The 72,089-nt window shown below is 31.3% G+C and overlaps 4 protein-coding genes and 1 pseudogene across 5 annotated transcripts; 2 read left to right on the top strand and 3 right to left on the bottom strand.

Annotated features, from left to right (window-relative positions):
• Nucleotides 1–20,229: 20,229 nt before the first annotated feature.
• Nucleotides 20,230–20,310, bottom strand: BDCG_16682 (annotated as a pseudogene). The gene has a single exon. The product of its transcript is annotated as a tRNA-OTHER (tRNA).
• Nucleotides 20,311–38,679: 18,369 nt separating this feature from the next.
• BDCG_16681 (uncharacterized protein) lies at nt 38,680–39,291 on the bottom strand (the record flags this gene model as incomplete). Its single annotated transcript, XM_045425883.1, has 2 exons — nt 38,680–38,801; nt 39,096–39,291. The coding sequence occupies 2 exons, from the start codon at nt 39,289–39,291 to the stop codon at nt 38,680–38,682; spliced, it is 318 nt and encodes a 105-aa protein (XP_045280304.1).
• Nucleotides 39,292–40,478: 1,187 nt separating this feature from the next.
• Nucleotides 40,479–40,709, top strand: BDCG_03100 (uncharacterized protein; the record flags this gene model as incomplete). The annotated part of the gene is made up of 1 exon (XM_045418696.1): nt 40,479–40,709. One exon carries the CDS (start codon nt 40,479–40,481, stop codon nt 40,707–40,709), a length of 231 nt encoding a protein of 76 aa, XP_045275210.1.
• An 18,503-nt stretch (nt 40,710–59,212) lies between these two features.
• On the top strand, nt 59,213–60,420 carry BDCG_03099 (uncharacterized protein; the record flags this gene model as incomplete). The annotated part of the gene is made up of 3 exons (XM_045418695.1): nt 59,213–59,388; nt 59,475–59,848; nt 59,915–60,420. 3 exons carry the CDS (start codon nt 59,213–59,215, stop codon nt 60,418–60,420), a joined length of 1,056 nt encoding a protein of 351 aa, XP_045275209.1.
• On the bottom strand, nt 60,418–62,263 carry BDCG_03098 (uncharacterized protein). Its single transcript, XM_045418694.1, has one exon. The coding sequence runs from the start codon at nt 62,171–62,173 to the stop codon at nt 61,400–61,402; it is 774 nt and encodes a 257-aa protein (XP_045275208.1). The 5' UTR covers nt 62,174–62,263; the 3' UTR covers nt 60,418–61,399.
• Nucleotides 62,264–72,089: the final 9,826 nt, after the last annotated feature.

The raw sequence follows: 72,089 nt of genomic DNA, 5'->3' as shown, positions 1-72,089 counted from the left end.
TCTTTGTTCATATTATGATCTGATTGTATGAGTTGTCTGTGAACATTATCTCAGATAGAGAATTAATCTTTACAGAATAGTTCTGATCTGATCTGATAACTATACTAAAGATCTTATGAGATCTAAGTATGACTTTTCATCAACAGACAGATGATCAGATAGAACATCTGATAAGTATATTGAAACAGTATCTGCAGTGCTTTGTCAATTACAATCAGAATGACTGAGTGCATTGATTATCACTTATGAAGTTTATATACAATAACTCAAAGTATATCAGCACAGATAAAACTCTTTTTAAGATGCTCACTGAGACTCATTTATAAATGATCTTGATAAACTCATGAGAGTACACTATAGAGTGTGATGATGCCTGTGAACAGGCTGAGAGAATTCAGAAGACTCAGAAGAAAGCTTATGAATTCTTGAGAAAGACTCAAGAGTATCAGAAGAGATACTATAACTTCAAGTATATTATAAAGAGTTTCAAGAAAGATATTAGAGTCTGACTGAGTCTAGAAAATATTATCATATAGAGACTTAGTAAGAAGCTGAATCTCTTACAGACAGAGCCTTGTAAGATTGTGAAGAAAGTTAGCTTGTAATTCTATAGATTGAAACTGTTATCTAAGTTACAGATATATAATGTTTTTCATGTCTCTTTGCTCTGTGAATATAAGAAATTCTTAGAAGAGAACTCTGTGACTCATCATTCTGTTCATAAAGTATTAGAGAGTGAAAGAGAATATCAGATCAAAGAAATTATTGACTCAGAGAAGTGAGATTATAAGCTCTGATTCAAGATTCAGTGATAAGAATATTCTAATAAGATGAATAAGTTCACTTGAGAATCATCTGAGCAGATAAGACATCTGCAGAAGCTGAGACATGACTTTCATACTGTGAATTCTGATAAGTCAGAATAATACAGTCTTCACTAAGAACCTGATTATAATAAAGATATTAACACTGTCATTTGTGAACTCTAGTCTATAAGATAATGAGTTTCTACTGAGATGAACAGTCTGCAGTGTATGCAAGAAAAGAAGAAATCATATTCTCATTAAAGCTAAAAAAAAAAACAGAAAATAAACAGAGCTGTGAACACAATTTAGAGATTAATAAAGAAAAAATAAAGAAAATTCACACTTACACTCTCAACACTCATGACACTCAATCTCTCTCATAACTATCAATTTCTCTCTTCAAAGAAGCAGAGAGTATCATGTCTGTGATACAGATAATTATTATATTTAATATAAAGACTGTCAGAAATGCACAGACTTCAGAGAAGTCAGACATCAGAGTATATACAGTTGTAGTAGAATCTTGAAGACTGGTCATCTATGCATGTGATCAGATACTTCTTATAAAGCTGTGTTCACTTCCTCAGTTATACTGAAGTATTCAGCCTGAAAACAATTGAGATGTGAAGAGAGAACTTATCTACTCAGATCAACTTCTGTTGTGAATTCATAGCATTCACATTGTCTTGATTACTCAGATTTTACAGGTACTCAGAGACTTATCTCTCATTAATAATGAGATTGCAGAAATGCACTGCAGCATGAGAATCATTGATAGAGAATCTAGACATATTTGCATATATCTGGTCAGAAATTGTGCAGGTAGAGAAAGAGTGATCATAGGTCTGTGAGACTGCAGAAAACACTGACAATACTGAGAGCTTTGTAAGAACTGTTAGCTAGAGTCTGTAAGAAATTACTTATGAGAAGACTTACAGCAAAGAAAGAGACTGCACTGCTTGAAGTCAGAAGCTGGTCTGAGAGAGACAGAGGATTAGCCACTGGCCTGAAGATCAGATGTGGTGATGAGGCTGAGAGAGATGAAGGCACAGTTGTGAACAGCAGCATCTCTGCTTCATCAGCTGATAAAAAGTGATTAGAGAAGTTGCAGAGATGCTCATGAGAAGCTCAGCAGTAGTCAGACATTGTTTGTAAAGATGTTGAAATTTGAAAAAGAAATTTTTATTCTTAAGAAGTTCTTGAATTAATATATAGATATTATCAGAAACACTCTCTCTCTGTTATCTGAGTGAAAACACTTCACAGATGAATGAGAATACTCACAGTTTATAAGAATGAAAGCTGTTACAGAAAAAGAGAAAAGAAGATGAGATTCTGCAGACAGATCTGAGATATTTATACTACTCTAGAGAGATTTGCTTACACTGTGAGTGATTTCATGAAACAGTCAGATCACTCTAGTAAATAAGAGTGATTGTGAATCACAGATCTGAATCTTTCTATATAACTACAAAGAGTGATTTCAGACTGCAGACATCTTGATTCTACAATTCTACAGAGTTAATGAAAGAATGAAAAATTCCTCACAATTCTACAGTGTCAAAGAACAATGATTTGTGAGAATGAGTGAAAGATTAACTTGTAAATGCTTCTCTTTGATAGAGATGATCTCACAGAGAGTGATTCACCTGCAAGATAAATCTGTGTGATAATCACATAAAAACCTTATGAAAATGATTGAGAGTCAATCAGAACTCTTCTATATGAAAGATGCAAGATGAATCTGTGTGATGATCACACAAGAATCTCATGAAAATGATTGAGAGTCAACTGAAACTCTTCTGTATGAAAGATGCGAGATGAATCTGCATGATAGTCAGAGAAGAATCTGTAGACTATAAAGAACCTCACAGAACAAGAAACTGAGTGACAGACTCTTTTTCCTTCATAGTAACAAGGAATTTTTCCTCACTGAGGTTTTTTATAGATGTGAAGAGTTTTTAGTGAGTATCACTGCAGTGCTGAGCTGATTCTATGAAGTCACTCAGTGAAAGGCTTCACAGACAAAGCCTTAGAGAGAAAGAAGTATGTAAGAAATCTCACTTCTCATGAATTCTTTATCTCTATTTCTATCTCTCATGTAACTAATAGGGCTAGCGGCCCTTGGCTACACACAACTATATAGACTGAAGTTCATGAATACTATTCACAACTCAGCTTGAATGCTATTATACATTTGACCTCTACATTTTATCTTTCTACTGTGAATACTTCTAGTAGTTAACAGTACATATTACGCCAAGCTGCAAACACCTGAATAATCGCCTGCGAGCACTTATTCTTACAATAATTGAGACAATGTGAGATATGATTGAGAATTCATTTACAAGCATGAGATAAGAAGAAGAATCAGTGCATAATATCTTCTATTCAATGAAGATTTAAGTGTTCAGCAGCATTATAACACATGTGAATGAGATCTTCTACTAAGGTCTGTGTAATACAGAGATGATCATTGACAAAGAACAGAAGATTATCTTAAAGTATGAATGAATAATATTTTCTCTCTTGCATCACTTTACAATAGACCTTTTTCAAGATTGAATCAGCTGGTAGGTTCTTACATAATTGATCTTTGATATTATTTAAGAGAGTGATGTCTATGTTGAATACAGCAGTGATGAACTCATTCTTAATTTCATCAGCTTGTTAAGTGAGCACTTGATATATCTTTTCTTAATCATCTTGAAGAATCTCTTCAGAATTGTCTGTGAGAGTGTGTAATTAAGAGAGAGTATTAATATTGTGATATGAAGTGTCTTTACAATAGCAGATTTTCATGCATAGAATATACATACTAAGAGTCAGAAGTCAATTCACTAATCAATTGCTCTGATGATCTGTGATGAGTGACTGAAGAGTGAATATGAGTATAATGTGATCAGTCACAATGATGAATTCACTGTTAAGGTATTAAGAAAGCTTTTTCAGAGCTTACATCAATCTCAAGCACTCTAATTCAGTTGCTCAATACTGTCTCTCTGCCAGGTTCAATCATTGTGATAGAAATAGAATGAGTCTCTCAATCTCATCAGCACTCATCTGATGCAGTGCAATCTCTATCTCACACTGTTTACTAGAATTCATGTACACAATGAACAGTTACTTGAAGTCAGAGTATGCTCTTGTGAGAGCATTCATTAAGGCCTGTTTAACAGTATTGAAGAAAAGTTGAGCCTCTGTGAGTAGAGCTTAGAATTGCAGAGATGTTTCAAACTCAATTAATTTAATTCTTGCTGTGTACAATGCTCTTTTCTGACCTGTTCAGAGGCTGTTACACAGCATTCTGATTTTAAGTGTTTTCAGTACTTCTATCTTATCTGTGTAGAAGTTCATGAAGTTGTGATAGTAGTTGAAGAGGCTGATAATTCTCTTCAGCTCTCTGAGATTTATAGAGAAGATCAGATTTATGATAGCAGCTATCTTCTTCTTCTGAGTGAATATTCTCAGTCAGTCAATATAATGGCCCAGTAAACACACAGAGGAATAGATAAAATAACATTTGAATAAGAATATCATCACTCTGAATGCCTTGAGAGTGGTGAATACTGTCTGCATATGATGAAGATAATCATTTAGCAAATGTGAGAAGATGATGATGTTGTTGACATAGATCAAGATAAATCATCACAAGAATTGTATCAGTATCTCTTTCATATGTTGCTGAAAGAATTCAGGTGAGATTGTCAATCTTATTATAGTAACTGTAAAGCATTCAAGCTCTCAGTGTGATGTGATAAAGATGATTTTGAAGTGATTGAAATCTTCTATGAGCTGTTAAAAGAAGCCTTGATGAATATTCATTGATAAGAATACTATGAAATCACTCAATGACTGCAGAACATCCTGCTGTGTCAGTAAAGAATACATATTTAAAAGCAATTGTAGATTGATCTTTCACAAGTTCACAATCACACACAGTTTCTCTTTATATCAGATCACAAATGCAGAGAAAGTAATAGAGTTCTTGATTTTAAGAAGAACTCTCTCAATTCTTTTATTTTGAACAAGTGAGTTCAAGATTTGATCAGCTGCTTCTCAATCTCTTCATAAGAGAGAGTATAATCACTGCTTCAGTTCAGAAAAATCATCTTTATTAATAAATTATAGCAGCATCTTCACATTGTCTGAAAATAATCTCAGGTTGAGATTAAAAAGTTTGTGATATCAGTCAATGATCTTCTGAATTGTCTTATGATTACTCACTGCTCAGTGATCTGATATCTGTGCTTTAACTCACTCAGTGAGGGCATTCACTGTGAGAATCTGAAGAAGATTGTCATGATCTTCTATGTCTGTCAATAGAAATAATTCTGCATGTAAGATAGAAAACAGAGATGACTTCTCAATTGAATTATTATTGATAACATTGACATCTGTGAAGCAGAAGATGATTCTTTTTTACTTTCATAACAGAGAAGAGTTTCTACTCACACAGATAGTGTCTCTGATAGTCTTGACATTTATAGCATATTTTCCATGAAATATAATACACTCATCATAAACATTGATAATGACTCTCACTAGTGATAATATATCATTTGCTATAATCATATTATATCTAAGATATTACATTAGGTGAAATTCACTCTTCAGATGAAAAAGAGTCTCATCATTCATCTTTAGAGTAAGAGCTGTTGATATGAATAGATTCAATTCATTTATATCTGAATCAACTTCTTAAATACACATATATTGATCATATGACAGAGCAGCTGGCTGATATTGAGAAAAGAATAAGCTTGTTATCACTGTATCAATAAGTAATATATCTGCATCTGTATCAATGCAAACTGAGAGATTGTCTCAGAAGATATCAATGAGAATAATAAGAAAGATGTAGAATAAGTACTGCAGTTCACTAATATATTCTCAATCACTTGTGAGAACATCACACACTGTGATAGTGTATATATCAGTGTTAAACATACTCAGATAATTGTCTGAGAGAGTGTTCATGAATGAGACAGATCTCTCAGCATCTGACTTATTATCTATTTTTTCAACTCACTGTCAGAATCTAGACTAAGATCTAGTTGTAATAGATTATCATTCTCTTCTCTATCACTCTTTCATTCAACTTGATTCACTAGATTCTCTTTTCTGAGGCAGCAGTTGACATAATGAGAGCCTTCACTAGACTGGCCGCCGCGACCATGAATTTCATGTTTAGTCTCATTTGGTCTGATCTCATACATTTCTTGGCGTGAATCCCGCTGAGATTGGCTATTAAAAAAACATGTAAAGTGACTATATATCAGATCTTAAAATGAAATCATGACTTGAAAAAAATGAGAAAGTGATCTCATTTGATTCCATTTAGTCTCATTCTTAGCATAAAGTTACTATTTTTAGACATTTTAAGGTTTTTTTTAGACTATTTTTAATTTTTTAAAAAGTAACACTTTTTGATAACACTCAAATGAGATTTAAAGTCATTTAAAGCAATAAAAATAATTTAAATTGAGAAGTGAAAATCATGGTCTCATTTGAAAAATGTGACAAGAGTAGACAGTAAGTCTTACTAGAACAGTATGAAACTACTATCTAATGTTAAAACTGTGTAATGGAATCAGTCGAATTGGTAATGAGACTATCAAAAAATCTGATTCTGGTCTCAGACACAGTCACACGGTCAGTCTAGCCTTCACATATATAGCACTCTGCTATGAGCGCTGATGATTTGCCCTCTGCACATCTAATCAGCAGCCTGCTTACTGCAGGGACACTTGCAGGGGAAGTTGCTGTGAGGTCCGCAGCAGGCACAGATGACTTGATAGTTTTCATATATAATCTAGTCAAGAAGGTCTGATAAGAATGATGGTCATTATTTTAGTCAAATCATCTGAAGTCTTATATATATTCAGTGAATTAAGTTCTTCAATCAGTTCAAGTGTATTGAGTAGCTGACTCATTGTCTCTAATTCTTCTTCAGAAGTCATTCAGATACTTAGTGAGAACAAGAAGTATAATCAGAGATAGATTCAACTTCAACTCTTTTCATAGAAGTCTCTTTATCATTGTGAAGTCAGAGATTGAGACAGCTTATAGCAAGTTAATCTTTCATGAGATATACAGTGTCAATGATAGCTTGTTCAACTTCTCAAAGAAGAAATACAGTTCTTGAGCTTTTATTCAGACTTCTTTCTCAGATAGCTGAAATTCTCATCTCAGCTCACTGATCATGATGAGAAGAGAAGTACTCATATTCTTTCTCATTTCTGTAGACAGGCTGTTATGTCATTCTAACATCTGTCTCTTTAAGTATAATGAAAAGACTCAGAGTACTGCATCTTCTCTCTTCTGTATAATAATAAACTCTAAATGACTGATGAACATCATTACATCTGCTTTCACTGAATTAAACAGTATAACATCATCTACTCTCAGTCATATCAGACATTCTCAATCATCATCTTCAGTATAGCAGACTGTATCACTGATTCATCATGAGAATAAATGAGATCTATTATTTAGCAGGAAGTCATCATGATCACAGATGAGACAGATCTTATTCTTCAAGAGTACTGTGAATACTTACTCTCTGCAGACTCAATTCTCTTCTGTGTCATAGATGAAGTATGAAATGTCTGTCTCTCATGTGAAATTAAATCTATTTCTTGTCATGTTTGAGCAGTGAGTCCTGTCTCTGAACACATTTCACCTGACATTATATGACCTTCTTGGAATTGTGAATGTCTGCAGGGCTCTAGAGAGTGATTTGAAGCCTTTGTTACATAAGATATTCAGTCACTGAGAGAATTCAGTGAGAAGATTATTATCTTTAACTTGAATCAGTTGTTTCTACTGCTGTTGATTTTCACACTACTACTCTTATCTCTGAGTGACAAGCACTGTCTTCTTCATGCAGAAGTTACTTCATATTTCTATCAGTCAGCTTCTTCTATCTATTAAACACTGAAGATTGTTCTGAAGCTTGTTGATACACTTATTAACAAGAGTGATACACTTATTCAGCTGATTCTGCTGCTGATTGAGCTGATACTTATACTTATCTAGCTCACTTTCTCACTGAATCAGCTGAGACTCTAGTTACTTCAACTCTTCAATTGTATCTAATACAGTGACTTTATTAAGAGAGGCATGACTCTGATTATTAAACTTAACATAGCTTAAAGCTATTGACTCTCTTTCTTTCATATGCTTTATGATCTCTGTACAGAAAGTCTGTAGTCAAGAATTAATAGTATTCTTTCATTTCATGACAGAAACTGAGTCAAGAATCATCTTAATATTATTATAACATCTGATAAACACTCTCATAAGAATGTTCTCTGCCTTAACACAGTTATATAATGTGACTTAATTCTTGATACTATCATATTATTTATTTGTGTTCTGTCAGATCTCTGTGATCATGACAGCATGTTTCTCTGCTGCTATCTGTGAGTAGGCATACTCAGTGTCAGATCTTTGAGCAGGTTCATGAAAAGCTCACTTCTCAGCAGACTTATCTGGCCCGGCAGAGCAGAGTGACTGATGAGAGCTGCTTCTAATGAGATGTCTGTTCTGCTTCATTACAGTGTGAAACAGATGTGTATAGAGTGAGTCTATCACAACTGAACTGATTATCAGCTGCAGTGATGAAAAAGATAGAGTAGTTAATCAGATTAATCATCAGTTAACTGAACTTCATCATCTATAACTAGACTGGCCGCCGGAACCATGAATTTCACATTTGGTTTCATTTGGTCTGGTCTCATACATTTCTTGGCGTGAATCCCGCTGGGACTGGCTATCAAAAAAACAGGTAAAGTGACTATATATCAGATCTTAAAATGAAACCATGACTTGAAAAAAATGAGAAAGTGGTCTCATTTGATTCCATTTAGTCTCATTCTTGGCATAAAGTTACTATTTTTAGACATTTTAAGGTTTTTTTTAGACTATTTTTAATTTTTTAAAAAGTAACGCTTTTTGGTAACACTCAAATGAGATTTAAAGTCATTTAAAGCAATAAAAATAATTTAAATTGAGAAGTGAAAATCATGGTCTCATTTGAAAAATGTGACAAGAGTAGACAGTAAGTCTCACTGAGACAGTATAAGACTACTATCTAATGTTAAAACCGTGTAATGGGATCAGTTGAATTGGTAATGAGACTATCAAAAAATCTGGTCCTGGTCTCAGACACGGTTACACGGTCAGTCTATCTATAACTCAGATCAATCATCAGTATTATATCTTCTCAAAGACAGAAAGAATGTAGAGAAATCAATCAGACTAATTATCAGTTGACTGAACTTCATTATCTACAACTCAGATTAATCATCAGTGTTGTATCTTTTAAAGATGAAGCAGAATCTAAGAGAACTGAGAATCTTGTTCTTAATAAGATATGCTATCAAATTGCAGTATACATCATCTGTAGTGTATACTGATCATATATTATACATGTAAAAAGGTAAATCTTGTCTTATTCTTCAAGATGGAGATGGGCGGACACCTCTATATATATATATATACATGCTTGTTTATTTATTGTGATTGACTTTTACAGAAGAAAGGAGTGAAAGCCTTAGAAAGAAGAAGTAAAAGCCTCAGAAAGAAAGAGATGAAAGTCTTAGAAAGAAAGAGATAGAAGTCTCAGAAAGAAAGAGATGAAAGTCTCAGAAAGAAAGAGATAAAAGTCTCAGAAAGAAAGAGGCGGAAGTCTTAGAAAGTAGCAAGAATGAATGTCACACCTAGTGTTACTGTTCTCAATCCCTTGCAGAATCTATTGAATATTGAGGTATTAAAACTAGATTTAATATATCTCACTGTGCAGGGATCAAAGGCTCAGTCAGACCTTAAGATATACTGAATTTATAGTTGTTGACATGCTGTTGACTTGTTCTGTTGACTTGTTGTCCACTGATTATGTATCAAGTACTGTTGCCAAGGTGTCTTTTTGTATTGTTCTGCCGGGGATGGGCCAGATTGAGAGGGGCGGTACAAGGGTGAGACTTGGCATTTATGTCTAGATACACTGAAGACAGACAGAGTATTCGCGGAGGTTGCACTTCAGAAGTGTCTGTTGATTATGTGCTTGATATTATTGCCGAGGTATCTTTTTCTATTTTTCTGCCGGGGATGGGCCAGATTGGGAAGGGCGGTACGAGGGTGGGACTTGGCGTTGATGTTTTGGAACATCAAAGATGGACAGGGTTTTCGCGGATGTCGCTCCTCGGATATCTTCACAATCACAGATTGAGGATCTTCCAAAATTGAGAAGATTGGTGCATATGGCTAGGTCTTTTCACCTTACAATTTGTATGGCAATTTGGCCCGGGGTTGTGGTGTGGTAGGGGAGAACGGGGGATAATCCCACACAGGAGTTTCGAACAACGTTGGTTCACGTTTGGCTGGATAACTCCACCACCACACGGGGTATTAGACTGGCCGCCGGGACCATGAATTTCATGTTTGGTCCCATTTGGTCTGGTCCCATACATTTCTTGATGTGAATCCCGCTGGGACTAATCATTGAATAAACATGCAAAGTAACTATATATGAGATCTCAAAATGAAATCATGACTTGAAAAAAATGAGAAAGTGGTCCCATTTGATCTCATTTAGTCTCATTCTTGACATAAAGTTACTATTTTTAGACATTTTAAGGTTTTTTTTAGACAATTTTTAATTTTTTAAAAAGTAACACTTTTTGATAACACTTAAATGAGATTTAAAGTCATTTAAAGCAATAAAAATAATTTAAATTGAGAAGTGGAAATCATGATCTCATTTGAAAAATGTGACAAGAGTAGACAGTAAGTCTCACTGAAACAGTATGAGACTACTATCTAATGTTAGAACTGTGTAATGGGATCTGTCAAATTGACAATGAGACTATCAAAAATTCTGGTCCTAGTCTCAGACACAGTCACACGGTCAGTCTACGGAGTATGCAGTTGGTGATGAGGTCAAAATGCTTGTATGATTGAGGGCTTTTCAATGAATCTATCAGCGGGTTCTTATTCAAAAAATCGAGCGAGTTCGTGATGAAGCGGATGAATTCTCATAACATTTACAGATGTCTCAAATTGCATTTATTCTTATCTTCAAATTGCATTTGAATAAAAAGTTGATTTTATACTGCTTCAGAAGCTGAATTTTGATGCTGAGTAAAAATATGTTATTTCTCATTCAAGCTACTACTACTTTTTACCTCAAAAGTCTGAGATAAAGTCAAGAGTAGTGATCTATGAAAGAAAGAGATCAAGATATTAATTTAATCTAAGATTTAATATTATGTCTGACTCTGATATTCTGTTGAGTGATATTATAGATAAAGAGAATGAGTTTGATACTATACAGCTTATAAATATCTATAATGAAAAGTCATTGAAGAAAAATAATAATATCTGAACAATTAATAGAGAGTTTCTGAACATAACTTTATCAAGAAACTCTATAATTGTAGGAGATTTCAATACACATCATCTCTGATGAAATTCAGAATGTAAAAGAGCAGTAAGAGCTGATAATCTGATTAAATGAATCTTTGAGCATTTAATAGATTTAGTTAATAAGTCTGATCAACAAACATTCTTTAGAAAAGACATGAAACAGAAATCTATTATAGATCTAATCTTGATGTCACAAAATCTAATGAAAAAAAGACTTGTAAACTGATTTATTAATTTAAATGAGACATCAGAATCAGATCATGAGATTATTCAATTTGATATTAAACTGAGTGAGAAATAAATGAGTGAAAATCCTCTTCTCTCTAATCAGTTTAACTTTGAAAAAGCTGACTGAAAAGCAGTTGAAGAAAGCATAAAACTGTTAAAATCTGAAAGATAGAGTGAGCTATATTGAAATTCTGATCAAGATATCTCAAATGAAATGCTTGAGAATAGAGTGAAGCTCATTACATCTATTATTCTAGTAAGTGTTAAAGATAATATTTCAAAGAGAAAGTCTTCTGAGTATTCAAAATCTTGATGAAATGAGAATATCATATCTAAAAGAAAACAATTGACTACTGCTAGAAGAGATTGAAAGAATGATATAATTTCTGATAAAGAGTTCAAAACTATCAGAAATGAATATTTTTCAGATATTAAAAAAGCTAAAACAGACTGCTGAAATAAATTTCTTGAAGAAGCATAAGAAAAGAAAGTTTTTAAAGCTTTTAACTATACTAAATCAACAAGTGTAGCAAAACTTCCAACCTTAGAATATGAGTTTCAGAATGAATCATATACAGTAAACTCTTTTGAGAAAAAATATCAAGCTTTTATAAGAACTCTCTTTCAAAACTCATAAGATTCAGATTCAGAGAAAGAGAATATATCACTTCTTAACTATATTGATGAAAATGACTGGAAATGACCTGATCTTACTCAAGATGAACTAGAGTCAGTTATCTTCTCAAGTTCAGTTAAGACTGCTGCAGAGCCTGATTCAATTAATCACTTAATTATTCAAAATACATACTTTTACTTAAAGAATGAATATTTTGAGCTCTTTTTCAATCTCTTGAAAAATGAATATCATTCTGAATACTGGAGAGAAGCCAGTGAAGTGATTCTTATAAAATCTAATAGAAAAACTTCAATTCTTAAGTTATATAGAGTAATATCTCTATTGAACTGTCTTGAAAAGGTTTTAGAAAAGATAATAGCTACTTAACTATCTTTTATAAGCTCTATCAGTAATTCTCTTTTATTCAGTGAATAAATAAGAGATAGAAAACAATGTTCTGCAATTAACACTGTTCTCTCAGTTATTTATGATATTTAATTAGTAAAGCATGAAGATCTGATCTCAATTGCAGTTTTTATTGATATAAAAGAAGCATTTAATCATGTTTCAAAGTCAAAGTTAATTCAGACTTTAAATATGTTAAAACTGTCACTTTCTCTAATAAAATGAGTTAACTGTTTTATATCTAAAAGAATCATACAACTTTTCTTTAATGAAATGAAATAAGATAAGACTGAGATAAAAATAGAAGTACTGTAAGAATCTTCAATCTCACTCATTTTATTTGTAATATACACTGTATATCTATTCAAAGATAGAAATATGAAAATAGTGTGATCTCTGAGTTATATAGATGATATTGATCTAGTCTACAGCTTAAAAACTATCAAAGAGAATTTGAAAGTGATTGAAAAAGTTATAAAGAAAATCTTTGTCAGAGTAGATATCAATTAAATTCAATTTAATATAAATAAAACTGAGTTAATTCATTTCTTTTCTAGATTCAATGAGAAAGAACTATCTCTAACTCTTTTAAATAGAGAGATTAAACTCAGTTTAAATATCAAATGATTAAAAGTATGATTAAACTTCAAGTTGAATTTTACATATCATATTCAACAAAGAACTGTTAAGACAGAAAGACTATTGAATAACATTATCAGACTATTAAATACATAGAGAGATCTATTCTTCCAGACTATGAGATAGTTATATATAATCTGTATTATCTCAGTAGCTGATTATGAAGTTCAAGTTTGATGAAATAATTACAAAAATTTCACTAAACTCTTTCAAAGTCTGTAAAATAGAGCTTTGAGAAGAATTCTGAGAGCATTCAAATCATCTTCTATTAAAGCAATGAAAATTGAAGCTTCAATTCTCTCTTCTGCTATTAGATTTAAAAAGGCCTGTATGAACTATACTCTGAGAGTTATAAAGATAAGCTCAAATTATATAATCAGATAAAGAGTCTCTTCTTCATTTTCATCAATTAACTCTGAAAATGAACTGGATTGAAATAGATTTCTTAATTGAAATAAAAATGATTCTTCAAAGAAAATGCCTTCTCAACTGTATAGACTATGTTTACTGATTAAAAATCAATTTTCTTCTTTAAATGTTGAAAAAGTTGATCATGAGAAGTTATCTCTCTGAAGAGAAAAGCTTGAATCTCTTATAGACTTGTAAATAAGTGAACTATCTAAAGAGAAAGAATATGAATAGTATTTAAAGAGAATTTCTACAATCAATATAAAAAACTCCATTCTGATCTATTCAGATGACTCAAAAAATGAGAATTTAAATAGATTAGATGCAGGCATTGCTTATACTGAAGATAATATCAATTATATCTCAGATTTCTGAAATTTGAGCTGTGAATCTGAAGTCTTTGATGCTGAACTATTTACAATAGTGAAAGCTTTCAAACTTATTAAAATAAAATCTCATAAAAGAGAGAATAGTTTGAAAGAGATATAAATATTCTCTGATAGTCAAGCTGTTTTAAAAAGACTTAGAAATAGTCAGATTTATAATGATTAAATAAATCTTAAACTGATCTTAAACTCTGTTTTAAAAATTCAAAAGAGAAGAATATTAAAGCTAATAATTTATCTGCACTAAGTTCCTGCTCACATGAATATTCATGATAATGAATTGACTGATTCAGCTGTAAAAAAAGGTTCAGAACTAAGCAGATCTATTCAAAAAATTTTGTTTTAATCTTTTATAAAGAGAAAAATAAAAGAATCTTGTTTAGATAAGTGAAATGAAAGCTGGCAGAAATAAAAGAAGAGTATACATTATTCAAGATTTGAAACAAAATCTAAGTGAAAATCTTGTTTAATTACATATAAAAAGAAAATATTCTCATCTATAATACAGCTGAAACTAGAACATAGCTATTTCAAATCTTATATACAAAGATTTGATGATAGATTTGATTCAATAGAATGCTCATTCTGCAATGTAAATGAGAATTCTGAGTATATTATAATACACTGTGCATTATACAATAGTCTCAGAGTCAGATTGAAAGAGAAGTATAATCTAAGTTAATTAAATATAAGATTCTTATTCTCAACTGAGTCAGGAATTAAATACTTAATAGACTTTCTATCAGAAACTCAAGCAGCTACAAGAAAATGACTTAATTCAGAAATATCTGAATATTAAGAGAAGGAAATTAATCAGATATAGTCTGTTAAAACTGCTATATACTATCTTTTAATAATTTGTTTCATTACAGTCTCTTTTTATTTTACTTTACTTTTTTCTTTCTATTCTTTTCTATCTATCTATTTAATGTGTCTATCTTTAAGACTGTGTTCTCTTTTCTTTTCTCATGATATTGTCAAATGGTTTCAAAGTATCAGAAGATGTTAAAACACTGCAATTTGTAAACAGTTTTTGTATTCTGAGCTGGAATTTTCTGATTTTGCATATCTGAAATTGATGAATGTATAATAGTTAACTTTATAGATATAGGAAAAACCCTGAGAACTTTTAGTTCTCAGGTAGATATCATAGTCTCTGACTGCATACATCTATAATTGAAGAATACTAATAATAAATAAGATGCAAACATCTTTTAAATTATCAAATTCTGTGAGAAGTCAGAATTTTGATAAGAGAATATACTGAAGGTTATAATATCTTACAACTGAAGATTTTATCATTGTATAGTGATATAGATCACTGTCTATCATAGCCTTTATATTATACATGTTATCAATCACAGTAGATACAAGAATCACATTCAATGCTATTTTCTCTTCAAATTGTTATCATTCAATCTCTTCAAGCTTCTGTTTACAAATTTGAATAGAAGTTAATCTTTTCTCTGTTTCATCAGAGCATTCTCATAGTTATCTTCTGAATCTTTCTCTAATGTAACATGATTGATGTGAATAGACATTTATTTATTCTTCAAGCAGGGAGGCACATAGGCTGATCAGCAGTTGAAAGCAAAGTATTCTGATCAGTTACAGTTAATGCACACTTTATATTGATGTCAATCAGTTACTTCTTCAGGGGTGATTCCAGGCACTCAGATGCCTGTTCAGACAGCAAAGACTCTTGCTTATGCATAGATATTTAACTCTAATCAGTTTATAGCATTTGCATCATTATTGTTATTCTTCAGTGCAGGTGTGTGAGTGACTGAAATGTAATGTCTTCTGTCACTGTTCTGTATACTCTTGAGCTTGATAAGACAGTTATTCAATGTCTGAAGCTGTGTACAGAAGTCTTTATATGTCTGGTCTTTGTCTACACTTACAAGAGTCTGTAAGAGTTCAAAAGTCAATGTCTTCTTGAGCATGTTAATCTTTATTTAATCTTCTCAAGATTGATCATCTGCTTCTAGAATCTTGATATTGAAATCAGGAATGAATATTATAAGAGAAGTGTTTCTCTGTTAGATACTCTGTAATCAATCTAATACTTTCTGTTATATAACAGTGTCTCAGAACAGAACATTAAGATATTTGATAATATTATCAGATATTTATAACACTGATTCATATGCTTCTATTCATGAATGAAACTTCTGTTTCATGTGATTCTTCAATCATTTATTGATATATCAATCTTGATTGATTAATGAACTGATGACATCTTCATCTACACTCAGTTTCATGAGCATTTTCATTTTTCATGATGAGTAGAGAGTGAGATCAGAAGTATTAAAATATGTAAAAGCACTTCAGTGTTTCTTCAGTGCTTTTATATTTAATTCTGTAGATGTTGAAATCACATGAGTTAATTATTAAATCTCTTTGTATTGAAGTTGTTGAGTTGCATGCATATCAGCTATTTATTATTATTGTAATTTTAACATTGCTCAGAGTCACTGTGACATTACATCTATACTCACATTTGAGAGTTTCATATTATCATTAGACATTCTTATATTGTTTTATTAGATGTATAATATCTGTGAAATCTGAAGAAGTGTAATCATATTTTCATACATCTGAGTGTCAGAACTCTCAGATCTTTCACTGATATTCTCTTTGTAAGATCTTATTACAGAGTCAGAGTAACTGATGAGCAAGCTTCTATCTGAGAACTCAGTGTTCACTTAACTGTTTGACTGTTTCTCTATTTCTTACACATTGTTACATATTCAGATATCTCAGTGAATAATCATTTCTAATAAGAAGATGATGAATATTTTTCTAGTGTAAGAGACCTACACTGAATAGATCAGTATAATATTAATAGATCTTATATAACAAAGAGAAAAACATTAGAGAAGAAAAGAAAGAGAAAGTGTGAGAATCAGTGATCAGAGTGAATATTTATACATGTATGTGATGATATATACAGTGAAGCTTTAGAGTGGAAGAATCTATACGCGTGTGTAGCGGCCGAGAATCGGCGATTGAGAATGGCTGAGAATTGAAGCATACGCGTTCCAGAATGAAGCGGAAGAATCTATGAAGTGTAACAGAATAGTCTATATGATTGATAGAGCGCAGCCCGCCACAAGTTTTGTCTTTTCAATCTCAATTTTTGTCTTTTCAGCAGCACTGATTGTGATATTCAGAGCTTTCAGAGCAATATTAATACTTTTCATACATTGAGCTTCTGCTTTCTGTTGCTGAGTCTTGACTTTCTTGATTTATTTTAAGAGATTCTTTACTGATTTCAACATAGTCTTCTTTATTATTGTCTTGAATTGATCTGATGAAGAATAATAAAATTCATGAGTTCAGATCAGACTATTAACTTGTTCTTTTAATTCTTCAGAGACAATTATTTATTTCTTTTTCTCATGATTGCAATTTATGCAAGGCTTTGAGCTTTTCTTCACCTTGTCACAAGCAGTATTCAAATGATGAAGAAAAATATACTCAACACAGTGTTCATACATTGTTGATTTACTAGGCTGCTTTGTTGAGATATTCAGACAGCTGCTTACTTTCTTCTCTTAGGCCTTTGCAGCAGAAGCACAGATATGCTTGAAAGTGTTACTTATTATTTTAATACTACTGCTGTTATTATTACTGTGATTGATGCTGCTGCTGTTATTGTTATTATTATTATTATTCTTCAATTATAGATGTATGCAGTCAGAGACTATGACATCTACCTGAGAACTTTAGTTCTCAGGGTTTTTTCTATGTCTGTAAAGTTAACTATTGTACATTCATCAATTTCAGATATACAAAATCAGAAAATTCCAGCTCAGAATACAAAAACTGTTTACAAATTGCAGTGTTTTAACATCTTTTGATACTTTGAAATCATTTGACAATATCATGACAAAAGAAAAGAGAGAAAGAACACAGTCTCAAAGATAGACACATTAAATAGATAGATAGAAAGAAATTGAAAGAAAAAGATACAGAAAAAGATAAAGTAAAGAGAGACTATAACAAAATAAATTATTAAAAGAGAGTATATAGCTGTTTTAACAGACTATATCTGATTAATTTCCTCCTCTTCATATGTAGATAATTCTGAATTTAGTCATTTTCTTATAGCTGCTTGAGTTTCTGATAGAAAGTCTATTAAGTATTTAATTCCTGTCTCAGTTGAGAATAAGAATCTCATATTTAATTGATTTAGATCATACTTCTCTTTCAATCTGACTCTGAGACTATTGTATAATGCACAGTGCATTATAATATGCTCAGAATTCTCATTTGTATTGCAGAATGAGCATTCTATTGAGTCAAATCTATCATCAAATCTTTGTATATAAGATTTGAAATAGCCATGTTCTAGTTTCAGCTGTATTATAGATGAGAATATTTTCTTTTTACATTTAATTGAACAAGATTTCCACTTGGGTTTTATTTCAAATCTTGAATAATGTATACTCTTCTTTTATTTCTGCCAGCTTTCATTTCACTTATCTAAACAAGATTCTTTTATTTTTCTCTTTATAAAAGATCAGAACACAATTTTTTGAATAGATCTGCTTAATTCTACACTCTTTTTTACAGCTGAATCAGTCAATTCATTGTCATGAATATTCATATGAGCAGGAACTCAGTGCAGATGAATTCTCAGCTTTAATGTTCTTCTCTTTTGAATTTTTAAAACAGAGTTTAAGATCAGTTCAAGATTCATTTAATCATTATAAATCTGACTATTTCTAAGTCTTTTTAAAGCAGCTTAACTATCAGAGAATATTCATATCTCTTTTAAACAATTTTCTCTTTTATAAGATTTTATTTCAATGAGTTTGAAAGCTTTCACTATTACAAATAGTTCAGCATCAAAGACTTCACATTCAGAGCCTAGGTTTCAGAAATCTGAGATAAAATTAATATTATCTTCAGTAAAAGCAATGTCTGCATCTAATCTATTCAAGTTCTCATTTTTTAAGTCATCTGAATAAATCAGAATAGAGTCTTTTACATTGATTGTAGAAATTCTCTTCAAATGCTGTTCATATTCTTTCTCTTTTAATAGTTCACTTATTTATAAGTTTATAAGAGATTCAAGCTTTTTTCTCCAGAGAGATAACTTCTCATGATCAACTTTTTCAATATTTAAAGAAGAAAATTGATTTTTGATCAGAGAGCATAGTCTGTACAGTTGAGAAGACATTTTCTTTGAAGAATTATTTTCATTTCAATCAAGAAATCTATTTCAATTCAGTTCATTTTCAGAGTTAATTGATGAAAATGAAGAAGAGACTCTTTCTCTGATTATATAATTTAAGCTCATCTTTACAACTCTCAGAGCATAGTTCATACAGACTGTTTCAAATCTAATAGTAGAAGAAGAAATTAAAGCTTCAATTTTCATTGCTTTAATAGAAGATGATTTGAATGCTCTCAGAATTCTTCTCAAGACTCTGTTTTACAGACTTTAAAAGAGTTCAGTGAAATTCTCTTGATTATTTCACTAAACTTGAACTCCATAATCAGCTACTGATGTAATACAGGCTATATATAACTGTCTCATAGTCTGGAAGAATAGACTTCTCTCTGTATTTAATAGTCTGATTATGTTATTCAATAGTCTTTCTGCCTTGACAGTTCTTTGTTGAATGTGACTACGGGCGCTAGCCACCCGCAGAATGCACCTTAAGCTAATTACATTTAACCCTCTATAATTAACTGACCACCGTGTCCATCCTCTCGGGCCAGCCACTAATTTCCAGGGGTGTTAGTTAGTGGCTGTCATCACTCACTTGATGGTGTACACACCAAGCTTCCGGTTGCTGATCTCGGCCTCATTAGATGCCCATAGGCCTACCAATCAGCTGTCATGGCCTCGCCCTGTGTTAGGGACTAATCATAGGCTTGATGACTGCAGTTCTTCCTGCCAGTATTAGGGCTTGGCAGTGAGCTTGCAGGCTCGAGCCTATCAGGGTGCCCTGTCTAGGGCCTAGATGCGTGTCTAGGCCTGCTAGTTGAGTGGTTTTCAAAATCATTCTCTGTATTTGGGGGAGAGCTAAGCTCCGATGACAGCTCTAGTTAGGGACTTGCTTAAGTAGTGTATAACCACTACATTAGGCTTGGCTCTATATTGTTAGAACCTTGACGGGTGCACAGTAGAATAGTGGGACATTGACACCTCATGTCAGCTCTGGTGAGTGTTCGCAGGATCTCGCTTAACTAGTGGCTTGGCTTGCAGTAGAGAGTTCTACCCCGCACCAAGCCTTACTAATTAGGCTCAGCCTCTATTACATGGGGGCTTTCATGGGTAAGAAGTGGCAGGTGCCAGCAGTGAGATTCGAACCCACGCACCCCTAATGTGTGCGGCCTTGGTTACCAGTCTTACCAACTGAGCCACGCTGGCTCTGCTGTTATTGTTATTACTATGATTGATGCTGATGCAATGAATTGCTGATGTTCTTGATATACTACACAGATAAGATATCTTGATTAGAACTTTTCTGATTAAAAGCTTTCTATTGCAACTGACAGAATACTAATCAGACTAAGAAATAAAGAAGAACAGAGTGAGCTGAATGAGCTGAAAATGATCTTTACAGTGTATTATTATTGCAAGAAGAAGAAAGAAGAAAAGAAGGAAAAGAAAAATATAAGTCTTTATATATATTATTGATTCATCTTTGCAGATTATCATGTAATAAATGTAAATACTTTCATATTTTATCTCTGATTGTAATCAGCATATCTGATGAATTTCATTCATATCTTAATACTTTCTGCACAGGCTATTACTGATTGAATTACAGCTATTTTAAATATAAAATCATTTCTATTAACTAGAAACAAGTGTTCAATACACTGTTAGAAATATATCTACAGAATTCAAGATTTTCTGATGCAGTGAAATCAGTGAATTCTTCACAGTCATAACTATACAAATTATAAGATAGAGAATATGACAACTTTCTTTGACAAATATCAAGACAGGTATATTCTAATTATGTGTATTAAGGCATATATTAACTAATTTATATATAAAACTCATAGAAAACTAAATATATTGAAATATAAATAGATTGTGTTGAAAATCTCTATATCACTGATCTGTCTTTTGCTGAAAGTATCTCTGAAAATTTAATCTTTTTCTGCATCTTCTTTCATATATCTTTCATCAGATGTCTCTTTTTTGCTGTTAAGATATTCTGAATTATCTCAGTAAAGTCATCTCTGATAATTTACTGATATTCAGAAATATCATTCATCAGATCTTAGAATGTTAGAATATTTTATTATTATAATATAGCTGCAGCAGAATTTTTATTTGTGTCAGTATTATCAAATATTTTAACCTGAGTTGTAAGATTGACATATATCTCTATTTTTCAGAATCAGTTTCTAGTTTTTCAATTTGAAGTTTTCAATTCAATATCTTTAACTAATGAATATTCAACTTACATTTCATATATCATTGTTCTCACTCAGAGAATCAATCAAAGTTGATAATTTCTCACACTCAGTAAAAAACCAGAAAGAACTTTTCAGTAATAAATGAATCACAGAAGTATTCAAAGATGATTGATTCTTCATATTAGTTATATAATTTAATTACTACTGAACTTTCTCTGCTCTTTATCTTCTTTCATTGAACATGATTCTATATTAATAAATGATTAGCTAAGTTGATTAAAAAAATTTTAATATCTCACTGAAAAGTTGATGTATTTGCTAAAATCTAATACTACTTGTCTTCATTTCTTTGAGAGTTCAGAACTTTCATATTTTAATTACATTCAGCATCATTGTTCTGCTGAATGAAAAGATGTTTGATGTTTTATTCTTTATTTTTATCACACTTACAACTGTTCAATTAAAATTATCTTTGTTAAAAGAAAGAAAATATATTCATTTTATCTTCAGACACAGACACTGCTCTGTTAGCTGAATTTCCTTCTCATACATTTCTGCATTCAGATGCCAGGTTCAGTGACATCTTTTTAATGAACTGCTTGATATCAGTAATGAGTTTAACTTCTTCTCATCTGACTGATATTCATCATTGCTGTCATTATATTTATTCTATGTTCAGATATGTCAATATCAGATTTCTTTTGAAATCGGCGATTTGTCTCATTAAATCTATCAGATGAGAGAGTTCAAAGAGATCTAGTAGAGCAGAATCCATGATAATATTCATTTTCAGAATCTTAATGAAACTCTGATAAATTTGTGATATGAATTTTGACAAATTGCAGGAATATAATTTTGAAACAAAGAAAGTAGTTTGATTGTTAATATTAAATTAATGTAGATTGTCACTGATTGCAGCTCTTATTAATATATTTCTTTTCAGTAATTCAATCTCATCTCTTTATTTTATCTCAAAGATTACTCACTCACTTCATTCATATCTTTTCAACTACATAACTTGTTTTTACAAATCATATCAGAAAGTAAAATGTCATGTCTGTTTAATTGAAATCTGAAATAATATCTGCTATCTGTCTCTAGACAAGATTCTGAGAATAATCAATCAGAATTTCAATCTCAGAGTTCTCTTTTCAAAGAAACAGCAGAGAATTTCACTGACAGTGACTCTGACAATGATGTTTCTGATGAAGAAGCATTGCTATTCTCAGTACATTTATCACTTTTAATGTCTTATTATTATAAAAACTAACATTGTCTAAAGATAGAGTCATATAACAAGAATGCCACTGATAATATTAAGTATATAGAGTGGCTTTTGAAAGCAGATGCTGAGAAGAATATCTCAGAAAATATCTTAGAAAATGATGATTAAGAAGATTCTGATAAGTCAGTTATTGAAGATATTACTATAAAAGATACTGCTATCAAAGATATTACTGCTACTCTTCTCTATTCTATCAATAAAATTATTGATTCTGATTCAGCAATTGATATAGCTTATAAATACAGTAACTTTGATATAAATTCATTTATTCTGACAATGAGACTCTGAGCTGAAGAGTCAGATATTTCCTGAAAAAACTATCAATCACTGCTACAAATTCTGTGTTTATTGAAGAATACATCACTGATAAGTCTGCTCTCTGAAGATCTATCAACTCTGAAAAAGTAATACAGAGCACAATTTCTGATTTTGTCAGTTAAGAAAACATCAATTTCAATAGTGTCATTAATATAAATATCAACTCTGAGTTCTGCTCAGAAAAATCTCACTATATTCTTCATGAGATCACTCTACTTTTAAAATTCAATTTCATTAATATCTGCTCTTCTCAAATCCTCAAATTTCCAGTGATGAATGTATATAGAAATGACAGAACTTATCAACAATCTCACTGAGTTATGACAATCTCACAGTTAAGAGAGCTCTATCAAATATTGTTTCAGCAACTTCACATAATATTCATTAATAAATAAACCTCTTTTTTCTTCTGATTTTATTTGATATTAATGTGGGAATCTCAAATGCTACTGCAAATCAGAGTTGAATAATATATCTCATATTGAGAGAGTGTATTTTATTGAATGTGATCACTGATTTTCAGACATGAAAATGAGGCCTTATATAATAGTTCTAAAAGTTTAAGAAGTCATTTATAATACTTCTCAGATAGTATAAAAATTATCATTCTTGAATCTGTCATTTATCTTATTTGAATTAATCACAATAAAAGATGAGATGAAATATATCTCAATTACTCAGGTTCTGAATCAACTTGATATTCATATGAATATAATATTTGAATTGAATTTCAATCTATCAGTGAAATATAAGAGCAAAGATCAGTATTTTCTTCACTGAGTTATGATAATTAAGACTGAGACTGTTGAAGTATGATCATATTGTAAATCTTTACTAATTCAGACTGAGTTGAAAATTGCTGCACATGAATAAGATATTTTGAAAAGCATATTTTACTCTGATATAAAAGTTATTTCTCTGTCACATCAACTATTTATTAACAGATTTGATTTATATTAGAACATGTACTAAAGCTTAATAAGTTTTTATATAATTTGTGCACTGAGTGCTGTTAAGTGCTCAAAGTAAAACAATATTTTTATTCTAATCTTTGATTCTTATAATACTAATTTTCCTGACACTGTCACTGTATTGTTATATAACTTATCTACATTGAATTATAAGAGAGTTATAATGAATATCAGTGAAGAAAAGATAAGAATTATTGCATCTTATATTGTATTTCTTAGAGATATACTGCAGTAAAATAGTAATACAGAGATCAAAGAATTAACTGTAAGAAGATTATATCAAAACTGCTTTATTAATGATAAAAATCAGCTGAATTTGAACTACAATCTACATAATAACAGCTGATTTTATTATCATATGCAACATCTTCAGTCTAAACTGAATAATCTGCTGCATCTCACACACAGAGAGTAAATATGTCAAGAGCAGAGTATGACAGCACAGACAGTGTCTCTTTTTTAAATATACTTAAGTTTGAATTTGATCTTCTTTTTTTCTTCTGATTCATGTCATAGTGAGTTCACTAAAATATCAGAAATTTCACACTTATTACTGATTTGCTCTGTTTTATTATCACATAATTAGCTAGAATACTTTTAAATATTATAGACATTCTCTTTTTCTTATAATTGAAATCATTTACAGTTACTAATCACTCATTTCTAGACTGACCGTGTGACCGTGTCTGGGACCAGGACCAGATTTTTTGATAGTTTCATTACCAATTCGACTGATCCCATTACATGGTTTTAACATTAGATAGTAGTCTCATACTGTCTCAGTGAGACTTACTGTCTACTCTTGTCACATTTTTCAAATGAGATCATGATTTTCACTTCTTAATTTAAATTATTTTTATTGCTTTAAATAACTTTAAATCTCATTTGAGTGTTATCAAAAAGCATTACTTTTTAAAAAATTAAAAATAGTCTAAAAAAAACCTTAAAATGTCTAAAAATACTAACTTTATGCCAAGAATGAAACTAAATGGAATCAAATGAGATCACTTTCTCATTTTTTTCAAGTCATGGTTTCATTTTAAGATCTGATATATAGTCACTTTATCTGTTTTTTTAATAGTCAGTTGCAGCGGGATTCACGTCAAGAAATGTATGAGATCAGATCAAATGAGATTAAATGTGAAATTCATGATTCTGGCGGTCAGTCTACTCATTTTAAGAAGTATTAACTTCAGAAGCATGTCTGTGTCTTAATCATTATATCTCTTATCTTACAGTGTAAGCTCAGAGAGAAATGACTCAGTTCAGTGATTAAGCAGATCATTTCTATGACATTTTCAGTAGTAAATCAATCACTCATTGATCTTATTATTCAGATATATACAGCTATTATAAGAAGTAATAGTCTATTAATGTCTTAATCACTGAGAGAAAATGATTCTGAAGTAACTCATTAAATTATACTAAGAGGTCACTGATAACTATAATTTCTTATTAAAGCAGCAGTCAGAGCAGTAGTGATATTTAAGTTATTTCAAGCTAGTTCAGTTATTAGTCATCAGTTATTCTGTACTTTAACTATAAGTACTATCATCAAGTATATCAGTGATTATACAAAAAAAGCAAAGCTTATATAGTATATAAAGAGATAACTGAATATATATATTAATTTATACTATATTAAGCAGATTAAAGAATATACAGTATTTAATAACTATAATATTCTGATAAGAGAGAATAAGTATCAGAACTATAAGAATCTAATACAGTGAATAAATTATTAAGATATGAAAAAGACACTACTCTTATAGAAAAGCTTTCACTGAACTTTATAACTAATATTAAGAGATTTCTTTAACAGCTCTGATATACATCTGATGCAGAAGATTCAAGATTTATATACAGTTTATTTAACACTGTTTAATAATCTGCTGAGAATAAATGAAGAAGCTGAAGATAAGAATGATAATTCACTGAACTACTCTGTTAAGTTAAAGTTAATAAAAGATTATATTACTCTGAAGATTTTTAATCATCTATTATTAAGTCAGATATCAGAGAAAGTCAGTATATAATTTATAAATCTCTTCAAGCTTGAATTACTTTATTCATTTCTCAATAAGTTATAAGAATTCTATGACACTGATTAAAATAAGCTCTCAGTTTTGAAATCAGATTATTTTTCAATACTTTTCTATAATAAGTTAATTTTCTCAGTTCAGTCTATCTATTAGACTGGCCGCCGGGACCATGAATTTCACATTTGGTCTTATTTGGTCTGGTTTCATACATTTCTTGACGTGAGTCTCACCAGGATCAAGCCTTAAAAAAATCTGAAAATGGATCATTTCTGAGAGAAATGGCATGAAAAATGACCAGATTTAATTCAAGAACAGTGAAATGAGAGTAATTTTTCAGAATAAACTGTGAAAGATAATCATTCTTTCAAAATCAGAATAAGACTGAGACTGAAGATCAAAATCAGTCTCATTCAGTTCATTCAGTGATTGCTTATATAATCAGAATTTGGTAATAATTATTGATAACACTCATGAAACAACTAAATACATTCTTGTACAAGTTTATTCTTCACTTTCTCATGAAAACTACACTTCTCTGATATACTGTGATCAGAGGTATTAAACTGTTTGATAATTCCATGTTTTATAATCATGAGTTTCTTGATTGTTTCTCCTTGTAATTGTCTCTGACAATAGTGATAAATATCTTGACTTGAGTTGAACTTTCACTTCATTTTCACCTCTGTCAATGAAATTGTCAGAATATCATGCATCATCAGTGCAACAGTTGAATATGTACTCTCAACAATTTTTCATAACTCTAGAATTGATTTAGTGTGTAAATTCATCAGATCATCTTGAAGATAGTGATCAAATTCAGTTTTATAAGTATATAGTTTTGTCTGATTTTTTGATTGCAATCAATGTATGTAAGTTCTGTTTCAAAGTTAGTATTATAGTTCTATATGATATGAAGCATTATCAAAGATCATTACTTACTGCCAAAAAACAATGCCAGATCAACCGCTCCACCACGAACTCGCTCGATTTTTCGAATAAGAACCCGCCGATAGATCCATCGAAAAGCCCTCGATCATACGAGCATTCTGACCCCATCGCCGACCGCATACCCTGTGTGGTGGTGGAGTTATCCAGCCAAACGTGAACCGGACGTTGTTCGAAACTCCTGTGTGGGAGTATCCCCCGTTCTCCCCTACCACACCACAACCCCGGGCCAAAGTGCCATACAAATTGTAAGGTGAAGAGACCTAGCCATATGCACCAATCTTCTCGATTTTGGAAGATCCCCGATCTGTAGTTGTGGAGATATCTGAGGAGCGACCTCCGCGAAAACCCTGTCCATCTTTGATGTTCCAAAACACCAACGCCAAGTCCCACCGTTGTACCGCCCTTCCTAATCTGGCCCATCCCCGGCAGAAAAATACAAAAAGATACCTCGGCGATAATATCAAGCACATAACCAACGGCCACTTCTGAAGTGCAACCTCCGCGGTCTGTCTTCAGTGTATCTGGACATCAACGCCAAGTCTCGCCCTCGTACCACCCCTCTCAATCTGGCCCATCCCCGACAGAAAAGTACAAAAAAATACCTCAGCAACTGTACTCAATACATAATCAGCAGACACGACAACTATAAAATCAGTATACCCCAAGGTCTGACTGAGCCTTTGATCCCTGCACAGTGAGATATATTAAATCTAGTTTTAATACCTCAATATTCAATAGATTCTGCAAAGGATTGAGAACAGCAACACTAGATTTCTATTGAATTTGAGAATTAACTCTATATTGATATAATCATTGACAAAGTCTTCTATTTTGAGATATAAATAACCAGTTCCTCTACATCCCGCTGGCAATATTTATATTATTATATAGAAACAGACTTATATTCTCTATAATATCAAGACTCTGAAGAGGGAAAGTCTTGATAGAGGGTATACAGTAGTGCATATCTTAGCAGTTTCTATCTCATTCTTCTGCAGCAGTTAATGCAAAAAAAAGATTTTAGAAATAGTTTTTTACTTCTCTTAAAAAAGTAAGGTGTTTTTCTCTGGGTTTTACACAATATTCTTACAAAGAATTAAAAACAGAGTTGTTTTCTGTCATAATTTCATATTCTTTTAAGTAAGAATTACTTTTTCAGTGACTGAAGAGCTTTCATTAATACTTAATTCTTTTTTACACTCTTTATTAACTGATTTGAGTTGCACACCTGTTGTGTGAGGAGAATTGAATAATTTAGAATAAAATTGATTAGTTTTAATCAATTTCTCTTCAAAAAATTGATTTATTTTTTGTCAGTTTTTCTCTCAAAAACTGTCATATCATCTGATTTACTATCAATTGATATCATACTTTTCCTCACTGTATCCCAAGAAAGAGATTGTAAAGATTTTATTGATTTATCTTAAAAATCAATTTTAGTTTATTAGATTCTCTTCAAAAATCTAATCTAGTTACTGAACTAGTGTGAAAAAAATCAGGTGTTTTATACACAAAAGTCTGTGATTCTTCTTTTGAAATAGTCTGACCAACTTTTCAATTGAAAACAGACTTAGAAACCTCTTAATTGAAACAGTCTGACCAACTTTTCAATTCAAAAGAGTTTAATAAATATCTCAATTGAATTAGTCTGACCAACTTTTCATTGAGTAAGAACAATGAGTTCAAAAGTACACTCAGTTGATGTGAAAAAAGATACTTTCTCAAATACTATTCCTGAGATTGAAATTCTGAAGAGAAGAAAGAAAGAAGAGATAGAGAAATAACAAGTTCTTGAAATACAGGAACTTGAAAAAGCAAGTAAAATTCTTGAAAAGCAGTGTCTGAGTGAGATGAATGAAGAAGTTCTGTTAATTCTTCATACTCAGGCTAGACAACTACAGAAAGTGATCAAGTTCAAACTTGGAATTTCAAACACAGTTCAAAAAACTTTGAAAATTTCTAATACAATCACTGACTCTTCAGTTTGCTCTTCTTTCTTTTCTACTTCTTCTTCTTCTTCTTCTTTGAATCAGAAGAAAACATATGCTCAAGCAGCTGAATCTGCTGTCTCTAAATCTGCTATCTCTAAACCTGCTGTCTCAAAACCTGCTCAAAATCCTGAGAAAACTGAGAAGAATACTGCTCATGTCTCTATTCATAGAAAAGTGAAAAAGAAAATGCAAAAAGAGAAAAACTTTCAAATCTTCAGAAATAGAAGACTTATTCTCAAAGTCTCAAACCAGGACATTCTGCAAAGAAACAAGCTAAACTCAAATCTCATTTTCAGAATCAGAAATGAAATTAATCAGCAGTTCTTTTCTCAGTTGATGACTGATATTGAAGTTCAAAAACCAGTTATAGCTTCAATTGAATCATCATTCTTTGAAAACTCCATCATTCTGACTACAATGCCTGAATTCAGTGCTGAATTTCTTATTCAGAATGAGAATCTCTGAAAGTCAGCAGTAGAATCTTTGTTAAACACAACAATTCTATCTGAAAGAGATGAAAAGTGAGACAAATTCATTCTTCATGATATTTCAGTTGAAATTTTTGACTGTGAAGAAGGAATGCTACTTCTCAAAAATGAATTGAAAGAATACAACTCTATTCAACTGAGAAAGAAGTCTATATGACTAAATTCAATTGAGTTCAGATAAAGCAGGAGAAATGCCTCTGTTCTAGTATATATAAAAACACTTGAACAGTCAAAGATCTCTGAAGTAAGAGTAGCAGGTTTGAAAATGAGAGTTCATGAATACAAAGACTCAAGGATGAATCTCAAAGCTCAAACACAGTGTTCAAACTGTCAAAGATATGAACACTTTGCAATCTCATGTTTTAGAGACTCAAAATGTGCATTCTGTGCCAGAGATCACAAAACTAGTGAGCATAAATGTGAAACATGCTCAAAAAGAGATGAAATTTGTCAACATACTCTGCTTAAGTGCTCTAATTGCAAAGAAAAACATGCATCTAGCTCAAAAGAATGTATGTTTGCTTCTAGAACTTAAAAGAACTGGAGAAAAGATGAAGCTCAAAGTCAATCTAGAACTGAAGAGAAGAGTCAAGCCAGTAAACTCACAACTGCAAGCTCAAAAAGAAGAAACTCTCAACTATCTAAGTCTTCAAACTCCAACTCTTCAGCTAAATGTAAACAGAACTTGAATCCTCAAACTTCTGTTAAGATTAGAGAATTGAGAAATGACTCTGATAATAAACTAGATATAATGCAAGCAGTTGAGATTCCTACTTTTCAGAACAGTTATAATCTACTATCTGATGATAGTGATTAGATTCTACTCTACTCTCTTTTAGTATGAATATACAACAAAAACAACAAAAAAAGTTTAAAAACTCTTCAAAAATCACATTTATTCAAAATAATGTGGATAGAAACTCAAATTGTATTTATTCTTGTCTTCAAATTGCATTTGAATAAAAAGTTGATTTTATACTGCTTCAGGAGCCGAATTTTGATGCTGAGCAAAAATATGTTATTTCTCATTCAAGCTACTACTGCTTTTTACCTCAAAAGTCTGAGATAAAGTCAAGAGTAGTGATCTATGGAAGAAAGAGATCAAGATATCAATTTAATCTAAGATTTGATATCATGTCTGACCCTGATATTCTGGTGAGTGATATTATAGATAAAGAAAATGAGTTTGATACTATACAGCTCATAAATATCTATAATGAAAAGTCATTGAAGGAAAATAACAATATCTGAACAATTGATAGAGGATTTCTGAACATAACTTCATCAAGAAACTCTATAATTGCAGGAGATTTCAATGCACATCATCCCTGATGAAATTCAGAATGCAAGAGAGCAGTGAGAGCTGATAATCTGGTTGAATGAACCTTTGAGCATTCAATAGATTTGGTTAATAAGTCTGATCAATAAACATTCTTTAGAAAAGGCATGAAACAGAAGTCTATTATAGATCTAATCTTCATGTCACAAAATCTAATGAAAAGAAGACTTGTAAACTGGTTTATTGATTCAAATGAGACATCAGGATCAGATCATGAGATTATTCAATTTGATATTGAACTGAGTGAAAAACAAATGAGTGAAAATCCTCTTCTCTCTAATCAGTATAACTTTGAAAAAGCTGATTGGAAAGCAGTTGAAGAAAGCATAAAACTGCTAAAATCTGAAAGACAGAATGAGCTATATTGAAATTCTGGTCAAGATATCTCAAATGAAATGCTTGAGAATAGAGTGAAGCTTATTACATCTATTATTCTAACAAGTGTTAGAGATAATATTTTAAAAAGAAAATCTTCTGAGTATTCAAAATCTTGATGAAATGAGAATATCTCATCTAAAAGAAAAGAATTAGCTACTGCTAGAAGAGATTGGAAAAATGATGTAATATCTGATGAAGAGTTCAAAGCTGTCAGAAATGAATATTTTTCAGATATCAAAAGAGCTAAAACAGACTGCTGGAATAAATTTCTTGAAGAAGTACAAGAGAAGGAAATTTTTAAAGCTTTTAACTATACTAAAACAAGAAGTGTAGCAAAACTTCCAGTCTTAGAATATGAGTTTCAGAATGAATTATATACAGCAAACTCTTTTGAGAAAAAATGTCAAGCTTTTATGAGAATTCTCTTTCAGAACTCATCAGACTCAGATTCAGATTCAGAGAAAGAGAATATATCACTTCTCAACTACATTGATGAAAATGACTGGGAATGATCTGATCTTACACAAGATGAATTAGAGTCAGCTATCTTCTCAAGTTCTGTTAAAACTGCTACAGAGCCTGATTCAATTAATCACTTGATTATTCAAAATACATATTCCTACTTAAAGAATGAATATTTTGAGCTCTTTTTCAATCTCTTGAAAAATGAATATCATTCTGAATGCTGAAGAGAAGCCACTGGAGTGATTCTTGCAAAACCTAATAGAAAAACTTTAATTTCTAAGTCATATAGAGTAATATCTCTATTGAACTGTTTAGGAAAGATTTTAGAAAAGATAATAGCTACTTGACTATCTTTTATAAGCTCTATAGATGATTCTCTTTTATTCAGTGAATAAATGAGAGGTAGAAAACAGTGTTCTGTAATTGACACTGTTCTCTCAGTTGTTCATGATATTCAAATAGCAAAGCATGAGAGTCTGGTCTCAACTGCAGTTTTTATTGATATAAAGAGAGCATTTGATCATGTTTCAAAGTCAAAGTTAATTCAGACATTGAAGATATTAAAACTGCCACTTTCTCTAATAAAATGAGTTAACTGTTTTATATCTAAAAGAATTATACAACTCTTCTTTGATGAAATGAAATAAGACAAGACTGAGATAAAAATAGAAGTACCACAGAGATCTTCAATCTCACCCATTTTATTTGCAATATACACTGCATATCTATTCAAAAATAGAAATATGAGAATAGTGTGATCTCTGAGTTATGTGAATGATATTGATCTAGTCTACAGCTCAAAAACTATCAAAGAGAATTTGAAAGTAATTGAAGAAGCTGCAAAGGAAATCTTTGTTAGAGCAGATATCAATCAAATTCAATTTAATATAGATAAAACTGAGTTAATTCATTTCTTTCCTAGACTCAATGAGAAAGAACTATCTCTAACTCTTTTAAATAGAGAGATTAAACCCAGTGTAAATGTCAAATGATTAGGAGTATGGTTAAACTCCAAGTTGAATTTTAAATATCACATTCAACAAAGAACTGTCAAGGCAGAAAGACTATTAAACAACATAATCAGACTATCAAATACAGAGAGAGGTCTATTCTTTCAGGCTATGAGACAGTTATATATAGCCTGTATTACATTAGTAGCTGATTATGGAGTTCAAGTTTGATGAAATAATCAAGAGAATTTCACTGAACTCTGTCAAAGTCTGCAAAACAGAGCCTTGAGAAGAATTCTGGGAGCATTCAAATCATCTCCTATTAAAGCAATGGAAATTGAAGCTTCAATTCCTCCTCCTGCTATTAAATTTGAAAAGGCCTGTATGAACTATGCTCTGAGAGTTGTAAAGATGAGCTCAAATCATATAATCAGAGAAAGAGTCTCTTCTTCATTTCCATCAATTAACTCTGAAAATGAACTGGATTGGAATAGATTTCTTGATTGAAATGAAAATAATTCTTCAAAGAAAATGCCTTCTCAACTGTACAGACTATGCTCTCTGATTAAAAATCAATTTTCTTCTTTAAATGTTGAAAAAGTTGATCATGAGAAGTTATCTCTCTGGAGAGAAAAGCTCGAATCTCTTATAGACTTACAAATAAGTGAACTATCAAAAGAGAAAGAATATGAACAGCATTTGAAGAGAATTTCTACAATCAATATAAAAGACTCTATTCTGGTTTATTCAGATGACTCAAAAAATGAGAACTTGAATAGATTAGGCGCAGGCATTGCTTATACTGAAGATAATATTAATTTTATCTCAGATTTCTGAAATCTAGGCTCTGAATGTGAAGTCTTTGATGCTGAACTATTTGCAATAGTGAAAGCTTTCAAACTCATTGAAATAAAATCTCATAAAAGAGGAAATTGTTTGAAAGAGGCATGAATATTCTCTGATAGTCAAGCTGCTTTAAAAAGACTTAGAAATAGTCAGATTCATAATGATCAAATTAATCTTGAACTGATCTTAAACTCTGTTTTGAAAATTCAAAAGAGAAGAACATCAAAGCTGATAATTCATCTGCACTGGGTTTCTGCTCACATGAATATTCATGGTAATGAATTGGCTGATTCAGCTGTAAAAAAGGGTGCAGAATTAAGCAGATCTATTCAAAAAATTGTGTCCTGATCTTTTATAAAGAGAAAAATAAAAGAATCTTGTTTAGACAAGTGGAATGAAAGCTGGCAGAAACAAAAGAAGAGTATACATTATTCAAGATTTGAAATAAAACCCAAGTGGAAATCTTGTTCAATTAAATGTAAAAAGAAAATATTCTCATCTATAATACAGCTGAAACTAGGACATGGGCCATGGCTATTTCAAATCTTATATACAAAGATTTGATGATAGATTTGACTCAATAGAATGCTCATTCTGCAATACAAATGAGAATTCTGAGTATATTGTAATGCACTGTGCATTATACAATAGTCTCAGAGTCAGATTGAAAGAGAAGTATGATCTAAATCAATTAAATATGAGATTCTTATTCTCAACTGAGACAGGAATTAAATACTTAATAGACTTTCTATCAGAAACTCAAGCAGCTATAAGAAAATGACTAAATTCAGAATTATCTGAGTATGAAGAGGAGGAAATTAATCAGATATAGTCTGTTAAAACAGCTATACACTCTCTTTTAATAATTTGTTTTGTTATAGTCTCTCTTTACTTTATCTTTTTCTTTATCTTTTTCTTTCAATTTCTTTCTATCTATTTATTTAATGTGTCTATCTTTGAGACTGTGTTCTTTTTCTCTTTTCTTTTGTCATGATATTGTCAAATGGTTTCAAAGTATCAAAAGATGTTAAAACACTGCAATTTGTAAACAGTTTTTGTATTCTGGGCTGGAATTTTCTGATTTTGCATATCTGAAATTGATGAATGTATAATAGTTAACTTTACAGACATAGAAAAAACCCTGAGAACTAAAGTTCTCAGGTAGATGTCATAGTCTCTGACTGTATACATCTATAATTGAAGAATAATAATAATAATAATAATCATTACTTACTAGAGAATTGTATTTCACTGTCTTCACATCTTGAACATCTGCTTATTCAAATCTCTGATAGTTGGCATTGTAGTAGTCTCAGACTAATTTAACATATAAGTCTCATTTCTTCTCTGTTCAATCTTGAGAAGTGTAGATGTTAACTCAACAGAAGAGATTTAGTAGAGCTGCTATAGTATAGTACTCTGCAAAAGATTGTTCTGTTTTACTGTAATAATATACCAGTTTATTCCTTGTAGTAACAATAGCCTGCACTATAGCATTATCTCAGACTGAATTTCTTTTTGAGTGATTTAACTGCTTCTTAAGATAAGTAAATAAACTGTTATACATTCACCAGACTGACTGCAGCATTGATGTACAAGTGATTGAGACTGTCTTTGTTGTCTTATAAAACTGAAACAGTAAATCAATCACATATTTCAACTGAGTTCACTTCATATTAGAAAGTTTTAATATCTGAATCTTTTTCTGATTAGAGTGTTGCACTCAATGATCAATTGTCTGATACAATTGAAGAGCTCAAATAGTCATCTTATATATTGAACTTCATCATATTCTAACATTCTGTATCATATTCAGTGATGTGACTGATTTATTTATTTATTGAATATTATGAAATCATTGTTGTTATTTAGAAGAGATATAAATTACATTAACAATGTTTCAAATCTATAATATTTAAATTATTAGTCAATCTATTCAAAATTAACAGTAGTGTTATCAAAAAGCATTATCAAAAAGTAATATTAAAAAGTGTTATCAAAAAACATTATCTTTTACAAAGTGAATGTAAAAGTTACTTGAGTAATCACTTTCATCTCATTCTCATTTCAAGAATCAGTCATCTCATTATTCTTCATCTCAATGTTATGATTCTTTATCAGTGTTTGCATCATAAGTTGAATCATATGAGTAATGCAGAAGATATGATCTTGTTTATTATTTCAGAAATGCAAAGTCAATTTTTGCTCTAAGCTCTTTATCATAGTGTAGTTATTCACAGTATTATCAGTTGTAATTGTAAGAAGACTGAGACTAATATCTTAATAGTCATTTTTAATCACAGTTATTAATATCTCTGTTATATAATCCCTAGTATAACTACTGATCAATGATTCAAATTCAATTAATATCTCTCAATAAGTTCAGTTCTTATCAATGTAATAACATGTAACTCTTATAAATGCAAGATTATTTGTACTAGTTCATGTATTCATTGTGAGAGACACTCTTTGATGATTCTTCAACTCTGATTCTAGATATTGTATATTGACTTTGTAGTGTATCTTAAGATTGAACTGAAGACAGAATTGATGTGAAATATGAAGATTTGAATTAAGCATTTGAAGAAGTGTTCAGAATTCAGGGTTTTCAATTGATTGAAGAGAAAGATTCAGAGATATATATATACAAAGTAATTATTCACAGAAGTTATCAGATGAGAGTTGTGAAATCAGAGTACTGATATAAAGTTGTTTTTACATGATTTTCTTCAAATTAGAAAGTTAGTGTTATTAAAAATTATTATCTGATAGAGTAACTTATCAGCTCAGTAGTAATTTTCTGATTATTTTTCTTTTATTATCTACATTCTGATGACTTCAGATGTCAGAAAATTTCTTCAGAGCTATAATCAGTTTATGATGAATATTTCTGAATGAAGTTGCAGTGATTGCAGCAGAGAGATGACTCTTCAGTAATCTATAATATAATCTGTTAATAATTATTTCATAGTTCATCTCAATGTTTGTGTTAAGTTTTTCATAAATTTCATAATCTGAAATCAGATGTGAAGAATGAAGTGATTATTTATTATAATTGAAAGAGAGTATTCTGTGTTGAATTATAAACAACATAGACTTTGTAATTCACAGTGATTTCTTGAAGAGTTTATGAATCTTTAATAGAAGTAAAAGAAGTGAAAGAAGTGAATTCAGAAGATATGATAATAATTTGAGAAAGATAATAATTTATTTTCAATAACTGATCACTGATGTGTGTAAGAAGAATTAATATAAGAGAAAATAATCTTGTTTCTTAACTTAGTTATAATTTTAGTACTAACTCAGATTGGAATATCATTAATATATAAAAGTAAATAAACAATCTTGATTAATCTCTATCATATTTCTTGAAATATATTAATATTGTGAAAGAGAGTATTATCAAATTACATTATCAGATGATATCATTAAAAATATATTAATATTGTGAATATCAATGTTGAAAAAAATGTTGATACTTATACATTATAGTGATTTGTGAATCATGATAGTTAAATATATATATATATATATATATTGTTCCTGACTTGATTACAACTTGTACAATAATTTTTAAAAACTCAAAATTAATTTCAATTATTAATAATTATGAACTTATAACTAACTAATATAAAAAGAAAAAAACTTTTTCTACTTATTATCTTTCTTCTCTTTCTTATTCTTCTTATTATTCTTCATAATTCACTTCTCATTCTTCTTCTTCTTCTTCTTCTTCTCATCTGAGATGATAATTATCTCAAAATCTCTCTTCACTGTCTTCTCAGAGAAGAGTTCTCACTGCTTCTCTTCAGTCAGGTTAATCTGTGCCTTAAAATCTCACATTTTCTAGTCTGCTGTCTCAGGTTCCACCTTAGCAGTAAGCAGATTGACATGCTCAGAGAGTAGAGCTGTCTTCTCAATGTTCTGAATTATAAAGTGTATTCAAGACCTGAACAAGGCCTTAATTCTCTTCTTCTCTGTCAGCTTCTGCTAATCAATTAGAGAACAGAAGTATTATCAAAAATCATTATCTCTTAATAAATAAAAAACTTATCAGTTTTGACTTCTTTGTCTTCTGCTTCAACATCTTCTTAATCTTCTTCTATCATTACTTATTTACAGTAATACTCTTCTTCTCTCTCTCTCTCTTCATCTTAGTCTTAAATCATTCTCAGAACTTCTTCTAGTCTTATTACTACTGTATAAGACTCTTCACTGTCTTCTTCTTCAATCTCTTACAGATGGCATCATTCATATTATTTCTATACTTAGTTCAGTCTAAATCTATCAGAAGTGTTACTTAAAATTGTTATTATTCTACTTTCTTACAGAGTCTCTTCAAGACATTATAATATGTCTTACAATCTGTCTTCTCTTACTTAAATGTCTTCTTCTTCTCTCTCTTCAATCTGTGACAGCGCTCACGCGCCTTGATAGTTCACAGAACTGCAGAATATTTGAAGAGAGATGATATGATTGATTTCAGTGAGTGTTGAAGAGAGATAAAGGCAGAAGAGATGGCCAGAAATGATATAATAATGATAATAATAAGAATGATGATGATAATAATAATAATGATGATAATAATGATGATGATAGTGATAATAATAATAGTGATGATAATAATGATGATAATGATAAAAGAGAGAGTGCATTGAAATATATTACTGACTTATCAAATATAAAGAGACTTAAAGAAAATATTAACAGCTTTCAGCAATGTATAGAAACAGCTACAGTGTTATATAACAATATCATCTTCATTCAATACATGCACTGTTGATATTCTTTGTATGTAGTTATTATATAATCTGTATCAGAAATACATGCAGAAAACAGATCTTTATTACTAGTAGACTAACCGTGTGACCGTGTCTGAGACCAGGACCAAACTTTACAGTTGTCATGTTGCCTAAAAGCATTACTCCTGATCATGGTTTGTGTTTATCACATTGATTTCAAATCATGTTATTTCAAATATTAAAGATCTCAGATTCACTTTTCAAATAAAAATCTAGTTCTGAATAAAGAATATGTTTGAATTCTTAGTTACATTTTCATTCTGATCTCATTATTGAGAATGGCATCAAATGAAACTATGAAATCACTTCTCACTTACATAATATCATAACATAGTGCTCATTTGTTGAAAATTCAACAGAGAGTGTTATCAAATATTATTACTTTTCTGAACACAGATCATAATTCATATAATTTTAATTATGAAAAAAATATAAAATACAAAAAAAAAACAAAAAACAAAAAACAAAACAAAAACAAGAAAAAAAAAAAAAAAAGAAAAGGAAAAGAAAAAAACAAAAAATAAAAAAAAAAAAAATCAAGGTCACAGAGCTGCAGTACTCTCAAAATACTCACTCTTCAGAGTCTTTGCAATGTTCATCATCAACTGTGTATCTCTCACAGTGAGAGTAACACAGCTGTGATGAGTCATTGTCTTAATATCATCTAATAAATAATCAGTATATATCTGTATAAATGTGAATATTTAGAAAACATACACTTAAAAAGTGTGGCCAGAGTGGACTCTGCTGTCACTTGAATGACATCAAGAACAGAACACTGAAATCAATGATTTCTCTCATTGATTTCACAGACAAGGCAGGTGAAGATGATCTTGAAAAATATAAGATTCTCTGACTTCTGATAAAAATGAATCTCACAGAGAGACTCTATTTTCATGATATCAGAGACTGAGTGTTATTAAAAAGTGTTACTTTCATGCAATACACATACACTTACTGTGATGATTCACTCTCTGTGCACATAGCTGAGGGTTACAGCTTTTCCACGCTGCATGGCTCTCTCTGAGATGCTGGTGCTGGTTTGCAATCCATGCAGTCTCCCAGTCCAGCACACGCTGCATGTATGCAGCCCTGCATGCTGGGGCTGTGTTGATCATTATGGCCTGGTGTGATACTCGCTTTTCGCGGGCCATGTTTTGTTTGAAGAGGGGGGGAAAGACGCAACTGTGGTTTTATTGAGGGGGGATGAATAATTAGTAATATTGAATGTAATTTGATTCTTCTGCATTTAAAATTTGATTAGTCTATACTCTTCAATTTGAGAGTTTCTAAGAGTGTTTTAATAGTTTTCATACTGGCTTGAACTTAGTGATGAGTTGAAGAAGAAGAGAAAAGAGAGAAGAAAGAAATGAGAATAACTTATCTTTATAATATGAAAACAGAGAATTGCTGTAATCATTCTCTCTAGCAACAAAGATCTGTTTTCTGCATGTATTTCTGATATAGATTATATGATAACTGCATACAAAGAATATCAACACTGCATGTATTGAATGAAGATGATGTTGCTATGCAACACTGTAGCTGTTTCTGTATATCTCTGAAAGCTGTTAATATTTTCTTTGTCTCTTTATATTTGATAAGTCAGTAATATATTTCAATGCACTCTTTCTTTCATCATCATCATCATCATCATCATCATCATCAATATTATCACTATTATCATCACTATTATCATCATCACTATCATCATCATCATCACTATCATCATCATTATCATATCATTTCTGGGCCGCCTCTTCTGCCTTCACCTCTCTTCAACACTCACTGAAATCAATCATGTCATTCCTCTTCAAATATTCTGCGGTCCTGCGGACCACCAAGGCGCATGAGCACTGTCACAGATTGAAGAGAGAGGAGAAGAAGGCATTCAAGTGAGAAGAGACAGATCACAAGACATGTTATAATGTCTTGAAGAGGCTCTGCAAGAGAGCAGAATGATAATGATTTTAAGTAATACTTCTAATAGATTTAGACTGAACTAAGTATAGAAATAATATGAATGACACTGCCTGTGAGAGATTAAAGAAGAAGACAGTGAAGAGTCTCATACAGCAGTGATGAGATCAGAAGAAGTCCTGAGAATAATTTGAGTTCAAGATGAAGAGAGAGAGAGAGAAGAAGAGTATTACTATAAATAAGTAGTGACAGAAGAAGATTGAGAGAATATTAAAGTGAGAGATAAAGAAGTTAAAACTGATAAGTTTTTTACTTATTGAGAGATAATGATTTTTGATAACACTTCTGTTCTCTAATTAATTAGCAGAAGCTGGCAGAGGAGGAGAGAATTGAGGCCTTGTTCAGGTCTCAAATGTGCTCCATGATTCAGAACATTGAGAAGGCAGCCCTGCTCTCTGAGCATGCCAATCTGCTTACCACTGAGGTGGAACCCAAGACAGCAGACCAGGAAATGCGGGATTTTGAGATGCAGGTTGACCTGGCTGAGGAGGAGCAGTGGGAATTCTCCCCTGAGAAGGCAGTGAAGAGAGATTTTGAGATGATTATCACCTCAGATAAGAAGAAGAAGAAGGAGAAGAAGAATGAGAAGTAAATTATGAAGAATGATAAGAAGAATAAGAAAGAGAAGAAGTAGATTTTTTTCTTTTTATATTAGTTAGTTATAAGTTTAAGTTTTTAATTATTAATAATTAAAATTGATTTTGAGTTTTCAAAAATTATTGTACAAGTTGTAATCAAGTCAGGAATGATATATATATATATATATATTTAACTATCATGATTCACAAATCACTATAATGTATAAGTATCAACATTTTTTCAACATTGATATTCACAATATTAATATATTTTTAATGATATCATCTGATAATACAATTTGATAACACTCTCTTTTACAATATTAATATATTTCAAGAAATATGATAGAGATTAATCAAGATTGTTTGTTTACTTTTATACATCAATGATATTCAATCTGAGTTAGTACTAAAATTATAACTAAGCTAAGAAACAAGATTATTTTCTCTTATATTAATTCTTCTTACACACATCAGTGATCAGTTATTGAAAATAAATTATTATCTTTCTCAAATTATTATCATATCTTCTGAATTCACTTCTTTCACTTCTTTTACTTCTACTGAAGATTCACAAACTCTTCAAGAAATCACTGTGAATCACAAAGTCTATGTTGTTTACAATTCAACACAGAATGCTCTTTTTCAATCATAATAGATGATTACTTCATTCTTCACATCTGATTCCAGGCCATGAAATTTATGAAAAACTCAACACAAACATTGAGATGAACTATGAAATAATTATCAACAGGTTGCATTGCAGATTACTGAAGAGTCATCTCTCTGCTACAATCACTGCAACTTCATTCAGAAACATTCATCATGAACTAGTCATAGCTCTGAAGAAATTTCCTGACATCTGAAGTCATCAGAATGCAGACAACAAAAGAAAAATAATCAGAAAATTACTACTGAGCTGGTAAGTTGCTCTATCAGATAATGATTTTTGATAACACTAACTTTCTAATTTGAAGGAAATCATGTGAAAATGACCATGTATCAGTACTCTGATTTCACAACTCTCACCTGATAACTTCCATGAACAATTACTTTGTATATGTATATCTCTGAATCTTCCTCTTCAATCAATTGAAAACCCCGAATTCCAAACACTTCTTCAAATGCTTAATTCAAATCTTCATATTCCACATCAATCCTGTCTTCAGTTCAATCTTGAGACACACTACAAAGTCAATATGCAACATCTAGAATCAGAGTTGAAGAATTATTGAAGAGTGTCTCTCACTGTGAATACATGAACTAGTACAAACAATCTTGCATTTATGAGAGTTACATGTTATTACATTGATGAGAACTGAACTTATCAAGAGACATTAATTGAATTTGAATCATTAATCAGTAGTCATACTGAGGATTATATGGCAGAGGTATTAATGACTGTGATTAAAAATGACTATTGAGATATTAGTCTCAGTCTTCTTGCAATTACAACTGATAATGCTGCAAATAACTACACTATGATGAAGAGCTTGGAGCAAAAATTGGCTTTACATTCCTGAAATGATAAACAAGGTCATATCCTCTGCATTGCTCATGTGGTTCAACTTGTGATGCAAACACTGGTAAAGAATCTTAACATCAAGATGAAGAATAATGAGATGGCTGATTCTTGGGATGAGAATGAGATGAAAGTGATTACTCAAGTAACTTTTGCATTCACTTTGCAAAAGATAATGTTTTTTGATAACACTTTTTGATATTGCTTTTTGATAATGCTTTTTGATAATGCTACTGTTAATTTTGAATAGATTGGCTAATAATTTAAATATCATAGATTCAAAATATTACTAATGCAATTTGTATCTCTTCTAAACAACAACAACAATTCTATGATATTCAACAAATAAACAAATCAGTCACATCACTGAATATGATACAGAATGTTAGAACACAGTGAAGTTCAATATATGAGATGACTGTTTAGACTCTTCAATTGCATCAGATGATTGATCATTGAGTGCAACACTCTGATTGAGAAAAGATTCAGATATTGAAACTTTCTGATATGAAGTGAACTCAGTTGAAATATGTGATTGATTTACTGTTTCAGTTTTATAAGACAACAAAGACAGTCTCAATCACTTATATATCAATGCTGCAGTCAGTCTGGTGAGTGTATAACAGTTTATTTGCTCATCTTGAGAAGCAGTTGAATCACTCAAAAAGAAATTCAGTCTGAAATGATGCTATAGTGCAGGCTATTATTACTGTAAGGAATAAACTGGCATATTACTACAGTAAAACTGAACAACCTTTTACAGAGTACTATGCTGTAGCAGCTCTACTAGATCTCTCTCATTGAGTTAACACCTACACTTCTCAAGATTGGACAGAGGAGAAATGAGACTTGTATGTCAAATTAGCCTGAGACTACTACAATGCTAACTATCAGAGATTTGAATAAGCAGATGTTTGAGATGTGAAGACAGTGGAATACAATTCCCTAGTAAGTAATGATCTTTGATAATACTTCATATCTCATAGGACTATAATACTAACTTTGAAACAGAACTTACATACATTGATTGCAACTGAAAATCAGGCAAAACTACATACTTGTAAAACTGAATTTGATCATTATCTTCAAGATGATCTGACAAATTTACACGCCAAATCAATTCTAGAGTTATGAAAAATTGTTGAGAGTACATATTCAACTGTTGCACTGATGATGTGTGATATTCTAACAATTCCATTGATAGAGGTGAGAATGAAGTGAAAGTTCAACTCAAGTTGAGATATTTATCACTATCACTGGGGACAATTACAAGGAGAAACAATCAAGAAACTCATGATTGTAAAACATGGAATTATCAGACAGTTTAATACCTCTGATCACAGTATATCAGAGAAGTGTAGTTTTCATGAGAAAGTGGAGAATAAACTTACACAAGAATGTATTTAGTTGTTTCATGAGCATTATCAATAATTGTTACCAAATTCTGATTATATAAGCAATCACTGAATGAACTGAATGGGACTGATTTTAATCTTCAGTCCCAGTCCCATTCTGATTTTAGAAGAATGATCATCTTTCACAGTTTATCCTGAGAAATTACTCTCATTTCACTGTTCTTGAATTAAATCTGGTCATTTTTCACACCATTTCTCTCAGAAATGGTCCATTTTCAGATTTTTTTGAGGCTTGGTCCTGGTGGGACTCACGCCAAGAAATGTATGAGACCAGACCAAATGGGACCAAATGTGAAATTCATGGTCCCGCCGGCCAGTCTAATTACTAGAATAAATGATTACAGCAATTCTCTGTTTTTATATTATAAAGATAAGTTGTTCTCATTTCTTTCTTCTCTCTTTTCTCTTCTTCAATCAATCAATAATTTCAAGCTGATATGAAAACTATTAAAACACTCTCAGAAACTCTCAAATTGAAGAGTATAGACTAATCAAATTTCAAATGCAGAAGAAATCAAATTATCTTCTACAGATTCAATTACTTACTTCTTCTCAAATAAAACAGCAGTTATGTCTCTTCCCTTCTCAATCAAATGAAACATGGCCCGTGAAAAGTGAGTACCACGCCAGGTCATAATGATCAACATGGTCTCAGCACACAGAGCTGTATATACACAGTATGTACTGAACTGAGAGACTGTATGAGTTGCAAATCAGCAGCAGCATTTCAGAGAGAGTCATGTAGTGTGAGAAAGCTGTAACTCTCAGTCATATGTGCAGAGAGTGAATCACTGCAGTAAGTGAATATGCATTAAAGTAATACTTTTTAATAATACTCAGTCTCTGATATGATAAAAATAGAGTCTCTCTGTGAGATCTGTTTCTATCAGAAGTTAGAAAATCTTATATTTCTCAAGATCATTTTCACACATCTTGTCTGTGAAGTCAATGAGAAGAATCATCAATTTCAGCATTCTGCTCTTAATGTTATTTAAGTGACAGCAGAGTTCATTCTGATCACACTTTTTAAGTGTATATTTTCTAATTATTCACATTTATATAGATATATACTGATTATTTATTAGATAATATTAAGACAATGATTCATCACAGCTAGACTGGCTGCTGAGATCATGAATTTCACGTTTGATCCCATTTGGTCTGGTTCCATACATTTCTTGGCGTGAATCCCGCTGGGACTGGCTATCAAAAAAACAGGTAAAGTGACTATATATCAGATCTTAAAATGGAACCATGACTTGAAAAAAATGAGAAAGTGATCCCATTTGATTCCATTTAGTCCCATTCTTGGCATAAAGTTACTATTTTTAGACATTTTAAGGTTTTTTTTAGACTATTTTTAATTTTTTAAAAAGTAACGCTTTTTGGTAACGCTCAAATGAGATTTAAAGTCATTTAAAGCAATAAAAATAATTTAAATTGAGAAGTGGAAATCATGGTCTCATTTGGAAAATGTGACAAGAGTAGACAGTAAGTCTCACTGAGACAGTATGAAACTACTATCTAATGTTAAAACTGTGTAATGGGATCAGTCGAATTGATAATGGGACTATTAAAAAATCTGGTCCTGGTCCCAGACACGGTCACATGATCAGTCTAATCACAGCTGTGTTATTCTCACTGTGAGAGATACATAGTTAATGATAAATATTGTAAAGACTCTGAGAAGTAAGTATTTTAAAAATACTGCAGCTCTGTGATCTTGATTTTTTTTTATTTTTATTTTTTATTTTTTTCTTTTTCTTTTTTTTTTTATTTTTCTTTCTCTTTCTATCTCTTTTTTTCTTTCTCTTCTTTTTTTCTTTCTCTTTTTTTTTTTTTTGTTGTGATTTTTTCTTATTATTTTGTTTTTTATTTTTTTGTTATTTTTTGTATTTTACATTTTTTTTAATTAAAATGATATTAATTATAATCTGTATTCAGAAAAGTAATAATATTTGATAATACTCTCTGTTGAATTTTCAACAAATGAGCACTATGTTATGATATTATGTAAGTGAGAAATGATTTCATGATCTCATTTAGTATCATTTTCAATAATGAGATCAGAATGAAAATGTGACTAAGAATTCAAATATATTCTTTATCTGAGACTAGATTTTTATTTGAAAAGTGAATCTGAGATCTTTAATATTTGAAATAACAGGATTTGAGATCAATGTAATGAACACAAATCATGATCAGAAGTAATGCTTTTAGACAACATGATAACTGTAAAGTTTGATTCTGATCTCAGACACAGTCACACAGTCAGTCTAATATCTATTCAATCAATTAATTAATTAATCAATTAGTTATTGACTTACTAATATATAAACTAGAAATCATATTCATTAAATCTCTCTCATGAAAGAGAATATCATTCAATATTAAGAAACAGAGCTTGACTGAATTATAATTATATTTATTCATGAAATGAGAGAAGTTAAGTGAATTATCTTTACACTTATTTCTCTATATTATGTTATGCATGATCATCTACTGAATCTGCTGATTTTACAAGAGAATTCTGATAATTACACTATTATCAGACTGTCAGCAGTTTAAAAGACAGTATTATATAACATTCTAATACAGAATAGTGATGAAAATGATGATTATTTAGTATATAAGTCTCATATAATAAGATATTTACATTACAATTGAGATATCTTATTTCTTTAGATAGAATAGATAGTTGATGAATAGCAGCAGTTATACTGAGTAATAGATAACTAGCTTAATAGTATTGATTTCACTGATAGAACAGTATATAGTATCTCATAGTATCTTAATAGTATTCTGAAAATAGCATCTATTAATTACACAGTTACTAAGTAGTGTTATAATAGTATTAGAAAGTTCTGCATCATCTCAATACTATCTTAACATTTAATATTCAGTGACATGTCACTGAATATAATAGTGAAACATGTTCATACGTGTCACGCTCCCGGCGGCGCCAAGGCCCCGTTGCGGTTCCACACGGCTCATCGCTTTCATGCGGATGATTCCATTCATCCCGCAGGCTGACTGAACCGGTTTCCAACCACTCTATGACATCATTCGGATATATCATAGAAAGATCCGATTGATGGATATGAGAACCTCACTTCTATATAAGGTCAGCAGATTACTCTTTCTTAACAATGAGATGCTGCTGAGGTATCACTTCAGCTATTCTTGCTCATGAAATGAGAGAAGAGTATCTGTTCATTGTCTATATAGAATAGCTAGATGCTGACTTCTTATCAAAGAAGTCAGTGATTTATTTCTTTTACTTCTACTGAAATATACACAAGAGTTACTGTGTGTCTCATACAATCTTCTTAGTATACTAAGTATCATATCTGTAATATTCTCGCAATAACTCTGTAGCCTACAAGCTCACTATTCAAGCAAGATAGTCAAGCTTACTCATACAGCTTCTCAAACAACTATCTCTATGTGTTATCACTGACTAGTCACTGCTTCAGTTTCAGCACATTACAATTCAAATCACTTAACCTGATTATACATTTGAATCAGTTGAGCTCTAACAGACTGATATAATCTTATACACTCACACTGAGACTGATCTGATCTCACTCTCTGAAAGAAACACTACATTATTCTCTAGAGTGTATACATCTCTATCTCAGCAGAAATCTGAGATTTCTGAATCTGCTGTGCATTTTGATATAAGCTCTTCAACTGCTCTATCACTGCTGCAGCCTCTACACATCTACATCTATTATAAAGATAGAGAGATTAAGATTGAAGATTCACTGAGATACAAGAGAAACATCTTATCTGAATTTCACAGCTTTATCTATATTCTTAAATGGAAATTCCGCCTTAATCTGAGCCAGTATAATACTTATGAGATATAAGTAATATATGCTGTCAACCTTCTTGAAGGCATCTCTGTGACTACTTGAGTCATCAAGAAGAGAGAGCTTGAGTATATCAATGCTGTCATGACTTAGAAAGAATTCAAAGACTTTCTACTGAATTAAATTGAAGATTATCATAACTGCAGCTTCACAGCAGCACAGCAGTTCAACTCATTATATTAATGAGATAATAAGAATTCTTCTGATTTCAATGCAAGATTTGAAGAATATTAAGAGAAACTGACTGATGATTTGAATTAATTAAAAATACAGCTTTATCTTACAAAGCTGACTCATAAGATGTGAATAATAATATTATAATATCAGAGTTCATTAATTAATCACACTGAGCTTGTTAATCTGACTTTCTGAATCTATTTGAATAATCAATTCTCTGAGAAAAAGATTAACAAGATCTCTTCTAAGTAATCAATGATGAAATCTAAATAATGTCATGATGACTTCAGTATAGAGAAAGTAAAGAAGAATTTCAAGTATTCTGATTCTTCACTCACTGTAAAGAAATATTAAAAAAGATTTGACAAAGATCTCTGTTTCAACTGTGAAGCTGATAATCACTATATCAGTGATTGTAAGAAGCTGAAGAAGAAAAGAAACTGAGAAGATATCTTCTCAAAGTTAACTTCTCTTCTGACAAATATATCTGTGAAAGATAAAGAAGAGAAAGAAAAGAATTGATAATTCTTATATCTCTGAGTTCATATTACAATTACAATGTATACTCTGAATGAGAAGATATCAGTGAGATGTCTACTTGACTTCAGAGTAGATATTAACTTCATATTCTATTTCTTTTCTTTGATGAAGAATTGAAAGAAGATAGATTTATCAGATTATATGAAATTTACTGATGAAATAAAATGTCACTGTTTTGACATAATTCAAGTGAAGTGTGTGATCACAGACTCAGAAGAAATCTTCAAGAAAAGCAGTCTGCTTCTTCACACAGTTAATATTATAGATGAGAACATTATTCTAGATCTTCTGTAATTGAGAGAAAATAATTCTCTCATTAACTGAGTCACTTAGATGTGACAGTACTATCTCACTGATAAAGAGACAGTGATAGAGAAATCTGAAGAGTTTCATCAGAAGAATCTTAAGAAAAAGATTGAGTTGATATACTGTGTAGCAGGTGATTGAGACTTGAAAATAGATGAAGAAGTCATCATTCTCACTGCAAGATTAGCAGTAGTATTCATTATTAAAGACAGATGTACATGATGTCTCTTTACAGATTTTAAGAATGTCTTTTCAGAAAGAGAAGCAGTGAAGTTTTCTGATATCAAGATATGATATAAGATTTATCTTAAAGATAATGTAACAGTGCTGTACAGATCTCTTTACAACTTATCTGTAAAGAAGTTAAATGTTCTGTGCAAATATCTTAAAAAAGTGCAATCAAAGAACTGAATATATTCATCAAAGAGTCTGACAGAGATGTCTATACTCTTTGTGCCTAAGAAGAATGATAGGCTACATCTATATGTAGACTACAGAGATCTTAATAAGATGATGATTAAGAATCACTATTTATTACTGTTAATTAATGAGATGATTGATTGATTATCTGAAGCAAAGATGTTCTCAAAGATTGATATACAGAATATCTATCATAGAATCAGAGTTAATGAAGATGATGTTTGAAAAATGACTTTTTATACTAAGTACAGCAATTTTGAATATCTTGTTTTATCTTTTAATCTTTATAACACTTCAGTCATCTTCCAGGTCTATATAAATGAGGCACTGCAGGGCCTTGTCAATGTCTTCTGCATAGTATATCTGAATAACATTTTAATCTTCTTGAAATCAGAGAAAGAACATGATACTCATGTTCAAGAAGTGTTGAGTTGCTTAAGACAGTATTAACTCTATACAAATACTGAAAAATGCTCATTCTACATGCAGGAGATTGATTTCTTAGATTATATTATTGAAGTGAATAGCATTTCAATGAACAGGAGCTGAGTCTCTGTCATTGAGAACTGACCAGCATTGCAGACATACTGTGAGATGCAGATGTTTCTAGAATTTGCAAATTTCTACAGATAATTCATCTATACATATTCACAGATTACTGTCTCTCTTACAGATCTGTTGAAGAGAAGTGTGAAAGACAGGAAAACAGAACTGTTTATTCTCACTCAAAACACTGTGCAGATGTTTGCAGAATTGAAACAAGCTTTCACAGATATCACAATACTGAATTATTTTAATTCTGACTTACTCAGTCAGTGTAAGACTGATGCATTCAGAAATGAGATCTATGAAATCTTTTCACAGTTAACACTGAAGATCTTTCAACATTGAAAGAATCAGAGAATAATTATCTCTGAGAAAACAGACAATGAATTGTCTGTGAGAGAAGACTTTTTCACAGAATCTATAAGATATTATAAATGAAGATCAGTGATCTTCTTCTTCAAGAAGTTATTACTCATGCAGAGAAGATATGATACTCATGATCAGAAGATGTTAGCAATTATTAAATTCTTTAAGATCTGATGACATTATCTTCAGAGTAGTAAGTACTCAGTGCAAGTTCTTACTAATCATGTAAATCTGTGTTACTTCTTGACAACAAAGAGCTTGACAGAACATTAAGCCAGATGAGTGAAGCTGCTTTCAGAGTATAATTTCTATATCTGATACTGTTCAGATCAGCTTAATTCTGCTGACACACTGTCTAGACAGTCTGATTATAATATTATTGATGCAGAGAAGAATTCTATAAAAGAATCTCTGTTATTACTGCAGAAGAAGCTGACTGCAGAGAATTGAAGTTCTCTAAAGCTTGAGAACAGTGCTGAAGAGGCAGCTGCACAACTCAGTATAGAAGATGAAAGAGAATCTGAGTTCTCATGAGAGATTAACACTGAAGATCATGAGCTTCTCATATCATATCTTACAATCATTGAATTGATAAAGAATGAAACAGTCTACAATCTTTCAATCTGACTACTTTTGAAATTTATTAATAAGTTATAGAAGAGGAATGTCTCTACTGCAGCTTGAATTCAAAAGTTAAAGAAGAAAGAATCTGATTTGAACTTGAAAGAGACAGACTCTGAGCAGGATGATACTGCTAAGAAATCAAGTCACTGATAACTAAAAGAATGTGAACTTCTACTGCTGAATAGTTCAGTCTTCATCTCTTATAGCAGAGCAGTGCATCAGAAGTTATTGAGAATTCATTATAATAATTTTCATTCAGAGCACTTCAGATTAGAGAAGACTGAGAAGCTTCTAAAATATAAATATACTTAAGACAAGCTCTGAACAGATGTTAAAGAGTATATTAAAACTTATAATATCTGTCAAAGAATAAAGATTCTGCAGTATAAGTAATACAGTGAGTTGATATCACTGTCTATTTCAAAGAACTCATGATAGAATCTATTAATAAATTTCATAGTTGATCTGCTGAAGTTGATAAGAGTCAAAGAATATAACTTAATTTTAATCATTGTTAATCACTTCACAAAGATAGTCAGATATATCTCTACTTATAAAAAGATTAAAGTCTCTGAATTGACTGATCTATTTTTAAATATCATCATTTATGATCACAGTGCTCTGAAATTATTAATAATAGATTGAGAATTCCTCTTCATCAGTAAATACTGATTGACTTTTTACTATCATCTTATAATAAGATGTCTTCTCAGTACTGTATTTCATTCACAGACTGATGGTCAGACTGAACATCAGAATCAAATACTAAAATAGCATTTTTGAGTGTTCTATTCATATTATCAGAATGATTGACTTAAACATCTTCTAACTGCTGAATTCATATATAACAATGTAAAGAATGCAATCTTAAAGATATCTTCTTTCTATACTTGTTATGAATATAATTTTTCATTACTCAGTGACATCACAGATAATATTTCAAAGAGAGAGATAGACAGTCAGAATATCAGACAGATATAGAGAATAAAGTATTTCTCAGTATCAGAAGTAAAAGTAAGATTGAAACTTTTGAATAAAATTCATGAGAAGATGATGAGAAGCATTCACTATGTTCAGAAGTAGTAGATAAAATACTATAATTAAAAACATCTTCTGATGAAGTTCTTGATAGAGAATTAAGTGCTACTTTCAGCAAAGAATATCAAGATAATAAGATTATATAAGAAGCTCAGTGAGCAGTGACTAGAATCTTTTCTGATAATAAGAGTGATGAGTAAGCAGACATATGAGTTGAAATTACTCACAGAATTGAAATCAATTCATTCTATTTTTCACATTTTCTATTTGAAGCTCTATAAGTAATATCTCAGAGTGAAGCTGTCTTGACTGAATAATATTGAGATTGAGAATGATACTGAATATCTTATAAAGAAAATATTGAATAAGTGAACATATTACAGTAAGCTTCAATATCTTATTAAATAAGAAGATTATTCATTGTCAGAGAATTTATGAGAATTACTTAAGCATTTAAAAAATACTGAGAAAGAGATTGTAAGCTATGAGACAGCTAGTAGAGACTGCTCTGTTATATATCAGAGATATTGAGTAAGAAATACTGCTTAAGACTTCTTATTTTTCTCAAAGAGTTTTTTAAAGATGATCTCACAGTGATGAGCTGATGTCTTATAAACTCTGTAGCATTCTTCTTCTATTTTCTCTCAAAGAGTTTTTAAAAGTTTAATGAGACTATACAAGTGTAAAATTTCTGAAGCAGTTAATAAGAAAAGAAAGAGATATTTGAAATTAATAAAAAGATTAATATTAATCAATTCGCGGGCTGCTGCTAATCTAATGAGATCACAGTCTGCTGAAAAAAGTAAAAAGAGAGAATCTCAGAAACTACTTATCAATAATCATATCTTTATTAAACTCATTCTTTATCATTGAAGTCTTCAGTATCAGTATCTTTATCTGCTGAGAGATTAGTACTGCAGTACTGCAGAGAAGTATACTGCAGAAGAGTATAAAAGATGCTGAAAGTATTAATTTATTAACTTACAAAGCATCTCAGTCATCTGCTTCAACTGAAGTGAGATCTTCTTTAATTAGTAATTAATCTCTACAGTGCTTTTAACAGCAGCATCAGCTGATCTCTTCTTGAGATCAGTTATTCTGAGATGTTTTTTCATCTCAGAGATTCACACTTTTATCTTCTTTTACAGATGAGTAAGAGAGATCTTTTCAGTCTTGATAAAATCTGTCAATACTTGAAGCTCTGAGACTCTTACTCTGTACTGCTTGAGCATCTGAGCTTCTTGTCAGAGCTGACATGATATCTTCTTATAGAGTAGATAATACTTACAGAGAGACAGAAGTCATTGTTACAGATATAACAGAAATAACAGAAGTAAGAGAAGAGATAGATGTATAAGATCTTCTTCTTCTTCAGCTGCTTAATACAGTGCAGACAAGTAGCAGTGCCAGTCAGAGACTGCACTAAAGCCTTCTCACAGAGAGAAGATGAAGAAATCACAGAATTCTACAGACTCAACTCAGCAGCATTCTGAGCAGGGCTTGAGTGTGTCATAGAAGAAGAACTACAGATTGAGCTTCTCAGAGTCACTGTCTCTGAAATCAAGCTCTCTTCAGAGTTCTCTCTGAATGATCACATGAGGTCATACATCACTGTGCTGGTTGAAGAGAGAAGCAGTGTTGCAACAGCGGTGAGAAGAGCAGGGAATGAACTGGACACAGACACACTGACTGGCAGAATCACCACAGCTGCAAGAGAAGCAGAAGAAGGTGTGACAATGAGAGCAGAGCTTCTACAGCTCATTGACACTGTCTTCACCTTCAACCTGGCTTTCTTGACAGTCACAGAGACTGCTGCTGCATCATGAAGACATTTACTCACTAGAAAATGTCAGAATAAGCCCTCTACTATTCTTCAAGAATGATACTCTCATGCACTCACTATTGCAGATAAGGGAAGGGAGAGAAAAATATGTCATGAGAGAGGAGATCTTTCAAAAAAATCCTGTCACTACTGTTAGCTTTGCCTCTAAAACACACCACTTTTGCAGGGAATTTCATACATAGAATGAAATATGTTGAGAGATCTGTAAGTCACTTGTTAACTACATTTTTCCACATTTCAAATCAATATATAAGAAACTCACTTATCACATGTTTGGTTTGAATGAAGATGGAAAAAGAAAGATCTACACAGTCAGCAGAAAAACTCATCTTTGTGTCACATGCAGTACACACACTGTCAATCAGTTGATAACTGTTACTATACAACAAAGATAATTTCTAATCTGATAATCTTGAGAGCATAGAGACTATGCTCTTAAAGAAGAGAGTATTATCATGCTCTCAGCTATATCAAGGCCCTGTTGCAGTTTCACATGACTCATTACTTTCATGCAGATGATTTCATTCATCTCACAGGCTGACTGAATCAGTTTTCAATCACTCTATGATATCATTCAGATATATCATAGAAAGATTCAATTGATGAATATAAGAACTCTGCTTCTATACAAGGTCAGCAGATTACTCTTTCTTAGTAATAAGGCATCACTGAGGTATCACTCTGGCTATTCTCACTTATGAAATAAGAGGAGAATATTCACTCATTATCTATATAGAATAGCTAGATGCTGGCTTCTCATTAAAGAAGTCAGTGATTCATTTCTTTTACTTCTACTGAAATATACACAAGAGTTACTGTGTGCCTTATACAATCTTCTTAGTATACTAAGTATCATATCTGTGATATTCTCACAATAACTCTGTAGTCTACAAGCTCACTATTTAAGCAAGATAGTCAAGCTCACTCATACAGCTTTCCAAACAACTACTTCTACGTGTCACCGCCGACTAGCCACCGCTTCGGTTCCGGCACATTACAATACGGAAAGAACATAGAGTTAATTTACAGTGATTACACTGTGAATTCATTATTTCACCTGTGTCACGTGTTACTGATTATAACACATGTTTCACTATTATATTCAGTGACATGTTACTGAATATTAAATGTTAAAATAATATTAAGACAGTATAGAACTTTCTAATATTATTATAATACTACTCAGTAACTGTGTAATTGACAGATATCATTATCAGAATACTACTAAGATACTATAAGACACTGTATACTGTTCTGTCAGTGAAATCAATATACTATTAAGCTAGTTATCTAGTACTCAGCTGCTATTCATCAACTATCTATTTAAAGAAATGAGATATGTTAATTACAATGCAAATATCTTGTTATCTGAGACTTATACATTAAATGATCATTATTTTCATCACTATTCTGTATCAGAATGTTATACAATACTGTCTTTTAAATCATCAGCAGTTCAATAATAGTGTAATTACTAGAATTCTCTTGTAAAATCAGCAGATTCAGTAGATAATCATACATGACATAATGAAGAGAAATAACTGTAAAGAAAATTTACTTAACTTCTTCTATTTCATGAATAAATATAATTGTAATCTGATCAAGCTCTGCTCTCTGATATTGAATAATATTCTCTTTCATAAGAGAGATTCAGTGAATATGATCTCTGATTTATATATTAGCAAGTCAATAACTGATTGATTGATTAATTGATTAATTGAATAGATATACTGAACTGAGAATATTATCTTATTATAGAAAAGTATTGAATAATGATCTGATTTCAAAACTGAGAGCTTATTTCAATTAGTGTCATAGAATTCTTATAGCTTATTAAGAAATAAATAAAGTAATTCAAGCTTGAAGAGATTTATAAATTATATACTGACTTTCTCTAATATCTGACTTAATAATAGATGATTAAAAATCTTCAGAGTTATATAATCTTTTATTAACTTTAACTTAACAGAGTAGTTCAGTGAATTATTATTTTTATCTTCAGCTTCTTCATTTATTCTTAACAGATTATTAAACAGTGCTGAATAAACTGAATATAAATCTTAAATCTTCTATATCAGATATATATCAGAGCTGTCAAAGAAATCTCTTAATATTAATTATAAAGTTCAGTGAAAGCTCTTCTGTAAGAGTAGTATTTTTTTTATATCTTAATAATTTATTCACTGTACTAGATTCTTATAATTCTGATACTTATTCTCTCTTATCAGAATATTGCAGTTGTTAAATACTATATATTCTTTAATCTGCTTAATATAGTATAAATTAATATATATATTCAGTTATTTCTTTATATATCATATAAACTTTGCTTTTTTTGTATAATCACTGATATATATAATGACAGTACTCATAGTTGAAGCAGAGAATGACTGATAACTAATAACTGAATCAGCTTGAGATGACTGAAATGTTACTGCTACTCTGACTACTACTTTAATAAGAAATTATAGTTATTAGCAGACTCTCAGTATAATTTGATAAGTCACTTCAGAATCATTTTCTCTTGATAATTAAGATACTAATAGATTATTACTTCTTATAATAGCTGTATAGATCTGAATAATAAGATCAATGAGTGATTAATTTACTGCTGAAAATGCTATAAAAATAATCTGCTTAATTACTGAACTGAGTCATTTCTCTCTAAGCTTATATCACAAGATAAGAGATATAATGATTGAGACTCAGACATGCTTCTGAAGTTAATACTTCTTAAGATGAGTGATTAATAACTGTAAATAATTTCAATTATGAGAAAAAGAAAATGTCTACAATCTTTAAAAGTATTCTAGCTAATTATGTGATGATAAGACAGAGCAGATCAGCCCCGGTAGCCGAATAATTAATACGGCCACCCGGTAGCGCCTTGGCGTGGAAAATCAAGGCGCGTGGGTTCGAAACCTGCAGAGAATACATTAAATTTGAAACTCAAGCATCTCAGATTTCTAATAAATACAGAGGTGTATAAATTACTTCAATGAATCACTCTATATTTCTCAGCTGAGAAGTTATTATTGTATGTATTTAATTATCACTTCTTTGTATTTTTCTATGTTCTTATTATCTTGACATGATCTCAACATCTGTATTTCCTTCTATATAATCAACACTTAATCTGTATTTAACATTATGCAAGGACTCATTATAAGCTTCTCTTGCATATGAGTATAATGAACGAATAATAATAATAAATAATAACAGAGCAGATCAGTAATAAGTGTGAAATTTCTAATATTTCAGTGAACTCACTATAATATATAATACATATTTCTTAATTTATAATAAAATATTATATATTTTATTTTACTGTATTTTATTTTCTAATTGAATTCATATTTTAATTAATTTTAACTATATTATAATAATTTTGAATTATATTATACTACAAGTCTTGATATTTATAGATTATAAATTAGAAAATTAAAATAATGAATATTTATTAAGATATTAACATTTAAAGTTGATTGTAATTGATTTACAAAGGTGAGTGTTAGGTGGAAATAAGTATTAAGTGATTGATTACATTATATATAATACAGACAATTTCTTCATTATCACATTCTTTAAGTTCTCAATTAACAATTCAATATTGAGTTTATTATCATTGACAGATGTGAATCTGTCAATATATAAAGAGTTTATATAAATAAAAACAAATATATCAGCATCTGTATTTATATAAAATCATGTCAGAAAACACAATCAGATACTTACTGAGAAGAAAAGAGTCAAGAGTATATAAGAAGATAAAGAAAATATATTATTTATAATAATATATTCTGATAATTATTAGAAAAACAAGTTCAGATCACATTTCATAACATATTTCACTTACTGCTAATAAACTGCCTGATATGAGTACTACAATAACACTTGTTATAAGAATAAGAGATCATTATCAAGAACATATATAATATGATAAATAAATGAATAAAAATAGAATATATTGAATAGAAAGAGAGACAGAAATCTTGTATAAAATAATTATATTTAATAATGACAATGATAAGAATAATGATTAGAGAATGAAAATATTAGTGAATAAGTAATGTAAAATAGTGAAAGCTTCTCTGAGAAGCAGCTTACATCATGATTATATAAATATAACTGAATTTGATGTTAAAGAATGTAATTCAGAAGAATGTATAACTGCTGAATAATAATACAGCTGCTTCTGAATATACTTATAAATGTAAAGAGGTTATAGCAGTCACCAATTAATTTAGTATAATATATATAAAAAGCCGGTGTATATCTGTAATTATACACTGACTTAAGCAATTTTTGAATCATAGAAGATTATATTATTCTAACTTATTAGAATTTATAATATGAAAGTTATATCTCAGCTTCTACAGATATCTTATCTACTTAGATAATTCTCAAGTGAACTTATTTATCTTATCAGAATACTCTTTTCACTGAATCTTAAATCAGAGCTTATAATCTTACTTCTCTAAGTTAATAATCTTTTTAATCTGATATTCTCTTTCAATCTTTAGTACTTTATAAACAGAGTGATAAGTTATAAGTACTGAAGAAATATCTAGATACTTCTACATATTTTAATACTTTCAACCTCACTCTCTATCTATCATGAAGATTGAACTTGCTTGTAAAACTAAGTGTAGATGAGAATGTCATCAGTTCATTAACTAATCAAGATTAATATATCAATCATTAATTGAAAGATTATATAAAACAGAAGTTTCATTTATTAATAAAGATATGTAAATCAGTGTTATATATTTCTAATAATATTATTAAATATCTTAATATTCTATTCAGAGACACTACTATACAGTAAAAGATATTAGATTAATTATAGAGTATTTAACAGAGAAATACTTCTCTTATAACATTTATCTCTAACTTCAATATCAAGATTCTAGAAGCAGATAATTAATCTTGAGAGAATTGAATGAAGATTAGTATACTCAAGAAGATACTAACTTTTAAACTCTTATAAGTTCTTTATAGTATTGATAAAGACTTAACTTATGAAGTCTTTTATATACAACTCTGAACATTGAATAACTGTCTTATCAAGCTTAAGAGTATACAGAATAACAGTAGAAGATATTATATCTCAGTCACTTATATATCTGTATTAAAGAATAATAATGCGGATGTTCTGAATTAAGTAGACATAAATATCTATATATAAGTAAGTCTTCACTGTCTGAACAGACTTCTGAGTTTCTGAGATTATCTCTGATGAAGCTGCTGATCATGCATTATACTAGTCATTGTTATATTAAATAATCAGTTTAAGTATTTAAATAGTAGATATGATTGAAATTAAGAGTGTATAACAGTTAAGTATTTCAGAATATATATAAGTGAGAATCAATTATCTCAGTTTGAATCATAGTTATCTATTCAAATGAGAATTGAAATCAATATTGCACTTCTATTCAGGTGCTGCTTGCTAAGATTCAGTGTATAATAATTGAGTAGTTTGAAATGTATACAAATGAGAATTCAATTGTCTCAGTTCAAATGATTGTTATCTATTCAAATAAGAGTTGAGATTAGTATCACGCTTCTATTCAGATGCTGCTTGCCGGGCTCATAACTGTTGAATTGATATCTTGGATAAATGTGTCGGAAACATATGAATTTCATGTGTATCAAGATCTGCTTCTTATATTATCTGTACTCTATCTATTATAGCTAATTGCATACAAAATATAGAGCTATTTATAGTAAAACAAATGTGCGAGCCAAGAGAGCTAGCATTAGTGAGTATTAGATGAGCAATTGTAGTAAGCTGATGATAAGAAAAATAGTAGTAATATGATGTTGATGGCGTTCATAGTGTATGACCTCTTATTTCCCGACAGCTCGTGTGCTACAAAAACATTTTAGAAAGCGGCGTGCGAGATCTCCTCCATCATCAACTGCAGATACCAAGGACACTACAAAGACCACGAGCACCACAGCCTATAATTGTAACTTCCAGCAGAATCTAATCGATCATGGCGTTTACCCTGATGGGTATGAATATCCTGATGGTTGAATACCAGCAATGCCAAATAACTGGGAGGAGATCAAAGAAAGATTATCTTGACTCTGACTCTCAGACCCTCTCTCTCATCATCAAAGTTCTCTGATGGGCATTTCCGGAAATTCAAAAGAGCGGATACACATGCGTCTAAAGAACAACCAGTCACAACATCAGTGATTCCTATCATTGAAGGCAATGTCAGTGATCTTAAATGCACTGCAGGAGGATACCTGTTTGGAAATCTTGCTCCCTTAACTGATGGCACACTGGCTCAGGCCAAACCAGATCACTTCTATGATGCACGTCCTGAGCAGCTCGATTGTCAAATCTGCAAAGAGCTTAGCAACCATATCATATCATCAACACAGTGTTATCTTCTGATGCTAGCAAACTTCTTTTTGGAAGCAAAAGGTCCCGATGGATCCTTGGCTGTGGCTACATGGCAGGCTTGTTATGATGGCGCACTAGGAGCTCGAGGCATGCACTCTCTCCAGTGATACCAACAAGATGAATCAGCCTACGACAATAACACTTACACTCTTGCGTCAACTTATCATGGCGGCACACTAAAATTATACACCACTCATCTCACTGAGCCTGAAGGCCCAAACCATTGTCCTGAATATTTTACAACCCAGTTCAAGGGCTGGTCAATGACCAGCGACCCACAAACCTTTCGGGAAGGAGCATGCGCATATCGAAATGCTCGAGATTGGGCAAAGGAAAAGAGGGATGGATTTATCAAGTTGGCAAATGAACAACGCCTGGATGCCCAGTCTCAACAGCATTGGGTGTCTCAGCAAGGGACGGCTTCGGATGAAGCTGTCACCTTAGACGATTCTGATGTATCAACGGTGTCTGATGAAGTTGCCTATCAGAATGTGCAATGGAGTTTTGCAACCCCAGTTGAAGATGCGGATGAAATATCTTCAATTCTTAGCAGAATGCCCAAAAAGCCCAGGCTGAATGCTAGTGTTCCTTTTGATGGTACAGCAGATAAGATTACAAGTTATCCAAACTGAGGATAATCTACAGTCAAACTAGTAGCTCTTGATAACACCAGTGATAATGACACATTCCACAGGTTTCGCCAATGAGAGGAAGGCATTATGGGCTAAACCGATGCCCGTGTTTCATTTCGGAGATGTAAGAATTAATTCTTATCATTTGGATTATTCTACATATGTTATATATACATCAATATTTTTGTCTCTCAGGGAATGAATCAAATTTTATGGAAACCTGTATTTGTTGTTCTCAAGGCATTTCCCCCCAAACTATAGACATTTACAATTAAATCCTTACCTAGGGCATTTCTTTCCGTGCTCAACGGCCGGAAATTTATGTATCCCCAGGGTTCAACCGGGCTCTGGAGCGGATGCGGTTGATTGTCTTCAAGTGTCAGCTGTGGCCATTCCATGTTGACTATAAAGAGAGAGCGGAGATCAGGAGAATGCAGGTATACAGAGATATGCGTCCAAACTGAAGGGTATCGACGAGAATGCTTTGCTCGCCGCAAGCAAAGCGCATGGTATTTATACGGCTTGGGAGGGAGCAGATAAAGAGCAGACGTGTGCCTAAAATGGAGTGCACAAAACACGACGCGACTGCAAGCCCAAAAGTAGTTCCCCTCTCAGGAGCAGAATATAGCCACGGCCATGTTCCTTGAAACCGTGGTGCGTACTATACCAACTTCTCCCCATCAGCCGTCTGCCACCATGTCAAATATTTTTCCCCTGTATAATCCCAGAGCAAGAAATACCTCTCTGGTTGGGCAAAGATCAAGCTCAAATGTCTAGACTTCGAAAGAAATGCTGGGCATAGAAGTCGAACATTGGACACAGCTTGAGCATATGAGCTTCACAATGTCATAGCATAATCTTTGCAAGCTATTTTTAGATTGTAGCCCCACGGTGTTGTAGATATGCTAACTATAGACACCCGGAATCATAGAACCAAGTTACTCAATCCGACTATTAATGTCGTCTCTGGCTGCTTCGATTATAGTAGAGAATCCATATCTGTGAGAAATTGCCTCAGAATGTCGCCCAAATTGTCCTTCTTGATCCAATACATCCCTGTCGCAAGCTCATATTTCACCTGTTCCACATCATCCTGCAGCACCAGCCAGCATGCAATGAGTAAGCCTTCAACCTCCCAACCAATGTGAACAGCAATGTCCGGGAAAACATCCAAACCACTTCCTCTGTCACACCCCTGCGCGGTAAATGAGCCCTCATATATGTCCTGCCACGCAAAATAGAACGGCGCTAGTGTGGGATATCGAGCCTCAATTATGTCCTCATCGACGTGGATCTCGTCAGGTGGGTTGTGAGGTGACCTTGTGTCATACCAGAGATACGATGTTTGCCAGTCTGGAAACAATCGATAATGATATTGACACTCTCTTCTTTGTGGCTCCACTCTGTGTCTCTGATCAACCTCTGTGGAAATATCAACAGTGCTATTGATGTCACCACAGTTAACAACTGTCAGTTGCAGTCCATATGCAGTTTCTAGGAAAAGGCGTTCTTCACTCGAACATTTCCATGATGTAACAGGATGATATGTATAAGAGCTTTTGGAGCGTTCTGAATTCGGGCGGGCTTTGCTGACACTGCCGCTCTTTGGATCCTGTGAGAGCTTGCTTCCCTGGTCTTTAACAGAAGATGGGTTCGATGACAGACCGGGATCGGACGGTTGAGCGGAGCAGGAATCGACTGCCGTCTGTCTCTGGTATATAAATACCCGTAAAGGCTGTAGTGGAGTTGTCATAGCTGAGGTTGTTGGACAGACTAAACTGGAGTTTGTCTGTAAGAGAGGCAATCTGACAAAAACTATGAAAAATCTCTTGGAGGATAACGTTGTTGTGTTGTATATTGTAATCTAACTACGCGAGTTTCACTAAATGGATAGGTTGGGGTGGCACGTGACTAGGGTAGGTGTAGTAATCACCAACACCCCCCCTTGCTACACCGTGGCCTATAATAAGCCGCCACCCGGGGCCTTCCCCCATCCTCAAATCTTTCAAAAATGCAATAATAATTAATTACATGAATCGGACCCTGATTTCCTCATTAGGAAAGGCGTCCGTACGGCAATAACCGTAAAAATCAAGAAATACATGCAAAATCCATTGATCCGCTGTATCATCATTACCATTCAATCATTCCTTCTTCTCAATTTCCTGAATGCCAACCCTCTTGACAAATTCTTCAAATGCAGGCTTCGCCAGTGGCTTGGTGAGCCCGTCAGCTATGTTCGCTGTAGAACCAACATGTTCCATCATGATTTCCCCTTTTTCAACCAAATCGCGGAGAATATGATATCTAATCTCGATGTGGCGCGACCTTCGCGTTAAGGATTCTCCCTTTGCTAGATCAATTGCTCCCTTATTGTCAACTCGTAGGTGCGAGCATATTTTCGCTTTTCCATCATCCATCAACCCAGCATCATATCAAAAAACAACCGCTCCACCACGAACTCGCTCGATTTTTCGAATAAGAACCCGCCGATAGATCCATCGAAAAGCCCTCGATCATACGAGCATTTTGACCCCATGGCCGACCGCATACCCCGTGTGGTGGTGGAGTTATCCAGCCAAACGTGAACCAGACGTCGTTCGGAACTCCTGCGTGGGATTATCCCCCATTCTCCCCTACCACACCACAACCCCGGGCCAAATTGCCATACAAATTGTAAGGTGAAGAGACCTAGCCATATGCACCAATCTTCTCGATTTTGGAAGATCCCCGATCTGTAGTTGTGGAGATATCTGAGGAGTGACCTCCGCGAAAACCCTGTCCATCTTTGATGTTCCAAAACACCAACGCCAAGTCCCACCCTCGTACCGCCCTTCCCAATCTGGCCCATCCCCAGCAGAAAAATACAAAAAGATACCTCGGCGATAATATCAAGCACATAACCAATGGACACTTCTGAAGTGCAACCTCCACGGTCTGTCGTCAGTGTATCTAGACTTTAACACCAAGTCTCACCCTTGTACTACCCCTCTCAATCTGGCCCATCTCTGACAGAATAATACAAAAAGATACCTCAGCAACAGCATTCAATACATAATCAGTGAACAATGAGTCAATAGCATATCAACAACTATAAAATCAGTATACTTCAAGATCTGACTGAGTCTTTGATCCCTGCACAGTGAGATATATTAAATCTAGTTTTAATATCTTAATATTCAATAGATTCTGCAAGAGATTGAGAACAGCAACACTAGATTTCTATTGAATTTGAGAATTAACTCTATATTAATATAATCATTGACAAAGTCTTCTATTTTAAGATATAAATAATCAGTTTCTCTACATTCTGCTGACAATATTTATATTATTATATAGAAACAGACTTATATTCTCTATAATATCAAGACTCTGAAGAGAGAAAGTCTTGATAGAGAGTATACAGTAGTGTATATCTTAGCAGATTCTATTTCATTCTTCTGCAGTAGTTAATGTAAAAAAAAAAGATCTTAGAAATAGTTTTTTACTTCTCTTGAAAAAGTAAGATGTTTTTCTCTGAGTTTTATATAATATTCTTACAAAGAATTAAAAACAGAGCTGTTTTCTGTCATAATTTCATATTCTTTTAAATAAGAATTACTTTCTCAGTGACTGAAGAGCTTTCATTAATATTTAATTCTTTTTTACACTCTTTATTAACTGATTTGAGTTGCACACTTCTTGTGTGAGAAGAATTGAATAATTTAGAATAAAATTGAATAGTTTTAATCAATTTCTCTGTAAAAAATTAATTTATTTTTTATCAGTTTTTCTCTCAAAAACTGTCATATTATCTGATTTATTATCAATTGATATCATACTTTTCCTCACTATATTTCAAGAAAGAGATTGTAAAGATTTTATTAATTTATCTTAAAAATTAATTTTAGTTTATTAGATTCTCTTCAAAAATCTAATCTAGTTACTGAACTAGTGTGAAAAAAATCAGGTGTTTTATATATAAAAGTCTTTTATTCTTCTTTTGAAACAGTCTGATCAACTTTTCAATTGAAAACAGACTTAGAAATATCTCAATTGAAACAGTCTGATCAACTTTTCATTGAGTGAAAATAATGAGTTCAAAAATACACTCAGTCAATGTGAAAAAAGATGCTTTCTCAAATACTATTTCTGAGATTGAAATTCTGAAGAGAAGAAAGAAAGAAGAAATAGAGAAATAACAAGTTCTTGAAATACAGAAACTTGAAAAAGTAAACAAGATTCTTGAAAAGCAGTGTCTGAGTAAGATGAATGAAGAAGTTCTGTTAATTCTTCATACTCAGACTAGACAACTACAGAAGATAATCAAGTTCAAACTTGAAATCTCAAATACAGTTTAAAAAATATTGAAAATTTCTAGTACAATCACTGACTCTTCATCTTACTCTTCTTCTTTCTTTTTTTCTACTTCTTCTTCTTCTTTGAATTAGAAGAAAATATATGCTCAAGCAGCTGAATCTACTGTCTCTAAACCTGCTATCTCAAAATCTGCTCAAAATTCTGAGAAAACTGAGAAGAATACTGCTCATGTCTCTATTCATAGAAAAGTGAAAAAGAAAATGTAAAAAGAGAAAAACTTTCAAATCTTCAGAAATAGAAGACTTATTCTCAAAGTCTCAAATCAGAATATTCTGCAAAGAAACAAGCTAAACTCAAATCTTATTTTCAGAATCAGAAATGAAATTAATCAGCAGTTCTTTTCTCAGTTAATAACTGATATTGAAGTTCAAAAATCAGTTATAGCTTTAATTGAGTTATCATTCTTTAAAAACTTCATCATTCTGACTATAATGTCTGAATTCAGTGCTGAATTTCTTATTCAGAATGAGAATCTCTGAAAGTCAGTAGTAGAATCTTTATTAAACACAACAATTCTATCTGAAAGAGATGAAAAGTGAGATAAATTTATTCTTTATAATATTCCAGTTGAAATTTTTGACTGTGAAGAAGAAATGCTACTTCTTAAAAATGAATTGAAAGAATACAACTCTATTCAACTGAGAAAGAAGCCTGTATGACTAAATTCAATTAAGTTTAGACAAAGCAGAAGAAATGCCTCTGTTCTAGTATATATAAAAACACTTGAACAGTCAAAGATCTCTGAAGTAAGAGTAGCAGGTTTGAAAATAAGAGTTCATGAATACAAAGACTCAAGAATGAATCTCAAAGCTCAAACACAGTATTTAAACTGTCAAAGATATGAATACTTTACAATCTCATGTTTTAGAGACTCAAAATGTGTATTCTGTGTCAGAGATCATAAAACTAGTAAGCATAAATATAAAACATGCACAAAAAGAGATAAAATTTATCAATATACTCAGCTTAAGTGCTCTAATTGCAAAGAAAAACATGCATCTAGCTCAAAAGAATGTATATTTACTTCTAGAACTCAAAAGAACTGAAGAAAAGATAAAGCTCAAAGTCAATCTAGAACTGAAGAGAAGAGTCAAGTCAGTAGACTTACAACTGCAAGCTTAAAAAGAAGAAACTCTCAACTATCTAAATCTTCAAACTTCAATTCTTCAGCTAAATGTAAACAGAATTTGAATTCTCAAACTTCTGTTAAGATTAGAGAATTGAGAAATGACTCTGATGATAAACTAGATATAATGTAAGCAGTAGACTGGCCGCCGGGACCATGAATTTCACATTTGGTCTCATTTGATCTGGTCCCATACATTTCTTAGTGTGAATCCCGCTGGGACTGGCTATCAAAAAAACATGTAAAGTGACTATATATCAGATCTTAAAATGGAACCATGACTTGAAAAAAATGAGAAAGTGGTCCCATTTGGTCCCATTTAGTCCTATTCTTGGCATAAAGTTACTATTTTTAGACATTTTAAGGTTTTTTTTAGACTATTTTTAATTTTTAAAAAAGTAACGCTTTTTGGTAACACTCAAATGAGATTTAAAGTCATTTAAAGCAATAAAAATAATTTAAATTGAGAAGTGAAAATCATGATCTTATTTGGAAAATGTGACAAGAATAGACAGTAAGTCTCACTGAGACAGTATGAGACTACTATCTAATGTTAAAACCGTGTAATGAGATCAGTCGAATTGGTAATAAGACTATCAAAAAATCTGGTCCTGGTTCCAGACACAGTCACACGGTCAGTCTAGTAAGCAGTTAAGATCTCTACTTTTCAAAATAGTTATAATCTACTATCTGATAATAGTGACTAGATTCTACTCTATCTCTACTCTCTTTTAGTATGAATATACAATAAAAACAACGAAAAAAGTTTAAAAACTCTTCAAAAATCATATTTATTCAAAATAATGTGAATAGAAACTTAAATTGTATTTATTCTTATCTTCAAATTGCATTTGAATAAAAAGTTAATTTTATACTACTTCAGAAACTGAATTTTGATGCTGAGTAAAATTACATCATTTCTTATTCAAGCTACTACTGCTTTCTATCTCAAAAGTTCAAGATAAAGTTAAGAGTAGTGATCTATGAAAGAAAGAGATCAAGATATTAATTTAATCTAAGATTTAATATCATGTCTGACTCTGATATTCTGATGAGTGATATTATAGATAAAGAAAATGAGTTTAATACTATACAGCTCATAAATATCTATAATGAAAAGTCATTGAAGAAAAATAATAATATCTGAACAATTGATAGAGAATTTCTGAATATAACTTCATCAAGAAACTCTATAATTACAGAAGATTTTAATGCACATCATCTTTGATGAAATTCAGAATGTAAGAGAGCAGTGAGAGCTGATAATCTAGTTAAATAAATCTTTAAGCATTCAATAGATTTGATTAATAAGTCTGATCAATAAACATTTTTTAGAAAAGACATGAAATAGAAATCTATTATAGATCTAATCTTCATATCACAAAATCTAATGAAAAGAAGACTTGTAAACTGATTTATTAATTCAAATAAGACATCAGAATCAGATCATGAGATTATTCAATTTAAGATTGAACTAAGTGAAAAACAAATGAGTGAAAATCCTCTTCTCTCTAATCAGTTTAACTTTGAAAAAGCTGATTGAAAAGCAGTTGAAGAAAGTATAAAACTGTTAAAATCTGAAAGATAGAATGAGCTATATTGAAATTCTGATAAAGATATCTCAAATGAAATACTTAAGAATAGAGTGAAGCTTATTACATCTATTATTCTAACAAGTGTTAGAGATAATATTTTAAAGAGAAAATCTTCTGAGTATTCAAAACCTTGATGAAATGAGAATATCTCATCTAAAAGAAAAGAATTAGCTACTGCTAGAAGAGATTGAAAGAATGATGTAATATCTGATAAAGAGTTCAAAGCTATCAGAAATGAATATTTTTCAGATATTAAAAAAGCTAAAACAGACTACTGAAATAAATTTCTTGAAGAAGTATAAGAGAAGAAAGTTTTTAAAACTTTTAACTATACTAAAATAAGAAGTGTAGCAAAACTTTTAGTCTTAGAATATGAGTTTCAGAATGAATTATATACAGCAAACTCTTTTGAGAAAAAATGTCAAGCTTTTATAAGAATTCTCTTTCAGAACTCATCAGATTCAGATTCAGATTCAGAGAAAGAGAATATATCACTTCTTAACTATATTGATGAAAATGACTGAGAATGGCCTGATTTTACACAAGATGAATTAGAGTCAGCTATCTTCTCAAGTTCTGTTAAAACTGCTGCAGAACCTGATTTAATTAATCACTTAATTATTTAAAATATATATTTCTACTTAAAGAATGAATATTTTGAGCTCTTTTTCAATCTCTTGAAAAATGAATATCATTCTGAATACTGAAAAGAAGTCACTGAAGTGATTCTTGTAAAATTTAATAGAAAAACTTCAATTTCTAAGTTATATAGAGTAATATCTCTATTAAACTGTCTAGAAAAGATTTTGAAAAAGATAATAGCTACTTAACTATCTTTTATAAGCTCTATTAATAACTCTCTTTTATTCAGTGAATAAATGAGAGATAGAAAACAATGTTCTGTAATTAACACTATTCTCTCAGTTGTTCATAATATTTAAATAGCAAAGTATAAAGATCTGGTCTCAACTGCAGTTTTTATTAACATAAAAAAAGCATTTAATCATGTTTCAAAGTCAAAGTTAATTCAGACTTTAAAGATGATAAAACTGCTACTTTCTCTAATAAAATGAGTTAACTGTTTTATATTTAAAAGAATTATACAACTTTTCTTTGATGAAATGAAATAAGATAAGGCTGAGATAAAAATAGAAGTATTACAAGAATCTTCAATCTCATCTATTTTATTTGCAATATACACTGCATATCTATTCAAAAATAGAAATATGAGAATAGTGTGATCTCTGAGTTATATAAATGATATTGATCTAGTCTACAGCTCAAAAACTATCAAAGAGAATTTGCAAATAATTGAAGAAGCTGCAAAGGAAATCTTTATTAGAGCAGATATCAATCAAATTCAATTTAATATGAATAAAACTGAGATAATTCATTTCTTTTCTAGATTCAATGAGAAAGAACTATCTCTAACTCTTTTAAATAGAGAGATTAAACTCAGTGTAAATGTCAAATGATTGAGAGTATGATTAAACTCTAAGTTGAATTTTAAATATCACATTCAACAAAGAACTGTTAAGACAGAGAGACTATTGAACAATATAATCAGACTATTAAATACACAGAGAGGTCTATTCTTCCAGACTATGAGATAATTATATATAGTCTATATTACATCAGTAGCTGATTATGAAGTTCAAGTTTGATAAAATAATCAAGAGAACTTCACTGAACTCTTTCAAAGTCTGTAAAACAGAGTCTTGAGAAGAATTCTAGAAGCATTCAAATCATCTTTTATTAAAGCAATGAAAATTGAAGCTTCAATTCCTTCTTCTACTATTAGATTTGAAAAGGCCTGTATAAACTATGCACTGAGAGTTATAAAGATGAGCTCAAATCATATAATCAGAGAAAGAGTCTCTTCTTCATTTTTATTAATTAACTCTGGAAATGAACTGAATTGAAATAGATTTCTTGACTGAAATGACAATGATTCTTCAAAGAAAATACTGTCTCAACTTTACAGACTATACTCTCTGATTAAAAATCAATTTTCTTCTTTAAATGTTGAAAAAGTGAATCATGAGAAGTTATCTCTCTGAAGAGAAAAGCTTGAATCTCTTATAGACTTATAAATAAGTGAACTATCAAAAGAGAAAGAATATGAACAGTATTTAAGGAGAATTTCTACAATTAATATAAAAGACTCGATTCTGATTTATTCAGATGACTTAAAAAATGAGAATCTGAATAGATTAGACACAGACATTGCTTATACTGAAGATAATATCAATTTTATCTCATATTTCTGAAATCTAGGCTGTGAATCTGAAGTCTTTGATACTGAACTATTTATAATAGTGAAAGCTTTCAAACTCATAGAAATAAAATCTTATAAAAGAGAAAATAGTTTGAAAGAGACATGAATAGTCTCTGATAGTCAAACTGCTTTAAAAAGACTTAGAAATAGTCAGATTTATAATAATTAAATAAATCTTGAACTGATCTTAAACTCTGTTTTGAAAATTTAAAAGAGAAGAATATCAAAGCTGATAATTCATCTGCACTAAGTTCCTGCTCATATGAATATTCATAGCAATGAATTAGCTGATTCAGCTGTAAAAGAGAGTGCAGAATTAAGCAGATCTATTCAAAAAATTATATTCTGATCTTTTATAAAGAGAAAAATAAAAGAATCTTGTTTAGATAAGTGAAATGAAAGCTGACAGAAACAAAAGAAGAGTATACATTATTCAAGATTTAAAACAAAACTCAAGTGAAAATCTTGTTCAATTAAATGTAAAAAGAAAATATTCTCATCTATAATACAGCTGAAACTAGAACATGGCTATTTTAAATCTTATATACAAAGATTTAATGATAGATTTGACTTAATAGAATGCTCATTCTGCAATATAAATGAGAATTCTGAGTATATTATAATACACTGTGCATTATACAATAGTCTCAGAGTCAGATTGAAAGAGAAGTATAATCTAAATCAATTAAATATAACATTCTTATTCTCAACTGAGACAGGAATTAAATACTTAATAGACTTTCTATCAGAAACTCAAGTAGCTATAAGAAAATGACTAAATTCAGAATTATCTGAATATGAAGAGGAGAAAATCAATCAGATATAGTCTGTTAAAACAGCTATACACTCTCTTTTAATAATTTGTTTTATTATAGTCTCTCTTTACTTTATCTTTTTCTTTATCTTTTCCTTTCAATTTCTTTCTATCTATCTATTTAATGTGTCTATCTTTGAGACTGTGTTCTTTTTCTCTTTTCCTTTGTCATGATATTGTCAAATGATTTCAAAGTATCAAAAGATGTTAAAACACTGTAATTTGTAAACAGTTTTTGTATTCTGAGCTGAAATTTTCTGATTTTGCATATCTGAAATTGATGAATGTATAATAGTTAACTTTACAGACATAGGAAAAACTCTGAGAACTAAAAGTTCTCAGGTAGATGTCATAGTCTCTGACTGCATACATCTATAATTGAAGAATAATAATAATAATAACTCAGTATCATATAACAGATTGCATCATCTGTTATACTCAATTAATAACTTACACTCTCTCTAGTGAGAGTGTCATTTCCATTGAAAAGTGTTTTTCCACCCCCTGCCAGATCAATGAAGAATCTCATTACCGGCTTGACAGCTTGTGTCATAGATGCCTGAACACAGACTTTGAAGAATGATAAAGCTCATTGGTCAATAATTCTCATCTCTAGGCATGAATCTGCTGTCATTTTTGCAATATCCGCGGGATTTAGATGTTCTAGCTTTTGATGCCATTGCATCATCATAAGTTCAGATTAAGTCTCTGTATATAATCAGTCTTTTCATCTCATAGATATCATTCTCATTTAATCTTGCTGTAAATGAGAATATACAGTCAGAAGACATAATCAACATAGTATGATTATTCTCATATATTAACTGCTTATAGATATAACTCTGACATACAAGCTTATTCATACTCATGAGGTTCACTTCTAACTTCAGGATATAGCAGACATCATTTAACAGCATATTCATTTCTTTCACTGAAATCTTCATATCTTCTATAGCTGTAGCAGAGATCATCATTTCATCTGCCATTTTCAACATCACTTTCACCTTCTAAGGTTTTGCCATGACAAGATCCCTGTGGGATGTGGCATGAGTACCTGATTCAGAGTCTAGAATCCAGGTATCTTTTCCTGTCTGATCACTTGCATAGACCTTTTTCTTGATATAAAATACTTGCTTCATGATATTGTGAACAGAAGCAGCACCTGTATTCTTCACATTCTTGTCTTTATTCTTGTTTCTATTTATATTGAAGTTTGAAGAATGTTTCTCAGAGTATTTCTTTCAACAGTCAGCCTGAATATGATCAACTTTTTGATAATGATAGTATGTTCTCGCGTCATTACCTCTACATTCAGGTTTGAATTCAGTGTTCTTATTCTTGTCTTTCTTATCCTTGTCTTGAGCATTATTTACAGGGGTCTTTCCATTGAAGGTGAAAGGTTCGCTAGTAGCTGGTAATTGTAAAAGAATATCTTGATACAATTTCATGAAATCATCTTTAAGTGTTCTAGTGTTCTCATTCTTCTCTATTACATTC

The sequence above is a fragment of the Blastomyces dermatitidis genome (genome assembly GCF_000003525.1).
Source record: "Blastomyces dermatitidis ER-3 genomic scaffold supercont1.3, whole genome shotgun sequence".
Lineage (NCBI taxonomy): Eukaryota > Fungi > Ascomycota > Eurotiomycetes > Onygenales > Ajellomycetaceae > Blastomyces > Blastomyces dermatitidis.
Note: the sequence above shows the minus strand (reverse complement) of the source record. Positions and strands in the feature narration are given on the sequence as shown.

Excerpts from the sequence above, each read along its gene's own strand:
- BDCG_03098 (XM_045418694.1), bottom strand. The coding sequence starts at position 62,173 with ATGACAACTCCACTACAGCCTTTACGGGTATTTATATACCAGAGACAG.